The sequence below is a fragment of the Dermacentor albipictus genome, unplaced genomic scaffold, assembly GCF_038994185.2.
Source record: "Dermacentor albipictus isolate Rhodes 1998 colony unplaced genomic scaffold, USDA_Dalb.pri_finalv2 scaffold_29, whole genome shotgun sequence".
NCBI lineage: Eukaryota > Metazoa > Arthropoda > Arachnida > Ixodida > Ixodidae > Dermacentor > Dermacentor albipictus.
The window spans coordinates 3,263,859-3,324,806 of record NW_027225583.1 but is presented as its reverse complement, the minus strand read 5'-3'; the positions used below and the strand labels follow the sequence as shown (position 1 = coordinate 3,324,806).

Genomic DNA, 60,948 nt, shown 5'->3' with positions numbered 1-60,948 from the left:
TATGACAAATTTCCGTGCTCTTTTAAACAGGAGCATCGGTGACACACGCCAAGTTGCCCCTCAAAAGGTCGGGTAGGCCAAATACAAGAAAATCAAACCAATCGTTCGATATCATGAGCTACTTTATTGGGAGGGTGATACGATATCAGCCCATAATTACGTACGTCGTTTACGTAATTACGTACGCCCCCCCCCCCCCCCCTCGATCGCAATTGCTCATCGGCACGCACACACTGAATCTTTAGGGCGAGAAAAATCGACAGCACGACCATGCGAGAATTCCCCTCTGCACGTGGCAGAACAGTCGAACTCCCTTTATAACGAAGTGCTCGGTTCCTCCAAGAAATTTCGTTATACAGGTCACTTCGTTGTCAAGGTCGCCCACCGTTTGCCGCTCCCGCTAGAGCAGGCTAAGCAGGTTCAACAAAAGGAAATCTTTATTTACCACGAATTCAGGAGAGGCTTAGTGAAACAAGTCGCTGCTTTTTCTTTTTGTGTACACTTTGTCTAACAGAATGTGCGACTGCAGCCAAAACCTTACTGGACCTACTTTCAGAGCATGCGCCGCCGTGAAACGCAGGAGCTATGCCGCTAACTCGTGCCCCTCTCGCCGTCAAAAATCATTGTTTCGTTTACAGAGAGAGAGAGAAAGAGAGAAAGGCAAAGGAAAGACAGGGAGGTTAACCCGAGATTATCTCCGGTTGGCTACCCTGTAGTGGGGGAGGGGCAAGGGGATGCAATAGGAGGGAGAGAGAAGGATAAAAAAAAGAAAAGAACAACTAAACACACACACGCACGTACACACGAACTGTTTCTGTGGGCACTGTCAAGCAGCCCGCAAAGGCGTTCCTAGTCTTACGCAGTGTCACCGTACAGTCCTACGTCACACAGTGTACATTCACAATTTGTCAGAAAGTCCCGTGTCACCCGCCGTGGTTGCTCAGTGGCTATGGTGTTGGGCTGCTGAGCACGAGGTCGCGGGATCGAATCCCGGCCACGGCGGCCGCATTTCGATGGGGGCGAAATGCGAAAACACCCGTGTACTTAGATTTACGTGCACGTTAAAGAACCCCAGGTGGTCAAAATTTCCGGAGTCCCCCACTACGGCGTGCCTCATAATCAGAAAGTGGTTTTGGCACGTAAAACCCCATATATTATTATTAAAGTCCCGTGTCTTTCAAGTATCGCAACAGCGCCTTCATAGCAGATCGTTTACAGCATGTTCACCAAGTCCTGTGACCTGCGACGACGTTCGCGTGTTCTTCTTTTTTTTTTGCGCGCTCGCTGAATTTCGGAGACGTCGTAAGTTGTCGGTTACGATTACGTCATCGAGCGGCTGTCGACTGCGACGTCAGCCGTCGCACTCGCCGATTCGCTGAAACAAGAGATCCGCCCGCGAGTGGAGCGATTCCTGAAGCGGGACACGATTTGCACACCGCGCTATATAGACCATTTTTGTCCACGCTGTGGCAGCAGTTCATTAATGACCCCAGAACACTTCCGGTCATGCATTCGTGACAGTCAAGTTAGCGAAGAAAACGGAAGTATTTTGCGCATCGTTTACTGTAGGCACATATTCTTGATGTGTTCAGATATAAAAAAAGTGCGTGCATGTGTCGATCTCTTGTATGGGCTTTCTTTTGTTGCACTGAACAATAAAATTCACTTGTAGAGCACTCCAACTTCAAAGCAAAACTGATGCCAGCTGAGGGGTTCTGTAAATTTATAGGCTATTGTAACATGTGTTGTTCCAGAGGGTTAAACCGGAAGTCTTCTGGGAAGCCTGTTTGTAAGCATCCTCAATGGGGGATTGTCCTAGAAGCGGGTAGTATGCGTTCAAAATAAATAAAGAAAACGAAATAAACACGAATGAAATGTAAGAATTGTCACATTGCGCAGCATAGGTGCGCACGCCAGTTTTCTTTACGCCAAGTAGTCAGAAATGAAATGGGCAGTTTTATAAAATTTCGTTAACTACGTCACGGCAGCTTCGTTTCACGTAGATCACGTGGCCTCCACGCTAGCTCCTCCGCCAGGGCACCCAATATAATTAATACGCATTTAATAAAGTTTGCTTCTCTCTCACTCTGACCTAGACTCCGAAATGTTGCGTTGGATCTGCGCAGTGTTATTGTTTCATTTTGCCGATCTCATTCCTGTTACGTCTGAGTAAGTCTGCGTCGAGTGGCGTGTAGTATTACACTTAGCTTCTTCAATAGAACACAACACCTTGCAGGCATGCTGTGGGTGTGCTATTTTTGTGCTTCATCACTGACGTCGTCGTGGTGGACCAGATATACTGAAAAAATTAAATTATGGGGTATTACGTGCCAAAACCACTTTATGATTATGAGGCACGCCGTAGTGGAGGACTTCGGAAATGTCGACCACCTGGGGTTCTTTAACGTGCACCTGAATCTAAGTACACGGGTGTTTTCGCATTTCGCCCCCATTGAAACAGATATACTGAAGGAAGTATCTGTTTCTTTTAACCATTTACAAGCAGCTCCGCTAGCTGATCTGAAAACCAGGTTGCTAACGGTGTTAGATGCGTATAGCAAATGATGTAAATGAACCTCAACTTAGCAAACGGACTTCAGGCAAACCTTATATTTCGCTTTCTGTATAAACGAGGAAATATTGGCTATCGTGTCTCGTTATTGGGACAGATGGTTCCTGCTCGATACGGTGTAATAGGAAGCGAAACAATATCGAGCGAGACGAGGACACTCCTTGCTGTCCCAGTCTTCAATCACGTTGCTTCGCCTATTTTTACGCAATAACAAATACTGGGCATTCATTTCGTAGTTTGAAAAAGCGCGTTTTCACGTTATATTCTCGTTATATTTGATTCGAAAATTGCGCTATTGGTACAACCCATACTCGATGCGAGTCTACTGTGCGCGCCCCTGAGGAGGTCCTGTAAAGTTACCCACTTAAATACGGGATATTACGGTATATGGTCGAGACGGCAGGCGCGCCTTTGTATGGCACGAAGCACAAGGGAGCGAGCCGGCAATGCAGCCTGAGAGGCGCCCCATTATATCAACACTGAGGCGTGCGGCGCCAGTGAATGCATGTTTATGACCTCCACGTAAGATCGATTCATTCTCCATTGTTTTCATGCCTAATGCGTATGAGAAGTGGCAGTTCGTGAAGCCCCATCACAGCCGAGCCCTGTTGCTTGCCTTGCGCGTCGCTCCACCAAGCCACCGCGAGCCGCTCGACGAGGACGACTATTCGCTCCGGGAACTTGAAGAGTGAGTAATAGATAGGTTTCAGCACGGTTCTTCATACCATCATTCAGGGACCGCGGTTTCAGTTTGCCTTATACGTAAATATGTACCGGACTTTAAAACTTCCAGTGCCCACAACAGTGCCGCATCACATACAGCCTAGCCAGCGCGGTAGCAGATCTTGTAGGAGAAGTTGCGTGTTCACGGGTGCACTAGACTATATCGAGGCAAACGATTCCTCTTTCCTCGTATGCACAGGACGTCCCAGTGACCGTGCACGAACGTTTGACGAAGAAAGGAAAGATCGCTCTACGTGAATAAGCAAAATGCACGTTGTTCGGAGTGCAGTTGAGAAACCGGGACGTTAGTTCCTAACGTCCAATTAGTCAATTAATGAAAAGTAGCCATACGTTTCATTATTATGGGCTAATTTCTGAGCTCTCAATTAGGGAGTTGCAGAGAATCGTAAGAAACGTCAAAACGACTTTTTTTTTAGCCAAGGTAGACATCGTGTGTCAATTCTTTTTTTTTCGGGTAAAGCGAGAAAGTCATCAAAACGCGACAAAAATTCCGCGTGACTTAAACACGCCCTCGCGCATGGTACGGCAGCGCCATCTGAGAAATAAGAAGCGTAGCGCTTGAAGTGTAACTCGTCTGCATCCCTTGAAGCTGCACGATCAATGGCACCCACCAATCTATAGACGCTGGTAAATGTCCCGTAGGGACGCACGGAATCTATGAGAACACCGTTTGTAACGTGTAAGCCGGCACCACTGTAAGCAAGCGCTTTCTCTCGGGACTCTTCCAGGCTAACGTCACAGCTACCCTCCGTTGATACCTCCTCCGCGCCTCAGCTGTGTGAGAGACCCCCCCAGCTACGCCTGCTCGGCGAGAGAGTGACGCCGAATCCCGGTAAGGTGAGTTAATAAACTATAAGGCTCACATGATACGCCTGAGCGACCGCAATGTGATCGCTCAAATGTATAAGCGTTGTGGTAATAATCGCTGCGAATTGGCCAAATTCGATTGATTCACGGTTGCGAACAAAGCTCAGCTCTCAGGCAAGAGACGAAGAAAGAAGCCTATGAAACTGGTGGCTGTCTCGCAACTTAATTTTTTTTTTCATTTGGATCTAACCATTACATATCCGCATACAGAAGTAAAGAAAAATCACCGCCCAAGCACTCCGTACAGATGGTTAACCAGTGTAGATGAAACGTACAGCCCCGGTGTTTATCACTGGGTTAATACCGACGGTTCATTAAACGACGGCTTGGTAGGGTGCCCGATCCTTGGTACCCAGTTGCTGCTTGCGTTCGGCTGCACGAGCCTCTTCTTGTGCCCAGACTGCAGCATCGTCATGGTGCAGACGAGCTCGTTCCCGGTTCTGCTCCCGGCGCTGTTGATCGACAGCTGCCTGCTCCTCAGGAGTACCTGTGATGCTATTAGATCTTTCCGTTGAGTGCGGCAGTTGGCCGACGTGCGGCGCATGAGGTGGGGGTCGCCAACCTGTCAGACGGGTCCGGTAACGTGGTGGACGCGCTTCGGCGCACCATAATTGGAGTGCGACGGCGACTGGATGAAGCTGATTGGATGAAGTTAGCAAGAAAAGGAACACACTGAAAAAGACAAAAACAAGCATGTGGGCATCATTACAATTACGCCTTTACAACTCTATAATACAAGTTTATCGATTTGACGCCGATTCTAGGAACAGTCTTTTCACGTAGAAAAGTTGCCACGAAGTAAGGCATCATCAAAGCATTCGGCTCCGAAAGGTTTGATAAACTGCTTTGTTGAAAGCGACGCCGCATCTATATATTAACACTTTGTATGTCTTTTGAGTGTTATTATTATGTCGCAGCATTCTGTGTGGGTTATAGATCGATTTGTTCGCTATTTCTTTGTTTCTACAGTGACTGTCGTTGTTTAATCCTGTGTGCGCAATGTGCTTACTTCTTCGCCGGATCACTTGCATCTTTTTTTTTTTTTATATCACCTCATGTTAGCCTCCTTTGCACATGAAACGATATACTGTTACTGTAGTATCCAACGGCACAACAGCTGCCAACATTTCCAATGTCATCACAATAAATCGCGCACTGGAGCCTTTACAAACATGCCTGCATTACAACGACGCTCATACAATCACCTCTTCAATTGTGCAGCCTCCAGTTGCGGCCCGCGTTACAAATCCCATTAAAATAATTGCGAAGACAAATGTCGGGCACGTAAGAGGCCGGAACGCTTCACTGTAATTGGCTGCTTATCAGTGACGCGTAGAAAAAGATCGGGTCAATGACGTCATGTTTTCGTTCTTTTCTTTCATTTTTTTTCTCGGCAATCGCTGGCAGCCGCCAGAGCTGTCGACGCCGTCGAGTTCCAGGTTGTAGAGAGCACCCCCCCAACGACCTCCAAGAAAGATGGCCCAGATGCCGGGTTTGGGTAGAAGGATCACCACCGCGCAACGGGTCCTCATAGCCGAAGCGCGCAAAGAGTTTGGCATGCACATTATATTCAACGTAAGTGCGTCCTATCGTCATGCTGAGATATCGTTCTATCAGTCAACCAGCCCAATGGGGTCAGTAGTGAATCGAATATTTAATCTTCTGGGTCATGTAAGAGTGTCTAACAACAGGATCGAGGGTCTTCATATCGACACCACCGAGACGAAGCTCTGCACAAGGGTTGCAAATTTAAATGAAACAACAATATTAGCAAAATACTTACAAACACACACACACACATATACGCGCGCACGCACACACACACACACACGCACACACACAAACACACACAGGGGAATCTAAAACGCACGCTGAGAACATTTAACGAAAGTGTTAACGGCACCAAACAGGACAAGAAGGCAGCCATTGTGCTAAGATGTTTGCCGAAACTGCTGACCCCTGAGCAAAAGTTGCGACGAAAAAAACAATTTTGCATTGACTGAAAAACGTCACACTACAACGATGAATGTGAGTGCCTTCATCGGTGGCAAAACTTGACGCAACTTAGATCGAGCGAAGGTGATGGAGCAAGGAGTGGAAAAAGAAAGATGAGCGAGGGGACGCACTGTGGTAGTTTGTCAGCGGTAGTTTGCCTGACGGGGCGAAAACTTTTTTCGCCGCTCGCGAAGCAAGATGACACGGAAGGAGTGGGCGCGTCTTCACCGCGGCCGGACAGCCACAGACATAGCACCGTCGGGTCACGTGTTTAATTAAGTTTGTTGCACTGTTCTTACATAGCGCTACAAAGCACATGTAAAAAAAACTGTTGAATAAAGCTAGCGTGGAACAGTGCAATAAATGTACTTATACGCGTGACCCAGCGGTGCAATAAATCTGGTTGTGCCTGCAAACACGCTATCAACGAATTATCAATACTACACGCAGGCCGAACTCATATGTAGGGCTTAAGCAACGGCGATAGACTGAAGACAATGGTCCTGGCTGCCTCCTTTGCAAGGACCTGTTATCTATTGATGAAATGAAGCAAACAATAATAATAATAATATTTGGCGTTTTACGTGCCAAAACCACTTTCTGATTATGAAGCATGCCGTAGTGGAGGACTCCGGAAATTTTGACCACCTGGGGTTCTTTAACGTGCGCCTAAACCTAAGCACACGGGTGTTTTCGCATTTCGCCCCCATCGAAATGCGGCCGCCGTGGCCGGGATTCGATCCCGCGACCTCGTGCTCAGCAGCCCAACACCATAGCCACTGAGCAACCACGGCGGGTAATGAAGCAAATGGAGCCGAATGAACACATAGGGGACATTTCTTGAAGTTTTGTCAGCGTTCTCGCTGTTGGACTGCGTTAACGGCGACAAGGTTCTATAGCGTTGGAAGGAGACGCATCGGAAACGTAGGGTGTGGCCATAGCCTCTCATTGTTGGTTGCGGTTTATTCGTGCGTTTGTCCTGCGTGCAGAATTGATCATTCGTTGTCAGCACGTTCGACGGCGCTAAATGTGACCGCGCGCAATCACCGCTAATGACACCAAGCACCTAGTCGCGTGTTACTTTTTTTTTTTTTCAAATCTCGCGCGCTCTTTGTGCAGCTCGGGAAAGAATTACAACCACGCGCAGATATACGTTCGCGGAATGAAATTGTTTGGACATTTCTGGATACTTTCCGCAAGTTCTCTATTGAGTAAACTTTGTTTAATGGAACACTTTATAAGTTGCTTAGATAATGACCGTTAATTATTGAGTTATATAGGCTGAAAGTAAAATATATTTGAGTCGCTGTAGAGGACAGCGAGCAACTTATACTAAAGTTTGTTGCATTCTCGTGGCACTCGAGAGGATGTTTTAAGCCTCGGCGTGAGTTAGTTGAAGCACGTGCCCAGCCAGCGCGTGCATTGGCTGTTTTTTTTTTTTCAATCGATAATAGAATTTTTTCGCAACCCCCCGTGGCATAAGGCAAAAAAGTTTACTTCTCATGCTAGAATACTAGGCGTAAAATGTGCACGAGAAATCAAAAGGCTATTTGACGAGCTAACGAAGCTTTTTGTTCTACTTGGGTTGCCACGCGGCAAAACGTCATAATGGAGTTAAATATAAGCATGCTGGCCCGTTTTATGGAGAACACTGCGACAGTGACTTATAAAATGTGTTGTCGATAATCCGTCTTTCATCAACGAAGTTGCACCAGTCAACGTTTGAACCAATTACTCCACCGCACATAATACAGTTTACGCATTGTAGCTGGCGACTTCGAAATATACGTCTTCTTAAAACAAATTCAGAGGATGACACGAGTTTTGAGATACGCCTTCCCCAAAAATTGCGACGAAATACTTTGGCATTGCAGTAATTCTCGAGCTTCAATGCACAAAAAAGGCGTTTTGTTGAGAAAAAAAAGTAAATGCAGCAACAGCGAATTTTCACCGCAAGTTTGACAGTGCTTATCTCAAAACTGGTGATTAAAACAAATCGTTTCAAGTGAATGTGCATTTCAAGTTTCCGTGATGTCTGTCTCTAATAGTAACCACGCTAAATTAATAAATTTTTGCTATGTGCTACAGGACATTAGATAAAAGCTTGTGGAGTGCGTAAACATTTTCTAATCCGAGCCAGTCAGACCCTGTAAATGTCCCCCAGTCGTACGTGGCGATTTCAATCTTCGCAAGCCTGGAAGTTGCTCGCTTGTCTACTTTGTGGCTGAAGCGTATGGCCTCAAAGCAACATGTGCCTCATCAACGATGGCATAGACTTCGTACAACACTCGGTGGACATTCAGTCAACATTCGTTCAACGTAATAGGAAACATTGGTTGCGCTTTCTAGACAATCACATGTAAGAAGACAGGACAGGCGCAAGTTTGCGCCTGTCCTGTCTTCTTGCATGTGATTGTCTAGAAAGCGCAACCAATGTTTCCTATTACAATGAACCAACTTGCCCAACAACGCATCCTGCTAAATTCGTTCAACGTTTGGTCAACATTTGGTCAACAACTGGTGGTGGTACGGATCACGCATTCGTAAGGGGGCATGTACAGGTGGTCAACTTGCACAGATGCATTTCCTACTTCAGTGTCCTTGTGTCTATTGTGCCTTGCACGTCCTACTCGCACCCGGAACCGACGACGGAGCTCGTGCAAGAACAAAAGCATGAACGTCGCCTGCACCAAGTGCAAGACATCATTGCGTCCCCGTGCGTCGTTATGCGCACTAGCGAGCTTTGTGTTCGAGTTTCAACCATGTTAACCACGCGTGTAGCATAAGCGCACACTAACTAAGGCGTAGCCATTGGTTTAGACTTTCTTCATAAACTCCAAGAAGCTACGTGTCGTTTATACGTACAAACGTTGCAAGGAATTTGTGCTTTTTTGCTGTTCTTATATTGCAGGAACCAATCAATGCGCTAGACAAGGATTTCAGAGTCGAGTTCAAGAATAAATGCGCGAAGGATTCAAAGGTCACTGTTGTCCTTGAAATTTTACCCTCGTAAGCACCCTCCACTTTTCTGCATGTTCTATGTATCGGACTCTTCCCCCCTCGGCCACTAGGGACATTCAACTGAACAAATTAAAATCGAATAAAGTACAGATGAGATTTCAATTCGATTCCGACTCCTTATAATTCCTGGATAATTCGTGAAAAGCAAAATGAATCCAAATTTGACTTGGAACATCGAATTCAATATAGAGAATTCGGTTTCAAAAGTGAGCGAAGAACGCTCCACAATATTGTGAGCACAGCCATGATTGCCAAATCACGTATGTCGCTTAAGACGATGTTAGATACACTCAGACAGTCAAGGGAAGAAAAATCTTTGGCCAAATGACTGCAATGGAAAATATCGCAACATAAAAGAAAGAACTTGATAGACACGGTGCTTCTGAAGTCGGTGCATCTTTTCATTGCCTCGCTAATTGCAGGAGAGATGCGCTGCAAAGTCTCATATGAAGCGGCCTTGCAGGGTTCATATTGTATTCACGCTACAGGAACATTTAACTTATAACCAAGTACCAGGCACGGGCAAATACATACTTTAAAGTTCTCCAGCTAGGTTCAAGATACAGGAGTGAAAAGTATCTGAAATGGAGAAAGAAGACAGTAAATGATTATTTACAACCACATGAAGTCCGCAGACAATGAAACCAAGGAAAGCATAGGGGTTTCATTGTTGGCTTTGTACGATTGTGAGCAACGAAAATCGGGTCCCTCGGTTCCCTTTTTTGCTCTTTCATTAGAGGATTGCTTGTATCCGATACAACGAATTTATTTATTTATTTATTTATTTATTTATTTATTTATTTGTTTGTTTGTTTCTTTGTTTATTTGTTTGTTTGTTTACAGAAGACAGCAGTCCTTGAGAGGCCCAGCAAGAGGGGCAATTAAACAAAGATAAAAAAAAATCAGCGGACACCTAAGCACTTCTTCCGAGTTGTGAATGCGAAAGCATTGATATCCAATTGAACGCCACTGAGTGCTCCTTCGAGTTTTGCGCTGCGAGTAATGTATGCACAGTCGCACGTGCTACCCGAGCCAGCAAGCAGCGGTGCCAACGCCGCGTGCCACCGACGCCGTCCTGCGCGACAAGAGAGCGAGCAATCGCGTCACGTGACCGCCCCGCCGACGACAGCCCGTGTCGTCACGTGGCGTCGCGTCACCGGGCCTGCTACGTCGAGGCGGGATGGTGACGTGGCGTCGCGGCAATGCAGCGCCTGGCGCGCTATCGCTTCGGCACGTGCTCCAATTCGCCCGCTGTGCTCCGTCGAGGCCCGTTCGTGAGGTGGCGTCGCATCCAATGGGAATTTAGGTGCCTTTTCGCTGCTACAGACACCGCCGGCTTTTTAGCTCAATGGGCCATTTGATACTTTCGCATAACAAAAATCTGAGTTATGAACACAGACAATGCGATGGTATGGGGAGTAAATCATTCAATAGTAAAAACGTTATTGATGTAGAAAGCAAACATAGATGTATGATCAACATAGACAAACACTGGCCAATAGAAACGCTGTTAACAGCGATAGTACGTGCCAACACCATAATGAAACGACCAACAAGGAAACATACAGCTGTATTATATATAAATAAGATCAGTTATTTAAATGCTCAGTGTTAGGGCGGGTGATAGTTTGCTCCTCTTACTTACTATTCTGCGAAAAAAAAATTATTTAATGCTGTTGGTTGTGGGGTTGTATCAGGTTAGTTATGGGGTTGTAAACAGCGCAGGTGATCGTGTCTCGTTCGCCTTGTAGCAATGTAGTACCTAGTTGTCTTTATGATCAAAAAGGACAGCAATATTCAGTTACTTTTAAATAGGAAGCTTTAGCTCGGTGCCAATTCCGATGCAGCCTTACTAAAATGCAAGTAAAACGCAGGAATGCTTTTACGAGACAACGCCTGAACCGATTTTAATTTAATGCGTTGAATTTGCGGGAGAAAGCTAAATTCTGCTAGACTCTAATGAACAAGATCTTGACTTACGACGGGAATACCTTGGGAAAATTGTGGCAAAGTGGTAAGTCTCAAAAGAAAAAGAACAAATAGAAGCACGAAGTGCACACACATGTACCTTCACCCCAAAACAGAGACTGCAGTTCCGTAAACCGAATCTGTTAGAGCATCTCGAGGGGATAAATTTGATATGTGAATTTACAGCTTACGCGAAATTGTTACAATGTTCGCCCAAGTTTTGCAAACGACCTCCTTCAAGATTATTGGTGCGTTTGAGAGTGGTGTATAATACATGAATTTCGCCCGCCTATAGATGCATTATTACGCATAATTTGCATAACTATCATATGAAGTTCTTTTTTCGCTTTTGAGTTACAGAGTTGAAAACTTGATAGTTCCCCTTTCGGTCGTTTTTTATGCGAAGCATATTACTAGAGCTCAACCCAGCTCCTCAGGCGCGGCGGTGTCGCCTTCAATGACCTTTGACCCTATGCCATACCACGTGACACCGTGACGTCACGACAGAGGAGAAACGGGGCTCCAACTAGCGCCGTCGCTCGCGGCGTCGCGGTGGTATATAAGCAGCAGAGGCAGCTGCGCTTGCCTCTGCTAGACACTCACGAGGTGAGATGCCTCCTGGAGACAGAGCTGCTCGCTGGAATGAGAAGCGAAGGTTGCGGCGTGCTACAGAGACTTTCTAGGTGGCTTTGCTACGGCGCAGCGACTAGGCGCCCCGCATCGGACGCGGTGAGCGTCGAGCAATGCGGCGTTCGGCGCGACAACGAAATGTGCGCCTGAGCAAGCGCCGCACGTCTGAGCCGACGCCGACGACACCGGCTTTTCTGCGACACGAGCTCCTTAACGCTGTCGCGTTAAAATAAAGGCTAGTATGCTTTGCATCCTGGGCTTAACCTTAGCTAAGCCACAGCCATTTGTTTTAGTTTTCCAATTTCCAACACTATGTAGTTAAAAAATCAATCTCATAAATAAAAATATTTAGATCCTACCGTCCCTATATTCTAAAGTTTTCTAAGAAATGCCCCACGGGATAGCAAATAAAGGCGCCCCAATAGATTTCGCAGGCTAGGGAAAGTTACTCAAAAGAGGGCAACTACGTAATGTTTCGCTCTTTGCAGCAAATTCATGGAGCTTTGCTACGAGACGGTCGAGGACAGCAACAAATACTTCTACGTGCGCCAGGATCCGCAAGACCGCAAGCTGTACGTGGGTAGCAAGCACCTGCAGCACAGCAACCATCACCGTTACGACCTGACTCTGAAGAAGCCCGTCACCATGAGCAGCAAAATTTACGTCATCCAGCTGGAGTGGAATTCCAGTAACAAAATCGAGGTACGCACGATTGTTCACTCTGTTTGACGCAGTAGTTCTGCGGAAACCCGCAAGGTGGAGAGAAGTAATTAATAGCGGCAAAATCAGACATCCACCCGTTCGTTGCAACTGCTACAAAGGAAACCCATACGGGTTCCTCGAAAGAAAAGCCTCATAGTTGAAGAAAAATTCGTCCTGTTCCGGGACTCGAACCCTGGACCATTGGTAGATGGTAGAGATGGTCAGATGGTAGAGCGGCTGCCCCGGAAAGGCGGTGGTCCCGGGTTCGAGTCCCGGACCAGGACGAATTTTTCTTCAACTATGAGGCTTTTCTTTCGAGGAACCCGTATGGGTTTTCTTAGTAGAAATTGCTACGAACGGGTGGATGTCTGATTTTCCCTTTATTCATTGTTCACTCTGATTGCCGAGATTGAGGAAAAGGAAAAGAGAAAAAAAATCCAGTTAAAAGACTTCTCTTCTGCTTCTGCATCAACTTGGTTGCGCAGAATCTTCCCCTTTTTGTTATTGACACGGTGTAGTAGGAGAGATAGACGCCTTTAGGTGGCACCGGCTACTCCACGGGGGTCTCGACGGAATTTGTAACAAAATGTGGCACACAAAAAAAAAATCGCAAAGGACAGTCTGTCGGCAATGTGACAGAAGGACGTGGGTCTAGGGACCCACCAAAGATGAACGTGCATTCCGTATGTAAGCACACGTGATTCTTACGTTTCCGAGAACGCGCAAAGTTCGCACTTCCACAGACGAGCGAGTGCACATACCGTAAGTTTACCCATACATAACATACTACGCGAACATTTCACAACATACCAAGCGTAGACACACATCATAGACGTATCTGTCCGCGGACGGTACAATGCAATGCAAACCTTGAATTTCTTGAAAGTTTCTCTATCTTGCGTTCTCACTGACTATTCCAAATTTATTATCACTTGGAGCCTGCAGTTTGGCTGCAGCCAAGGGGCGATTCGCAATGCACTCCGTAACTTTAGAGAGGCATCAAGCCGAACACGTTGTGCTGGGGGTTTTACCTGTCCGACATTTTAACGCGACAGCGTTAAGGAGCTCGTGTCGCAGAAAATCCGGTGTCGTCGGCGTCCGCGGCGTTGGCCGTGAGCGATAAATCCCAGCAGGCACTTCATGAATAAAAAACAACTTGCAAGATGGGCTGGGTGGGAATCGAACCAGGGTCTCCGGAGTGTGAGACGGAGACTCTACCACTCAGCCACGAGTTTTTTTTTTCTTTATTCACTCAGCCACGAGTTCGATGCTTCAAAGCGGTACAAAAGCGCCTCTAGTGAACGCGATGTTGCCTTAGAAACGAGCTGTTTCTAAGGCTCAGGCGTGCGCCGCTTGCTCAGGCGCACATTTCGTTGCCGCGCCGAACGCTGCCTTGCTCGACGCTCACCGCGTCCGATGCGGGGCGCGTAGTCGCTGCGCCGTAGCCCATTGTCTTACACCCCTTGGCGGGTCGACGGGAACGCTGTCGCGTTCCACTCTTGAAGGCGAAGCTTAAGCGTCCTCCAATTTTTTACCTGCGACATTGTGTGCCCTGGCAGGGTCTTGCAAAACGCGAGCCATCTTTAATTCCTCCGTGGTCGCGTCTTCCGGGCGTTCCGCCATTGCAGGTGTACCTGGACGGGACGCCCACTGTCGCTTCGAGTCCCGCTGCGTCCATACTCAAGGACTGTGCGCGCCTGGTCCCCGGTGAGGAGTTTGTAGGCGACAAATCCAAGAAGATGCACGGCTTTATAGTTTACGAAGCACACCACACTTCTCCTAAACAGATGACCCTGACAGAACTGGTATGTATTCGACTACGTGTGCAATATCTCTTGCTCATTGAATGAATGCATGCATGCATGAATGAATGAATGAATGAATGAATGGTGTTTCTTATTATTGATAGACAAGATACAGTACAAGGGAATATTATACAGGAGGATGTACCGAGATCAAAGACTGTAATCAAAGACTGTAATATATATACAGCTGCATCGAAGCATTGCAGCAGGTGGGCAATAGAGACTATACATAATTTACGATGAGGAATAAGGGAATAAAGAAGCGATGACAAGTGCAAGTTATCGCGACAAATGCAGAGGTGTAGATTATGCATTCGGGCAGATACTGCGACATGGCATCTCAGAGGTACGAGTGACACCCTTTTTGGTGCAATGTGTCCTACGTGTTTATTGTACTAGTGAGTAACGAATTTTTGTAGACATTCAGCGGTACAAACTTTTGCTTCGCGAATTTTCTAGGCATGAAGGAGCCTCTATGAAAGAAACTGTGGAGGAGATAACTGAGTTTGAACACAGATACAGGCTTTGCCAAATTATATTGGATATGGGAATTCGAGCTTCCTGTCTAGCCGGTGGCGCTTGGGTAATCGGTCCCCCTCTGAAGTTAGTATTTCAGGGTCCTTGAGGGATATGTGCAATTATGTACCTATATACAAGCAGCAGTCGTGATCCGGAATTTCGATCCGGATCGGACGCGATCGCGTTGGGAATTGGCCGTCTGACGTCGTCAATAAATTTGTGACCGAGTTGTGGCACTGCCTTGTTCTTTATCGTCATTACAATGTGACGCGAGCAAAGTAAGTACCCGATTAGTGAATTATGGATTCAAGCATGGCTTCAAGCCGGGTCGTTATAGATGGATTGTTTTGCATCTAAGGGATGCTCACAGCGCCGCTAATTTAGATTTTCTTCGTGCTTCTACCTGCGGCTTGCTACTTTGCGCGCATGGTTTAACTAGCGTGTGAAATAAGGGTGCCTTTCGCGAGTAATCACCATCGTTTGATTATTTAGAGTGACCCGATTTCCTACAGCACCCAGTCGTGCCCGCGACTCAGGGGCACTGCAAAGCACCGACCCAGAGATATCGCAACAGCGAAGCAACACCAACGGAGACGGCAGGGTCAGAAACACGTAGTATTCAGCTTTCCTACAAACTGCCCGAAATGCGAAATGGCGGTGCGGCCTGATTCAGCGCCAATGGCACAACTGTGAAGTTGGCATTCCTGCAAAGGAGGATGCTTTCAGCGTCATTCATTACGTTTGGCGAATAGCGGCGCGAGCGGCGAGTTCAGTCAGACACGCAACTCTGGCTCCCTAAGCCTATTCGCTACTCCAACTAAATTCCAGCCCTCTAGCGGCCGTGCCGAGAACCAGCTGCTCTAGGTTCAGCCGCATGTTCTCACGTTACGGCGTGCACTGCAACGTTGCCTCGTAGTTAACAAAACGTCGTGATGCCGCTGTGAACGAGTCCAAAAGAAAGAGACGGATGTTGAAAGAATTTTGCTGTTTACCATCACGGTCATATCGCGGCGGACAGACGGCAACTCGTCATTTCATAGTTTCCCGAAAGTAGCAGACGACGCGCAACGGAGTGCGACATGAATGCGAAAAATGCGCATTGGGAAAAAAAGATGACTGACACTATATGGTCGCTTGTTCGAAACAGTTCACTCGATACGACTTCCGTGTTCCCGGAGAGTAGACCATTGCTTCCTTAAACGTGTTGCTGGCGTCTCGAATCACGGAATGTACTTTGTTTAGGCAGGCGCTTTCATAAATTATTGATGTGTACGGTTAAGCTTCATTCTGTTGGTTAGTTCATTCCTCTGCCCCAGCATTTGCGTTACTAATGCCTTAAGCAGCCGGAATATTCTCGCTAATGTACTTTTGTCCGCAAGCAATGGTGGCAGGAATTACAACTGTAGATCGGAAGGTCCGAACGTTGATCTAGACACATGTTATGCCCCAAGGCGACATATCGCTTTGGTCGCAAGCTTTAGTGTAGCGGTGTGAGCAGAAGATGCTGCTTTCTCATTCAGCGCGGTGAGCTGTCAATTTGCTCGCAAGAGATTTAGAAGGAACTGCAAATAGCACTCGTTTCAGATTTGGAACGTTCGGTATGGCCAAAGCGCCGCTAGTTTGATTTCCGAGACTGTGCTCACAGCTAAATTCCATTACAACTGGTTCGATTCGTTTCTGGGTCATGCGCCTATGCTAATGCAAGTGGTATTGCTCAAAAGAAAACACTCGCTAAATTTCGGAAACCCATTGGGAGAAACGCAACTTGGGCCGATTGGTTGGTACTTACTTCTCTATAACGCTCGGTCCGAGATATCTTCTTCCATTGCCTCCAAGATTGAGTACTAAAATCTGTCGCGTGCGCCGCCCCATCTCGGAAGCCATGCTTCTTTCCTACAAACGTGTGCCTCAGCGCCAGTGAGACCGCCATCATTTTTTTTTACCTTGCCGCCAACTGTGGTTTCCGCAGCTGCAATTGTCTGCATTTGCAAGGAACGTGGAACGAAAAGCGGTGGTGACACTTCTCTCTAAGCAAACTGTCCCGAATTTAAATGCACGAGCATTTCTACGTCCAGTCACTGCGGAAAACCGCCGCTGACGCGTTACGCTTTTGCTGCACAAAGGAAAACGTCATATTAATAAAACAAAACGAAACAAAAAATAAAATAATAAAATAAACTAAGATAACAAAAGATATAAATCTCAAGCAAGAAGAAGCCAGTGACAGTGATTTTCGAAACATGCGATTTCTTCAGCCAAAGTCAGGTACCTTGAGTCCCTGCGCTACCCATCCGCTTCGGCGAAGCGGCGTACCAAACGACACGTCTATCGTGTTTTCGCAACTGCGCGTATAGTCAAGGACCGCGCGTGATCATGGGCGCGAAGAAAAAAAATAACGCGGCGGTACTAACGCGCGCATGTGTAAGTTATTCTAAGTGTGCTAGCACCGTATACCTTTCAATGTTGCCTCCAGATGTCTTGGACGTTGGAAAAGGGTATTCTAAGTGTGTTAGCACCGTACCCTTTCAATGTTGCCTCCAGATGTCTTGGACGTTGGAAAAGGGTATTCTGAGTGTGCTAGCACTGTACCCCTTTGAATGTTGCCCCCAGATGTCTTGGACATTGGAAAAGGGTATTCTAAGTGTGCTAGCACCGTACCCTTTCTATGTTGCCTCCAGATGTCTTGGACGTTGGAAAGAGGTGTTCTAAGTGTGCTAGCACCGTACCCTTTCAATGTTGCCTCCAGATGTCTTGGACGTTGGAAAAGGGCATTCTAAGTGTGCTAGCACCGTACCCTTTCAATGTTGCCTCCAGATGTCTTGGACGTTGGAAAAGGGTATTCTAAGTGTGCTAGCACCGTACCCTTTCTATGTTGCCTCCAGATGTCTTGGACGTTGGAAAAAGGTGTTCTAAGTGTGCTAGCACCGTACCCTTTCAATGTTGCCTCCAGATGTCTTGGACGTTGGAAAAGGGCATTCTAAGTGTGCTAGCACCGTACCCTTTCAATGTTGCCCCCAGATGTCTTGGACATTGGAAAAGGGTATTCTAAGTGTGCTAGCACCGTACCCTTTCTATGTTGCCTCCAGATGTCTTGGACGTTGGAAAAAGGTGTTCTAAGTGTGCTAGCACCGTACCCTTTCAATGTTGCCTCCAGATGTCTTGGACGTTGGAAAAGGGCATTCTAAGTGTGCTAGCACCGTACCCTTTCAATGTTGCCTCCAGATGTCTTGGACGTTGGAAAAGGGTATTCTAAGTATACTAGCACCGTACCCTTTGAATGTTGCCTCCAGATGTCTTGGACGTTGGAAAATGGTATTCTAAGTATTCTAGCACCGTACCCTTTCAATGTTGCCTCCAGATGTCTTGGACGTTGGAAAAGGGTATTCTAAGTGTGCTAGCACCGTACCTTTTCAATGTTGCCTCCAGATGTCTTGGACGTCGGAAAAGGGTATTCTAAGTATACTAGCACCGTACCCTTTCAATGTTGCCTCCAGATGTCTTTGACGTTGTAAAAGGACTGCCTACATGCCGCGGATAGGCCTCGGTCCGTGGTGATATTTAGTGTACCGAGCTTTTGCGTTGTCGCTGCTCTCATCGACGTGTTCGCCTCTTTTATGCGTTGCATATTGCAATCACTCAGTTCAGCCCTTGGGCGCGGCCGCGCAGCCACCACTGACCTTTAGCGCAACCACGTGACGTGACGTCACGACAGCCGGAGGAAAAGCTGGGCCCCAACTCGCGCAATATGCAACGCATTCTTGGCTTAACCAAGCTAAGCGTGGCCAATTTTTTTTCTTCGCAGAATCACAGCTACACGCTTCCCTCGCAGTACGTCGTGGGCGCCGGCGGTGTCCTGCGGTTCACCGGAAAGTGCATTATGCGTGAGAGTCGCACGGGCGAGTAAGGACTGCTTCAATCGATTAATCAGTCGATCGGTTTATACACTCAGTGCGTGTTGTTTCCGAATTACACGAAAAAAAAACTGCTGGACGCCAGTGACTCTATAGTTCCCTCTTAAATAACAAACTGGCACGGGCAATTTAATTTTTTTTATTTTACGGTACGTACGCGGTGATTACTTTTAGGTCTTACAGAATTTTTAACGATTACCTGCCTGTTGCAGAAAACGTAATTATAGTCCGTGAGTTGGATTATTCTGAGGCGCGGATATCAGTTGCGCAAGAAATCGAAATACGTATTCGGTTAATGAAAGAAATATTATAATTAGCTTCTTATTTATTACTTTTCGGCACGTATCGCATATTAGGAATTGTAGCCGCCGAACTCGCAAGGCGTATTCACTTGAGATGAATTTTCAGAACGACACTTTATCAACAAGCTATATCCAGAAAGAGAGGTGCCAAACAATTGCGAGAAGTGTAATGGCATCGTTACTCTACACCATTTGCTTTGGCAGTGTCCTGTGTCTTTCACAGACTGTGACAAGGAAGGACACTGGGGTTGAAGAGCCCAGCACAGTAGAGCTCTTTTAGATCAACTACAAGCCGTCCAGAAGGCCCACCATATGGCGGCAACGTTAAACCTTACTGTTCCAACTTGGGAGCCGCCTGCGTCAACCTAAGGGTTGATCTTCAGTACCTGAACAAAGTTCATCATGCCATACGAATTTTGAAATAGGCGCCGTCGAAAGCCCTGTAAAGATGCACTGTCGTTCTAGTTTCCTGAATAAAAGAAAGAAATAGGCGCCACTTTCCTGAATGAAAGAAAGAAATGCGCGCCACTTTTCCGAATGGAAGAATGAAATACTCTCCACTTTCCTTAATGAAAGAATGAAATACTCTCCACTTTCCTTAATGAAAGAATGAAATACTCTCCACTTTCCTTAATGAAAGAAGAATGAAATACCCACCACTTTCCTGAATGAAGGACTGGAATGCTCGCCGCTTTCCCGAATGAAAGAAATACGCACCACTTTCCCGAATGAAATACGTAAGAATGAAATTGGCAGACCAGCAGCGCTCGATTAACCACTTAAACGAAAGCTTCACTTAATTTATATATATATATATATAGCCCACGGAAGGCTAACGGAAGGCCGGTTTGATATAGCGTCGCCATTTTGCCCCTCCGTTAGCTTCCGCGTAAATAAATTGTATATAGCGTTGGGCTTCAGCTACACGTAATATATATATATATATATATATATATATATATATATATATATATATATATATATATATATATATATATATATATATTTAGCAAGATATGCGTCGGGTCTGTACAAATTTTTTTGTTTGCTTCTTTGTTGTGTTTCCTGTTTCGCGTGCGATCCGAATTCCTCTTTTTTTTGTTTCTCGGCGACCCCGTCGCCGGCAGGATCAAAGTGTTCTACGGCGGCCAGGTTGCGGCCACGCTGGGCGGCTTGCAGATGAACAAGGACATGACGGTCGTCATTCTATTCCACGCCGACAAGATGGCCATCTCGCTGCTCGGCGCCCCGGTGCCGAAGTCGGCCGTCGTGGTGCCCTTGACGAGGTCCGCGGCCGACCCGACCACCAAGGAGATCACGGTCAGCCGAAACCTGCAGACGCACACCGTGGAAATCGTGAGTGTCGCATGGTATTGTATTGTATGGTATGGTATGGTATGGTATGGTATGGTATGGTATGGTATGGTATGGTATGGTATGGTATGGTATTCCTTACGCGATGGCGCACACCCACTGTGGGGGATTGGCCAAGATCTGGATGAAATTAGGCTACCTTTATTGAAAACTGAAAATGGTGAAGCTAACTGGAGGAAACGAACAAAAATAAAGTGTTTAACAATTCAAGACAATCTCTTTGTAGCAATTATAAAATCCTCCACGGTTGAGCAAGTATCCCTGTGGCACTATCCAAGAGAGCATATGGAGGCGCCTTCCTCCTCCTTCTTCGACGCTTCGTCTTGTTCTTTCTTTTTGTACTTTTCTCTAATAAAATGTTATTCGGTAATTTTAGATTAGGGTACTTATAAGCGCTCGGAGGCGCGAACTCCACTGTAGGCCCTGTGCGTTTTTGTTTTGCTTTTTTGTTTCGTTTTGTAAGCCCGGCTATTTGCGACCCCCCAACGCTTGGTAACCCTAACCCCAAGACCGAACTACATGTACACGCCCTTGCCGGCGCGCGATGGCTCGCGCCTTGCGAGGAAGGGAAGTTTCAACCCACAAGCCACGCGCGTCAGCGCGCGCCCACTTGGCTCCGTATTTTCGCCTTTGTAGACATCGTTTCGTATTTTCGCGAGACAGCCAGAGCACCGATATTTGTTGTTGTTGTTGTCGTGGTCGTCGTCGTCGTCGTCGTCGTCGTTGTTGTTGTTCTGGGTGGCTGTGGCACATGCCCACGGTGGGGGATTGGCCATCCTTAAGGAAGTTATCAGGAGGGAAGATAACCGATGGTCATTAAGAGTTACGGACTGGATTCCAAGGGAAGGGAAGCGTAGCAGGGGGCGGCAGAAAGTTCGGTGGGCGGATGAGATTAAGAAGTTTGCAGGGACGGCATGGCCACAATTAGTACATGACCGGGGCTGTTGGAGAAGTATGGGAGAGGCGTTTGCCCTGCAGTGGGCGTAACCAGGCTGATGATTATGATGATGATGATGATGATGATGATGATGATGATGATGAAAGAAGTTATCTGTGCTCGCTCCACGCTTCGACGCGCACAATCTGTCCCCGCTACGTCTGCGCATGCGTAGGCACGCAGTCGCGAGCTTTAGCGTGCCGGTAAGCGTACGCGTGTAGTTTCGCGTTAGAACTCTCTATTGACGCTTTTACTCGTTTAAAGGAGCCCCTCACCAGGCCCCACAGCAAGTTTTCCTTAATACGCTGGAAGTTGTTACGCGCCCTCTAAAGAACGTTCTACTGCGAGAATTTTTTTTTTCGTTTTCAAATCAGTTCAATAATAGCAGAAACAGATAGAGAACGCCAAGCTTTTATTTTTTTTTAGAAAAGAAAGAAAAGGATTAGCGCCACTGAGCAACTCTGACTTTAGGATTTCAAATTGTCTGCGCGCGTTAGGGTCGTTAAACGACGTCGGAAAAAAATTGTCAAAACTTTCTAGTCCTTGGATCATACTCGGAATGCCAATGCCAGGGATTTGTTTCTAACGCTCCACTAACTTTTCTGTTCTTCGTCTTTCGCCGCTGGCAACGGTACAACTCGAGCGCTGCCGTTATCGCTGAGATTAGAGTTAATCGGCGCGGCGCTGATATGAGCGGAGGAATGGGAGGTAAATGGTGACGTCACAAAATCCACACCCGGTGTTTCTACAGCGATAAACGATGAAGTAGAACCTGAGTGAACGCGGTCAGAATCCAGAAGTGACTGAGAGCTGTTGGGATTTGTGTCCTCGATTACTGTATCTCATAGTGTACGTGAATTCGACGCGAGCGGGTCAAGCCAGAAGTCGACCCCTGACCCCCCAACCGCGTTTGCATGTATAGATAGATAGATAGATAGATAGATAGATAGATAGATAGATAGATAGATAGATAGATAGAGATAGATAGATAGATAGATAGATAGATAGATAGATAGATAGATAGATAGATAGATAGATAGATAGATAGATAGATAGATAGATAGATAGATAGATAGATAGATAGATAGATAGATAGATAGATAGATAGATAGATAGATAGATACGCACGAAGGAACGTCCAAGTAGTCGCACCACTGCAATAGATAACAGATAACATAACAAAAATGCACTGGAGGCTGCAAGAAAAAAAACAAGAAAAGGATGCTTACAATCCTGATTTAGCAAATAACACATTTGTCAAATTATATTTCAAATTTCTTGGTACCTCGGATTCCAGGGGTTGGACAGTCAAAATTTTTGTCCCCTGGAATCGAATTGGTAGTTCTCCGTATACCTTGTAGCAAAGAGGGAAGTCAAAAAAATGTTTTTTTCATGCACATCTAGTCTTACGAGACGGTGTAGTGGAAGGAGTAGTAGAGAGAGGAAATATACCGTATTCACTCGCATAATTCTCGCGCTGCGTTGATTCTCTCACCCGCCATACTGGGCATCAAAACTATATTTTTTTTTCGTCTAGTAATTGTTGAACTTTCGAGAGTCGCTGCAACGACAGTTGCCTTCATTGTGCCGACGCCAGTGTACACACCGACTCGGAATAAGTCACGCTGGAGCCACTTATCAATTTAGTGACTCTATAGGTTTATACAGTGTCTGCAAACAGATATCTCTTACAGTTCCCGCTTATGTAGACGATGTGCTCTTGTTACAAATGTAAGTGCTGTTTAAAGGTAATGTTTTGTTTGAATTTACCATTAATGTCGCGAGAACCCCCTGACTTACCGCAACAATATGTTTTTTTTTGTTTTTTTTTTTTTACTGTTTAGCACGTATAGAGCGTTCTATGGGAACATTTATGCCGCGCAATCATAGCCCCACCACCACATCGCTTCAATTTATCGCCCCAAATAATAGTAATAATAATAATAATAATGATGATGATGATGATGATGATGATGATGATGATGATGATGATGATTGTGGTGGTGGTGGTGGTGGTGAAGCATTGAGCGAGTAATTGCAGGAGGGCCTATTATTTTGTTGGCAGATGGATCAATCTTATAGTTAAGGAATCCTTACACTGAGAGCGCATCTTATTTTTTCGGCACATCTTATCGTCTCGCTTTGTCTCATGCGAGCTCCTTCTCGTTCGCAGTTCACCGGCCTTTCGTCACGCGTGTGAGACAAGTGCAGGGGCCGGAACGCACACTGGACCGTTCAGACGCTGGAGACGTGTGGCTCACCTGTATATGCACGTTCACTTTCAACCTTCGCGCCTCCCAGGAAGAGAACGAACGGTGTTCAATAAACGATTGCTCCTCCTCAATAGGTGTTCGCTTGCTCGATCCCTTTCCTTCTTTCATTTACATCCCTCTATTGAACGACTACTGACGTGATTTAGCGAGGCATTGGTTTGGACTAGCACGTAATCCTCAGATTTCGAGCGACGAAGTTTAGGACGCCGCTTGGGAACACGACACGGCAGGTGCAAGCGCTAACTTCCAAATAAAGTTAAATGCCAGGCAGATTAGATAAATATGCAGAGTCAATACGGGCAAAGAACAAAACAACAAGGAGCAGGAACGGAAAGTAACGAGTCGATAACGTGGCAGTGCCAGCACGCGTTCGTTGTCAACAAGCAATCCACTGTCACCAACTGCCATCAAGGAAACCAATTTAATTTTTTTTACATGAAGAAACCGACAGAGAACTCAACGCGCACTCATAATCGTCAAGTCGCCAGTGCTGCTGCCTCGACAGTCTCGCACGTACAGCGATCTCGGTTCTCGAACAGAACCACAGCATCGTCAAAATATGGGGCACACTCGCAATCGCGGTAACGAGGTGAGAGTTGACCTTCTCCCCCTTTCCACACATTTCTGTGGCGCTCTCTTTTAGACGTTCACTTAGGCAAGCATGTTCCCGACACACACTTTGCCGCAGGACAGCGGAATTTTTTTGTGTACTACGCCTTCGACGCACACGACAAACCTGTTCTTGTGCTTCACGTCGCGCACTCTCTTGCACCTCACTATCGGTGACGTCGTTTTGCAGAGTTTGATCAACTTATACCGACACCACCTAGAAAGCACAAGGCCTTTTCACTCGGATCCTTGACGTCATGCTAGTGGATCGGCTGCTATAGAATCTAATGGCGATGCTCCCGAGTACGCAACAGTGATTTTGACGTCACCGCTTTCGGCACGCCAGCCTTGACAGTGAAAATTTTGGGCCACTAGCATGACGTAGTGAACAGGCCTTGCGCTATCTAGGTGGTGTTGCTTATACACTCTAAGAAAAAAGAGAGTAAAAAGTGAGTCACAGCAACTTGACTCTCTTTTTTCTTACGAAGACCCATTTTCGCGCGGGTAGAGTCACAAAACAAGAGTCAACATTTGTGTATGGGTCGTTTGACTCTTAATAGGACGCGAAGAGTCGTCGTGCAAGATTGCGACTCCTCTGATATTCGAGATGAGTCTGGCGAGAGAAAGATTAAAATGCAGGAGAAGAAATACCAGATAACGTCTTCTGTTTTAGGCAGGCCCTCGGGTTCCTGTCCTGGTTGTAATCAGTTCAGTTCAGTTTTATTCCTTAAAGGCCCCCATTTCAGGGGGTGTTACATAAGAGGTGGGATTACATTTGTAGTGAGGAAAACAAACAGCGATGGTGATTTAACATTGAAGGTGATCTGTTACGCGTTCTTGAAAAGCAGGTGTTGAAGCGATGGCGACGATGTCATGGGGTAGGCCGTTCCAGTCCGTGGCTGCTCGAAGAAATAACGAAGCTGAAAACGTAGTAGTACGTAATAGTGGGCGGGCAACTTGAAGGGGATGACTGGTGCGGTGAGATATGCGTGACGTGGCGGCGATATACGGTGCTTGATTGAGAGGAGAATAAAAGAATTTGTGATAAAGGGTGAGGCTAGCAATGCGACGACGAAAAGAGAGGGGTGACAGTCCGGATGTAGCTTTCGAGGATGAAACACTGACGTCATATGAGTATGAGGAATGAATGAATCGGGAAGCACGATTCTGCACAGCTTCTAATGCGGTGATTAGATATGCTTGAAGTGGGCTCCAGATGGGGGATGCATATTCTAATTTGGGTCTTATAAGTGATTTATACGCGAGCAATTTAACATGTGGTGGGGCAAGACGAAGGTGACGTTTTAGAAAACCGAGTGTTTTGTTTGATGCTGAAATGATGTTACCGACATGTTACCGACATGCGGTGTATCATTCTTTCGTCAAGCTTGTCATGTTCTGCAATTACATCGAACTCTAAATATCGATTTTCCTTGAAAATGTTTGTTAATATCTCACACGCTTAAGCGATAGCTGGCTTCCTATGCTAAGGAAGACCCGGATTTGTCACAATGGATTCTGACCATAAGTAAATCTAAAAAATATAGCATTGGCTACTAAAGAGAGCACAGCAACGAGATAACAAGTTCAGTAGGCGCACTCAACAGTGTCGATTGTAAATGTAATGGCGCTACGTAAAGTTAAATTTTGAGGATTTAGATTCCAAAATCAAGATCTTGTTATGAGGCGCACGGTAATGGAAAACTGCAGATTTATTTTCAGCAGCTCGGGTTATTTAACGTGCACGGAATGCACAATATACGCGCGTTTTCGCATTCTGCCCCCATTGGAATGCGAAAACGCATTCCAATGGGGGCATTCCAACCCGTGACCTCGAGCTCAGCAGCGCAACACCAAAGCCACTGGGCTACCGCAGTGCGTTGCGTTCCGCGACCAGAAACAAACATTAGCCTACGCAGCACTGCTTTTGAACCCCCCAGAAATTTAAAAACAAAAATATAGCAGTTTCTCCCCAATGCTGCATGAACCACTGCACGAACAACTGCACGAACCAAGGTTCGTAGCTTCATCGCCTGAATAAACTGCAGTAAACAATCGCTTACTCCGTAAATTAGCAAGCACGGGGTCACGCGCGCACGTGCAAACATGAACAGATTTCACTCAATGACCGCGAACACTCGCTGCCACAGTGTCGGCGAGATGAAGGGCGCGAACAGAGCGGACAGAACGCTTCTGCTGCCTCGTCCTTCAAAGCGTCTCCGAAACTTGAAATGGCGATGTAGAAGCGCCTTTCCCCTCTACCCCCCCCCTCCCCGCTTTGCACCCATCGGAAATTATCTCCAAGACAGAGCGAAAGTGGCGCCAGACCGGGCTAGAGCAACGGCCAGAGGAGAAGCGTGCTAAACCAGCGCCTCCTTTCCCCGGCTTGCGCGCGTTTTATCACGTGACCACCTATAGATACTTGGGGCACCCATCCAGGCACTTTACATCTCGGCTCGCCCTCGTACACTTCCTTTATCGCGCACAGCTAACGGCGCACGATAGGATCTTATCGCACTTTATACGTAAGCTCACGGCAACACCGACAGACATATTTCGGCGGTTGTGTCCATATAATTGCTATCGCAAAATTCGCAATACATAGAAAATTTTACTAAGGACCAACCACGCTGCTTCGCCATGTCGTGATAGAAAGGTGAACGATAGTTCTAGAAAATGTGTTGCTTAATCTCCGACAAATGACTATACGCTCGCATTTGGTGACAGCGGCACACAGTCGCAAGAACTTGTGGAGGAAATACCGGAGTTCAGGCAGCTTCAGGTGCACTAGATCATTCAGTAACATGGGCGGCTTTGTAGTTCTACCTTACATCAGAGCAAACTGCACTCGACAGAAATGAAGGGCAGCCGCACCATTATAGCTAAGCAAATTAAGGACAATTACGCCGCGTCTTCACACTTCGAGCACGCTCCGACAGCCCAGCGATAGATATTTAAAACACAACCACATTCGGACGAGAAAATTTTGCTTCTGCCAAGTGAACGTAGCGGGTGTTTCAAGACGCGTGTTAAATTCATGGCTGTTTCATTCGTAAACATTACTTAAGTGACGTAAAATTATCAGTGAGCAAAACAGTTTTTATTTCAACGCAAGGAAACAAAACCGAAACTAGCGCAACTGTTTTGCCCAGTTGTGCAGATACAAAATGATCCAAAGCCGAAGTCGTCAATAGCATGACGCCATTTTGAACTTGTGCTTCATCACGCGCGAGTACGTTGTCGTTCAGTGGTTCTGAAATCGCTGCGTTAAGGGCGACTGCAACCAAGCGTTGTGGCAAGTTACAGCTGGTTACGGTGGGAGCTTCTGTCCGTGCTGTGTGATTGCGACGAGGGGACCGCCGCCAGCAGCAGCGTATCGCCGATTTCGTCTTTGCCGACATAGAGCTCGCCGGACCGTTACAAGCGCCCTAAGTGCTGCGGCTTGCACTGCATCTTTCATTGTGATATGGGAGATCGCAACGGACAGAGACGACCAGATGCATACGAACGACTACCAGCGGGGAGTGACCTGTGCCATATTTCTCTTAAAGTCTCAGGTAAGCATATCAGCTTTTGTTCAGAGTTTACAAACGGCGCGTACTCGGCCCTTCCGGTACGGCTACATTTTGCGCCATGTTTCTCTTGGCAGTTTACAGACGTTTCTTAGGCATGCGTGCGCGTATGTATGCGGAAATACTACTGGCAGACGGAAGCCTCAGGAGAAACACCGTTCTTAACGACTCTAGTGACGGGTGGCCTGTCGCATCGAAAAATCCGTAGAATATCAAGTAGTACTGCGTAACTTGAAGTGTAGATACAATACTAGCACCAGTGTGACTTTCTCATGGCGAAGACAGGTAATCGAAAGGGCAGCTTGTGCATTCTGAAGATTTACTAGCGCTTTAGGTATATTGCCGCGAATAATAAAAGCGCTACAACGCTGTATGGCAGTGTCAGGCGATGTGGCAGCACAGATATTTTAAGAGCGGTTAAGCGGCTGCATGCACAAGCGAACAGACACGGCGCTGTCAAAGCGCTGAAAGAGAACAAATTTTTTGTGCATTTGGCTGTAAGTAGAAAACACATTAGCTCGCAATCTAAGCCTATATTTAATGTATTATTTTTACGTAATCTTTATTTTCATGGTTGTAAAAATTTAAAAGCATGAATATGCTGCAACATTTATATAGTAAATCCTACTACGCTTACAAAACCTGGCTGTGTTATGTGGTAAAATTGTACTATTGCTACTGGATTTTTTATATTGAGTCCGGTGGTTTATGAAAAAAAAAGCTCCTTTTATGTGTAGTTTTATGTTAGTGCGTATATTTGCCCAGCAGAAATGAGTTGATTGCAAAGTTGTACCTTCCAGTGAGCTGCATATGAACCCAAGTTTATCCTGTCTTGGCCATTGTAATGTGCATACAACAATTTTAAGTATATACAGCTGTAGTTGGCTTAGTCGCTGCAACATATTTTGTAAAAGTAGAAGGCCATTTATTATTTTGCTGCTTCCATGCAGAAATACCTTTTTTCTTGTAGCAAGAAACGCTGACAGTATTGAATGAAATGAAGTGTGTTGTATTTGTCTACTAACTTAATAAAGGAAATTTCGTCTGCCGTGTATCGGAGATTAGTTTACCTTCTTGTACTAAACAATGCATTATGTCCTCGGCTACTGCTGTTGTCCTGTGTATTTTTATAATTTTGAAATGTATTTTATTTCAGGTATTCAAGAAATGGCAACAGCCAGAAGTCACCATCTTACCAGTACGTTATGGGTGAGACAAATCGTAGCAGGCACTTCTGCATATCTCATTAGCATATGATGCTATTTGTTGTAATTTTTGTGTCCACCTTCATTGTCTTTATGCATTTTACTATTATTGTGCAAAGGGTAACAGTTTTACATTGAGACAGAGTAATCACCCAAAGGGGAGACATGGCTGGAGGAGACAACACACACAAGCGTCCTTTGCCCGTATCTTTATGTTGCGCAGTTACTCTGTCGTTATCTACCAACAAGCCCAAGTTCCTCATCAGCTACATTTACTAATGATCCGTTATTACAGTTTCATTGACATAACATTGAAAGTACAGAGGTACACAGGAAGACAAGAGACTTGAACTGATGAAGAGCCGTAGAACAAGGGCCGCTGGAGCCAATATTTCGACAAAGAGAAGGAGATTTTTCTTCTCAAAACGTTGGCTCCAATGAATTTTCTTGTTCTATCACTATTTACGGTTGAAAGAAAGCATTATTCCTCTTGCTGAAGTATTATGCATTATGGCATAAAAATTAGCAGGGTGAAATATGAGGAATGTCAAAATTCTTGTATATTCCAGTGCTAAAGCGAAAGCCAGGAAAACAAGATGTAGAGAACCACATTGTTATTTTTCACTGCCCAGTTTAGCCAGCTTTATTCAGAGCTTGCACTTTGTTGCATTAACGACCACTGGAATTCGTTAATTGAATTAGCTTGGTGATTTACTTATATTAAGAGATTTTGAACTTGTATTAATGCAGCTTAACATAATGCATGTAAAAATAATTTACAATGACATATTTAGGTGGCAGGCTTGCAGTTGTCTAGCAGATCACTTGATGGTATGAGCTCAGGTTTCAACCGAGCTTCCATGCACAAACCGGTTACACATTTTTTGTTTCATTGTTTGGATTTTCATAAACATAAGTACCATTTCTTTTTTGTCGGGCTTCTAGTTGTGTCGTAGGACCTAACTGTTTACCTTTATTTGTATTGGTAGCCATGTTACACAGACAGCTCAGTTTTATTGTAAATCATGTCATGGTAGGACTAAGAACATTTGTGCAAATTTGTTGCAGGTACACTCTGGCGGCTGCTACCCCTGTGTCCTCCCATCACCCTGTCCTGACTACGTCCACTAGGTAGTTGGGAGCCTTTGGCGGCTTCTGCCACTGCATCCTGCCGCCACCATGTCCCGACTATGTCCACTAGGGAGTTGGCAGCCTTAGTGATGATGCCAGCAGGCTGACAGCCGACAGGAAGATTCAGGTAAATACCTGTAATTAAGCGATGTCTTTTTGAGTGAAATGGCTTGTAGTCACTCAGCAATGAAAGACGTAACTTCGAAGCAGTTTAGACATCCTGCTATCTGTGCAGGGATGCTCAAGTCCATGTATTTTGTCTTAGCCACCAAGAGGCTATGTGTATTAGACGAAATGCGATGCAAATTTTCAAACTGCAAGAGACCACTTGCACAATTTTTTTTTTGCTTAACACAAAAAATACTTTGATAAAGCTTTACCAATTTAAAAAGAATACGATGTACTCTCATACATGGTATTTGGCATAAATTTACTAGGGCTGCCTCAATGGTAAGTAGGCCGATAAACGTACATCAAAACTGTCTTTTCCAAGTTCATCCTCCTCTCTGCACTGCTGCATAATGTATCTTTCTGATACCATTCTTGCACACAGCACAAGTCCTCAACACATGGATTGCATAAATTTGCAGCTTTTGCTGTAGGTCACTTTTGTGAAAATAAAGTTAATAAGCCATTTTGTCCATTTTTAATCAGCCATAATAAACTGAGCAGTGGCAAATAAGCAGTCAAGTTCTTGGTGTAAGGCCTCTCTTCGTTGTTAAAAATTTGGCCCTCTTAATGAAAGAACCAAATTTTTGGCTGCCATTTTATGATGCATACTTTGGTGCATTACACGAAATTTGACATAATTTTTATGGCAGTAAAATTTTTTTTTTGCTTTAAGTATTGCGTAAAATTGAGATTTGTTCTATATTGAAAGGCCCTCAGTTTTCAAGAAGAAATTCCAAGTGGTTGTGTGCCAGGTTGGAACAGCTGGCATGGAATAGCCTACTTACACAAATAGGGAGGGTTATGTACACTTGACTTTATGTTAAGATACTATTATTGATCCACAAAAGACAAATTGAAGGATTCCATCCTATAAGCAGCTCTTCACATTCATTTCCACTTTTGCACATTTATATACCTTGAGTCTGGTGACTTGTGTCTGTTTTCATCATCTGCTATGTGCAGATGGTAAACTTCAGATTTGCCCTATGGTACAGAATATTTTGGTGCTAAATATATGAATCTGTGTTTTTCAGGTTGCCTCAAAATTTTACCCAAGCCATGCCGCACACTCGGGTCAGGCCTCTTGCGAACGACATATAACCAGGCTCAACGCATCAGGGTCGAGGGAGTCCAGAGATCAAGGCAACCTGCTGTGCAACCAGCGTGCAACCTTTGGTGACCCCTCTACATGTGCTACCTATTTCACAGCTGTGCCTCACCTACCATCTATCCAAACAGCATCACCGGCTGTGATCACTTATCGAACCATGGATGAATGTTGGGGTGGAGTGATTTGAACAGACATTCTATTTGTCTCTTCAAATTCTTTGTAAATATTTCTGTTATAATTCATATGTGTCTTTAGTATGTAGTTTTTAATAGTTCCTTTCTCTTAGAATTCTCACCATCAGCCCCTGCTATTCTAATGTATACCTGCCTTTAAGCCCCGTTTCTCGTAGTTCTTTCGTACTTGTGGATGTAATTGATAGGTTATTAATTCTTGTTGTACGGAAGGCTAAAATACGAACTTACGGCATTTTTTCTTCCCTTGATAATCTACAGCACTGCAATGTGTTCAAGGAATGTAACATAACACGGGCTCTGGTGCAGGATAAATTTAAGAGCAATATAGAGTACTTATTTCAAGCACCCATTATTTTTTAAGAACTCAAGGATATAGGAGCACAAGAAAGAAATCATTGAACTAGAGAAACATTGGTTCCCCTCATAAGTCTGGTAATAATGTGACTTCTTTCACTGCAAAGATACTGGTACTCACATACAAGGTTTGAGACAGGAAAGCTATGATACCCTTGGCATTTCTCGGTGCTTATTTGCCACACTGACGAATGTCAAAGGCAGCATAGGTTTCATGCACACATTGGTTGTATTACACCTTTTGAGTATTGCATTTTTCAAACACACGGGTTTGCAGCAGTGCTTTAAATAGCAGATGTATTTCCTAATTTTCAGAATTTGTTAGTGCAAGAGTAACGCTACAGATCATGTAAAAATAATTTTACAGACTATATGTCCATGGATGCATGTTTCTTCTGATGACGTAGCAGTGCCATGTGGTCGGGAGATGAGTGTCTATTTCAGATTTAAATATTGGCTTCCAGGCCTGGGTTAGTCTCCTACACTGAGTATTCTAGGTCAAAGCCCAGTTACTAGAGGAAAGTGAATAAAACTAGGAATTATAAACATCAAAAGATCTTGTTCGGGACACTAATGTAACAATCAGCAAGGTTCTTTGTGCGTTCATTTCCAGATTTGCGAGATTATATTTTGACTGGTTTCATTAATGCGAGAACAAATGTTTGTTTATTCTCATGCTAGAGTTGGCTGCCCCCATTCGCATACAACCCCTTTACAGGCTAAACATTAAGTGTATTAATAGGCTGTTTTTCGGTTTTGCGCCCTCAGTGTTAAGGGATGCAAACGGTGACATACAACAGAATGCAGAAAAATGTCTAAGGAATGCAAGCAGGGCATGGGACTTTTTAGACAGATGCATGCGTGTGGTATTTATAAAACTCCCTATGGTATGCCTCAAGGCATTTTGTAACCCTTTGGTAGAAACACTGACACCCACTTATTAAGGGGAAATGCTCCTCGAAACAACTTTTTTAATTTGTACTAGAAATTTGAATGTACTGCTATTCATAGGGAGTTTTATGTAGATTTGAATTGTCATTGGTTTTTGTGTAGCTGGTGTTTAGTTATGTCCTACATAGTGGCACTATATTTTTATGGGCACTTGTGTGTAAAAGTTTCGCAAATGGTTTCATACTGTATCTTATTTAGCTAGGTGTATACCGCAAAGTGGCGATACCTATCCAAACAGCTTGTGCAATTACTGGAATTATGCAAAAAATATTAGGCCACTTTAAATAATTTTTAGATTGCAATTTCAAGTAGATACTGGTATTCTGCTTATCTTGAAGAGTATGTATGCCAAATTTAATTTGTATAGGACAATTATAAAGCACAAGGTTATTCTCATGCTATTGTGAGAAAAAATTATTGAAGTATTCTCAATAATTTTAGTAGCAGGCCTGCCTGCCTGCGTACTAATCTTGCATACTTCTAGTAACTTTACGTGCTGTTTGAATAGATATCGGCACCTTGCAGCTGAGTTAGCTGCAGCACACTGCTTTTTTGTGAAAATTTAATACACAAGAAAGTGCCCGCAAATATCACTATGTATTTTGCCGTTGTATAGGACATAACTCAAGAAGCAGCTAAGCAAAAACTAATGGGATATATGAAATCTGCATGAAGAACTCTACAATTGGCTCTCTTTTGAAATCTCTAGTACAAATAATAAAAATATTTCGAGTAATATTCAATCAGCAAAATGTTCCCCTTGCTACAGTGACCTACAACATAGCGACGCAAAGCTTAAGGCAAGTCCTCTTGTCGAAGCGAATATGGGCTGTCTTCCCAAGGGCTTCTGTTAAAGACGGTGAATTTTCCTGCATTTACCAGAAGTGCAATACTAAAATGTTTGTGAATGTGCAATTGGTATTAGCATACTAACAGAAAAAAAGACAGTTCTGTGAAATGTAGACTTGAGACGTGACTTTGTTGGACATTTAAATTTTGACTCCATATATTTGTATTTTTTACTGAGTGTTTCACCGGTGACTGCCACTAATTATTGAACACAACTGCTTCATGACAGTGCGACAATTTTCACTAACATAAATTTTAGCTGTGGCAGGCATTAGAATTATAGTACTCAATAACGTCTACTTTGTAAGAACTCAGACTAGCACCAGTTCTGAGATACATATACCCAAAAAGTAATGATCAAATAGATTTCTTTTCCACACAGAATTGTCCTACAAGGCTTACAGAAGGCTTTTTGGCAAAGTAATATCCGAAAGAGCAAAGCATGTTCCACCAAGTATGGTGACAAATATTTCAGAGCTGCCAGTCTGAGGACTCCTACAAACTAACAATACCTTCAGCACTGACTAGCTTCAATAATGGGATGTCAGTGTTTTGCTAAAATTAATGAAACTTCAATTATTGTGATCTTGTTTAAGAAGACATGTAATTAACATGCAGTTCTAATCTCTGTCACTTTTGTAAATATTTCCCAATTATTTTTTCAGGCTACAATTTTTGGTAATAATGGTATTCATTGCAGAAAGAGCTAGTACATGGCATTTAATAAAGAAGGTACTGGTCATTGTAGATTTTCTGTCTTCAGCATTTGTTCTGTTCCACAGCTGTTTCTTGAAATCTGAAATGATGTACCCATCACTTTGTTAGCGATAAACAGGGAAATCTCACTATGTTTTGTTTAAAATGGAGCTGATCAACCCAATACTTAGACTATTTGCTAATTATAAATTGCAATGATAATAGTACAGGACCATAAAACAGACTGATGCTGAATAACAGCTGTGCCCAGCTACATCCACGCGGCTTTGCCACACAATGTGCATGTGTTCAGAAGAGCCAAATGCCCCAGAGAGAAAGCAACAGTAACTAATTGTTCGTCATCTTGTACAAGCAGATGATGCGCTAGATGTAAATTACGCTCAGTAAATACATAAGTCAGTCATGTGAGATGTCTCACTTTAGGTTGCAAGTTGGAACTTATTGCAATCTTGGTTATTTTTATTTTGTTTTTTTTTTGTGAGCATGAGTGACTTAGTTGCCTTGACACATATTGTCAAAACTGTTTCTTCATTACTGGGAATCACAAAATTTCAATTACACATAAAATTTCCAGTTACTGATATGGTAGACTTTGAAGTTAATTCTCTTATCTACCAAGTAGTTTTATCATTCATTGAAACATATCCATGCAATGCACAATGGGAACCCAAATTATAAATATCTGTTCTTGCTTTCTACCCTGCTCTACAACATTATGAAGATACAAAGCAAAACTATAAGTTTACAGTTGTCCCCCATAACCTGAGTTTTGCTTAGAATTTGAAAAACAAAATTGACATCCTGCTATAGTGTGAGAGTTGCTTTGGGCACCAAGTGAACTGCATAGCACCTGTGCTAGAGTACACAACAAAGCAGAAAATCGCACCAGATTGGAATGGCAGTGGTAAGTTAAGAACAGATGTTTTATTTCATGCACCATTAATGTTGCTTATCATCTGCTCCTGTTTTGTGGGAACGCATACATTGGGAAGACAATTTTTTGCACCAATCCTACCTTAGCGGGACACTTGAGAAAGGTAGAAATCAAGAACAGGTATTCACACTTTGTTGCCCACAGTGTATTATCTGAATGTGTTTCACTCTACAAAAGACTACTGTGGTAGATAATCATAAAGACCAAGACAAAAGAATTAAAAGAAGTATGTATCAGTCATCCTTGCATGATCTCCCGTGTTTATAGAAACACTTCTTTCTGCATATGTGCGAAGCCGTAGGGAAGCATTACATAACTCAGTCATGCTTTCAAAGTTAAAAATCGGAATAAGCACGATCACAAGAACATTGTATGGGTGATTTGTAAATGTGGCACCTAATGGAACTTATTTACGTATGTGCTGAGGGTACATTACAGCCAGTGCATAATCTGTCTGCTCTTACAGGGTAGCTTGTGATGAGTAAAAGAAGCCTTCCTCACATCTTCCTCTTTGTTTCTTTTGGACCTTGGTGCACCATGTGTATTGTTACAGCTGCATGCATACAGCTGGGTATAGCTTATGTGTTCTGCTACCTCCCTTGTCCTCATATTCATGTGCTATCTTTGCCGTAACAAAATACAGCTACCTGTGCTACATATTTTGTCAGCGTGTTTGCATTACGGCAAGTTTTGTATTAGTGCTTATTGCAATCTGTGAAATTGTCTGTCGGCTATTATACTTCGTCTTGAAAAGTATGTTTGTCAACATAAATAAACAATTAGTATAAATTTTGCTCTATTTATTTTTGTAATATTATCTGTTGCGAAGCTTTTATACACTGTTGCATGTTGTATGACAATAAAATTGATGCACAACTTTTTAATGTGGTATTTTTCAGACCAATTTTCAACTGACGCTAACACGCACAAGTTGTGGGGGAGAAGTGCCAACAAGAGTACCATAAGGTAAGACAGCTGTTCTTACTGTTAGATTGGATTATCAATTGCCAACCAGTTGTTTTCAGCAAGCATAGTATATCGCATAGATTATGTAATCTAAGTTGGAATATTGTTTTTATTGCACTTGATTATCTGGGTCTCCTTTGTACGTAAGTGCGGCCTTCTTTATTTGTTATGTGTAGCTTACTTGCTTAAAATGTTAAATCGTAAGTTCTAAATAAAAACACGTCTCGAAGAACAGTGAAATAGGTTTAACTTATAAATGTTTTGACATTAGAGACCTGTGCAGTGCTGAATTGAACTTATACATGAGTTACGTAATACTTTGGGGTCTCATTATGGTTCTGAGTTGCAATACAGTGTCATGCATATGCACCTGCAGGCTACATATTGGATGTTTATTTAAGACTGTTTTGCTTGGTTGGCTATTGATTCCAGTTTAATAGTAATGAGAACTGTCTTGCTTTCATGGTGATTCTGTGCTGACTAATACATTTGAATTTTCCAGAAGACAACAAAGGGTGATGAAATGTTAACATTTCGTTGCTAACCTGCCATGTCCTTTTTGGCAAGTTTGCTATGGGTTCTTTCTTATATGTTGTCTTTTCACAGTAGCCATCTTGAGAACTAGCCGTAGTCGTGTGTACTTACAGCAAAAGTTGGTGACACATTTTGAAAAGCGGCTCGACACTGCCATCCGAGAGTCAAACGACTTACATGGATTAGTTATTTTACTCCATTTACAAGAGTCCTGCACCACGCACTAAGGGTAACTTGACACACACTGCTGGAGTCATCAGACTCGTCAACAATAGTTACCCGAATCCTTCAGCAGTGGTCATGTCACCCTTTATCTTGAGTCGTTCGACTCATTTAGAATTGTTAACGGACTCCCTCAGCACTAGTCTTGTAACCCTTTTGAGAGGGTATATGCGACTATTACAACAGAGTGTGCATGACTATTGTGTGCGGAGTCACGCAAACACCTCGTATTGAGCACAGATAGTCTCGGGACTCTCTGCCGAAAGAGAGTTCGGGTGTCTCCCACAAAGTGTGTCGTATACGTGGCGAGTCCAGACTCTCCGAAAAGAGTAAGAGGTACTCTTTTTTTTCTTAGTGTGTACGAGGCAGACGAAGCGACCTTCATGCCAGCCTTATTTGCAATCTTTTTTAAGGTGACGTGAAGTTCTGTGTGTAAGTACGGAATGACGGCCACCAATGACGGTCACCCTGTTTCGACCGTGGCTAATTGTGGACACGTGCTTCATTCATCACGCGAAGAGAATAGCCTCAACCACTACGCCGATCAAATGCCGAGGACGGCCTGCCGCAGTCAAGGAGCTGCGCTTGTACTTGAGAGTTGTCTGCTCTCTTTTGATTTGGCTGCACTTCTTGCGCTTGTCCAGGTAGTCCGGTACTTTTGCGTCCTCAATTTTACAGCGCAGAGCGCACCGCCTGCACCGAGCTCTTCGATTTGAGACTTCGTGCAAGGAAATTTCTGCACGTGTTCGCGGTTCTCCTGCGCTCGCTACCTTGGAAGTGCAGGCATCGCGCAAGCACTCCGTAGCAGACGACGTGTTGCAGCGCTAGATGAATAACGGCGCGCAGACGTAAATACCTCCCGCTTCGGTTACAGCAGTTCCTGTCGCTGGCATAGGAGGAGGAGGAGTAGGAGGAGGAGGAGGGGGAGGACGTAAACTTTATTGCTCTAGAAAGAATAATTCAGCGGTCGGGGCAGATGTCTTCATCTTCTATTGGTCGATGACAATCTCCGGCCTGCATGGTTGGCGCCCCTATTCCAGGGCACCACTGAGCGTGGCTGCTCGTCGGGCATGATCCACCAGCCTCCGTTGGAGGCTAGAGTCGCCGCTGGAGAGCACGCTCTCCCACTGCTCCGCACTCAGATTTTTCATTTTGTGGAATGCCCTGTTCGTATTGCACTCCCATGTAATGTGATAAAGCGTGGGCATTGCGCCACACCACGGGCATGTGTCCCTGTACTGACCTGGGAAAATTTTGTGTAGTTTATGTAAATTTGGGAAAGTTCCTGTCTGCAGCTTTCGCCAGTAAACTGCCTGTTGTTGAATGAGTGTATTGTGGGGTGGGGGATATCTGATCCTCGTCCCTCTATGGTAATTTAGTATGTCAGAGTACGTTGGGATCACTGTCATGAAGTCCTCAGGATCTCTGTTTAGGTCCGCTCGGTTTGTATGCTCGCGAGCGATCCTATCAATCCTTTGGTTGCCCTCAATCTCCGTGTGCCCCGGTACGCAAGAGATGGTGTGTCTAATGCATAGAAACTGTAAGGTATACGAGCTCGATGCCTGAATGATGGTGAGGGCAGGTTAGTGAATTCGGGTGACGCGCATTAAATTGCCTTCGATCGCATGTGTTTCTCTTTGAAGGCGTTCCCTGACGAAAAAAGAGACATTATCCACTACCACATTTTCGTTCTCACGTCTGAGTACTACCACGGTAGCGATTACTGCGATGACAGCAAAGAAAATGCCCCCCCTCCCTTTTTTTTTTCTTCTTATGTGCACATTTATGGAAAAGATTCACGGTAGGCCTGCACTAAGGTGACGCGAGATACTGCAAGATTGCAGAAGCCAGACTTAGTGCACAGCATACAGGGTCCATCTAAATAGGTCGCGAAGCTTGGAACGAAAAGTGTGCCAAAACCTATCGCCTGAGATATCATTTAGCGGTGCGTGATTGAAACGCGACTAGGTGAAGGGGGTACAAACACTGAAACTAAAAAACCTACACTCTATAAAAAAGGTTTACACCACTCGAGGTGTATATCTGCCACACAACGATAATCGTCATATGCCTTGCTTGCGTTTCCTTTCTTGAAAGCACCGCGTCCGCTACTTTCCTGTCGGCAATGCTATGTCATGATGAGAACGCTCATGCCGTTCGTTGCTGAGAAGTACCGGGCTCGCAGCGTTAAAGAAAGGAAACGCGGACAAGACAGATGACGGTTATTGTTGTGTGGCAAAAGGGTGTAATTTTGCTTAAGAGTGTATGGGGAAAAAAATGACCGAACATTTTTTATCAAAATACTGTCATACGAGTAAATATTTCGTTTCAAATATTGTTTTTTTCTGTACTAAAACAACGAACGTCATCTTTTCTTTTTTTCTATTCCACAATTTATTAGTTCGTTCTTGGTGACCCCTACCAACCAGCGATTCTGGCGCAAGACTTGGCAATACTGTGCAAACCAGCTGTTATGTCGTGCAGAATGACGTTGCTCACCTGAACGCGGTGGTCTCGTCCGAATTTCTTTTTATTGTTATTATTTCCTTGCGCGCTTGTTCAAAGTGTGGCGCGCGCTTCACTTCAAATTTTGAGTGACCTAGCGCACGACATTCATTGCTGAAAGGTGCGAGTCCAGATTTTTTGTTATCGCGGCAAGTTCACGCGGCGGCATCCGACGCTCTTGTCTCTCGTCGTGACCATAAATACGGAACGCTCCGCGAATAATAATAATAATAATAATAATAATAATAATAATAATAATAATAATAATAATAATAATAATAATAATAATACTTTATTGAAACGAAAAAGAAACGCCACGCTATGTTCGTTGACTCTTCGATGGGCAGCAAAATTAGTGAGTCGAATCTTTTCTAAATAATAATGTGGGGCAATGTCGTCTTGTCTGATAACTGTTGGATATGAATACATGGTGTCGCACGGAATTGCGAATGGTTCTGTGAAATGGTTTCGCGTACGTTGCTATACTTTCCAACTTTGTGCTGGCCATACTATTTTCATCCATTGAAACATGTTTCGTTTGGTCGGTTATTTTGGTTGCGTTCTTCTAGACGAATAAAATTCAAGTTGCTTTTGAAACCTCTGTGGCACTGTCGTTTATTTCAATCCTATTCACTCACCTTCCTAAGGAACCTACTGGAGCAATTGCCTTGGATAACAGCCTAATTATGTTCACATTAAGCCATATGCCACTCCTATAGTTTAACGACACGCTGGCGCTTCAGCTGAGGCGAGTTTCAAGCTAGCCTTAGCCTCAACGCAAAAATAACTGCTGGCGTAGGGGTCGAAATGCCGAACGCTAAAGAAATTCAAAGATTCGTGCCCATGCACCAGCATAAGATCGTGACGTCACTGGTATTTCCGGTTTCGACGTTACTTTTTTATTTTTTTTATTTGTTGCTTGCTCTTAGTTGTCGCCCCGATACGTGAGGGCGATGGTTGCAACGAGCCACCATTTCCTTGACCTGCGGGCTTCTATGGAAGCTTCGCTACCAGTTCACATATACCTTGCAGCACACTTCAAAGCAAAACCTTTTTCGAGCCGCGAACTGCAGCAACTCAAGAAGGAGCCCGTATAGAACGATGCGGCGACAACAGGAGATGGCCCGACAACGTCCTGCAGTACGCTGTGGCGCGTCAAAAGAGCGCACGCTACGACAAAATGCGACAAACGCGCGATATGCGCCGAGCAGACGACAAGGTGCGAACTTTTCTGTTCGTTTTCTAAGCAGACGTGCAGCGCTATAGTATGCACTGCACTTCCAACTTCTTGAACTGGCGCGCTGCACTCGCGTAGGGTATACCGCGAAGGAAATGGTGCAGAAATTGGAGGCAAATCGAAGAGATGTCTCGATTACATGCAAGATGCGCGCGTGACTCTTTTCGATGCGTTTTGTGTGGGCACGTCCGTACGGTTTTTTTTATTTTTTTAACCAATTTCGTGCGAGCGCATGCGAACGGTTTGCTGAAGGTCGTCTGCTGAGGTTTCTTGTCTGCTGACCGCGTGTGCTGGAAGCCACGAAGCAGAAGAAAAGCCCGTTATTGTTCGCATCCGCTCATACGAAATTGGTGAAACGAGGAATCACGTACACCTGTCTGTATACCGCTTCGAAGAAAAAAAAGAAAAGAAGAAAGAAAATGCAGTGCGTATACCTTGCGAACGATACGAATCCGGAACTGGCGGTATGAAAGCCGTCTTGTTAAATCAATTATGGCCCTTCGTGGCTTTCCGGTATTTCTTGTTTTCTTTCTAGGATTCGGGGTTTTAGCATTTCTCGCCTAACGCAAAAGAAGAGAGTAAAATATACGAAGTACTCCTTTAAGAGGAAGTGTGATATTGTTAGGTTCGCCGTTTTTGAGTGCTTTGCTCTTGTTCTCGTTCTTGAACCTTTTTACTTTCGATGCTCCCTTTACTAAATGTCCTTGGCAGAATTCACTAAATGCCCTTCGCACATGGCCTTTGCTAACGGCCATGTGCGAAGAATATTGAACTCTTTATGAATTGGTTATAAGGGACATGCTATTAAAACAACCTCGGCTTAGTTTTCTTAATAAGCGCCTTTAAGTAGCACCTTAAAAGACGTTGTGGGCACCGGATGGTTATTTTATGTGGCACCTAATCTCGGATCATGGCCTCCGAGAATTTCAGCTAGTCACGCGCGTCACCCAATCTCAGAGGTTAGGCCCAAGCGCCCCGCAGGTACTCAGCTTACTGAGCTGTGCATAATTTCCGGCAAGCCGTAATGGCGCAGGTTTTTGTTTGTTTGATTGTTTTTTTGCTTGTTTGTTTATGTATAAAAAAACGTCTATTTTTTAACTGTTCCATTTAGCTCTCTCTTTTCGACCTGTCTCACCCACAGCCTGGTTAGCCCTCACCCGATGGTCCACACTGATGACAAATCTTTAGAGGACCTTTGTGTCTCCCGCCGACTCCCTCCTACCTTCATCAGACCACAACCTTCACTCGTCTCCCATAGAATCCGGTGTCTCCCTTATCTGCATTTATCAGATCACTAAAAAGAGCAGGAAAACACCAGCTCTTATCTCTGACCTTACCTACCAGAAGTTAGGCCCAGATACGCCCTTATGGAGTGAGCGCGGCTTGGGGCGCCACGATCGTCTGTCTACGGTAAACATCTAGAAAACGTAAATTGCTGGCCCTTTATAGATCGTATTGCAACTCATCTATCTGTGGTGTTTAACGAAACATGATGATCCACAACTCATAGGAAAGGGCAAGGCCCTGTCTCCTTCACGTTCAACGTTTGCGCTACATCACCTTTGCGTTGCTTAGTCCTAGCCTCCTCCACATTACATTATAGGAGGCATACATTGGAATTATACATTACATTAATGTTAATGTGGAGGTATGCATTACAGCGGGGACCGATAGTTGTCGCGTGCACTCTTATGGCCGTTAAGAGAAGCGCACAGTACTGCGCACTTTTATTTACAATTACAAATGGCATATAAAGTCCGCGAAGACGATGGCGCGTTCCAGTCTGATCCCATGGTCGCGGGTGCTCCGTCGTCACCTTTCGTAGTAGAGCTTGTAGGTCGCGTAGGCGCAGTGGAAGGCGTGCATCCCACCCGTCATCAGGCCCACCATCTGGTGTTTGAAAAGGTGGGCACGTGACAGCACGATTGATTCAGCAGTCTATTTATTGACTTGAATATCCCGAAACTAACACTGGGCCATATCAAAATGCAGAACCACAGACATGACAATAACAAACCAGTTGATTGATTGATTGATTGATTGATTGATTGATTGATTGATTGATTGATTCATTCATTCGTTCAGTCATTCATTCATTCATCCGAAGTAACATTCTTGCTATAGGGAGACACCGCAGGACTCTGGGATGACAACAAAACTATTGACTCATTCAGTGTTTGATCGCTTTAATTTAACATCCGAAAGTGACACTGATGCTATGTGGAGACCCACATAACGGGGAGCTAAGGATTAATTTGTACCACCTTGGCTTCTCACCGATGAGCGCAAATCTAAATACGCAAGCACAACTTCGTTGCACACCGTTTTGGAGTACTCTGGGAATTAAGCCTGCATTGTCTTGAGGGCATAATAAATGAAAGAAAATGGAACAAAAGCACAAAAGTTCCGTAGCCCCTGCAGTGACCACTGGGGACCCTTTCTTCTCAAAGGAGTGCCGTATCATCCAACGTGACAAAATATTCAAACGATGGTTCGGTTAGTCGGTAAGCGGGCGTAAATGAACCATGCATCATAAAAAAGCAGAGTTTAAGCAGGCACGTAACATAGAGACCCCTGCCGGCTGTTTTATTTATGTAGTAGTGTGGTATTGTTTATTAGTGCATTATTCAAAGGGACGCTTAAGAGAACAACATCATTTTGAGCTGTGTCAATAAATTGCCCTTTTACAATACTAACCAAGCCATGAGAAGCGTGTTTCTCAACCTTAATTTTTTTGCTAGGTGTCATTCTTGCGGGTGCGAGAACCACGTGACCACTATACTTGTGTGTATGATGTGTGTTAGTATACTTCGAAACAAGCGCAGCCTGCAATATAGATATAGGCGAAATGGCTTCTACAGTGATGCGAATATAATCTCTTGAGGTCTAATCTATAGGTCTAAACGGTATACTTTTTGGGGGACTCTCTGCAAACGCCTCTATGAGCGGAATAACGACTCGTATATTGCATCCTTAGAAAAGAGCGCCTCCGACTGGCTGGTGGAAATTTTGGCAGTGTATCCGCAAGCGCTCTTGTAAACGGGGAGTGCGTTTTCGCCTGCTCGACTCTGGCGGAGCAGAAGTCCAAGCAGTCGCGGTATGTTTTGCTACCAATTTCTCATCCTTCTACAAAGCTTCACATCTCAACGCTGGTGTTCATGAGCAGCACATGACGGTTCCCACATCGAGCGCTGTGTTTTACGAGAAGCTCATCAGCGAATGCCTGAAGCGCTTGTAGACTTCCCTGTACCGCGGCCCTGATGGCATCCCCTCCGCAATCCTAAAAGTTTACGGCAGTATATCTGCCCTAGTATTGACATCTATATTTAATAACCCTTCGAGCCCTTCCACTTTCCCTAACACGTGGAAACCTGCTCACGTTCTTCATGTATTTAAGTCTGGCTGTAAAAACCGATGACTCTAGTTATCGCCCGATTTCTCTTCCGTGTGACACATCTAAGATTATTTAGCTCGCTCTTCACAGCATGTGGTCTTTTACGGTGAAGGACACGTCGATTCCGAATCAGCTTGGCTTTCTCACCAGCCGCTCCACTATCACAAATTTCGCGAGTTTCATGACACAGATCTCTGCGCCGGTACTTCAAAAGGGGGCAAGTTGACGCCCTTCACTGTGACCTTAGCAAAGTTTTTGGTGTAGTCAACGCCACTCGCTGCTTCTGATCCGAGCTTAACGCGCTTTTGTGTTGACTCGGCAATCTCTTGCGCAGTTATCTTCTTGGTAGATCACGTTATGTTAACGTGTGTGGCCAAACGTCTTCTTTTTACGTGGCAGCTAGTGTCGTCCCTCAAGGGTCACTGTTAGGACATCTCCTTGTATTTAATCTTTAGTAATGACCTTCTTGCCGCTATGAGGAATTCTTCTCTCATTCTACATGCCGATGACATGAAGAATTTTAAGGAATTTCTTGCTGTTGATGACTGTCGCAACCTGCAGCCTGACCTTTTCCCTATCTTTTAGTAGCTCGGACACAATGACCTCACCTTGAATGCTGCTAAGACCTAAATTGTGACTTTCACTTGCAAAACAGCATGCATTATTTTTTTTCTTATTCTGTAGATTCTGTACCACTGTGTAAGGTCTGTGAGATCAATGATCGTGGCGTACTTTTTGACACAGTTACACTTTTCTGCTCACGCTAGACGCGTCGCAATGAAAGGTATGCGCTCTGTGTGCTATATTTGCAGACTAACTAGGGAATTCAGTTCTCTTACACCGTTCCGTGAGCCCGGAATTTTGTGCACAACAATCGGACTTCTTCAACTCAAATAAGCGTTGGTCGGCTAGAATGGCATTTCCAGGTCCAACAGTGACCTTATATATCGGGTCCAGAAACAGTTTCTAAGAATATATCATCACCGCTTTGCTAACAAAGACATTGGACGTCGATATAGCACTATTGGATTATTGGCATTGCCCTTACTTCGCTATCAACCTAATCGCGTTTAGCTTCTGTTTCTTTTCAAACTACGTCAAGGTATCTTCACCTGGCCCGAACTGCTCAGTTGTATGATGTTTCGTATTCGGTGCAACCTCACCAGAGAACACAGATCTTTCCATGCTCCTGCCTGTAATTCCCGACACTCAACTGTCCACAGAATACTGAGGCTTTTTAACGCGTTGTCTTTTCACAGTTTTACATATTCTTCAACTTTCGTTCTCCTCTTTATTCTTAGTTACCTTGCGTTGTTCTTTTTTTTTGTGCGTGTGTGTGTGTGTGTACACTGTTCTTTTAAGAGGAAGCTTTAGCTCGGGTGCTCCTTTATAATTACATGTAAAAGGAGAATTCGTTTTTCTCGACATCCATTGCTTAACGTTTGACGACGTTTGTTGGATCTAAAACAAAAATTTTAAATCTAGCAACTGTTGGTTCCGAATTTTCGATTGAGGTCCTCAATTTTTTAATAAAAGATTGTCCAAAATCAAAAATTTTCAGAAAACGAAACTATCAAGTTTACAACTCTAACTGAGCAACCAAAAATGATAATACAATTCTGGGAATCGCATTTAATAGTACATCTAAAGCGGACAAAATTCATGTGTTACATGTGAATCTCAAAGAAATTTAGTAATACGTAAATACAGCTTTTGCAGAACCCTTGTAAATAACGTAAAAAATCCACCTAAAATATGAAATGACATATCAAATTTGTCTGCTTTCCATGGTCTAATGGATGCCGTCTACAGAAGTGCGACATCTGCTCTTGGTGTAGAGCTATCGATTTGTAAACTTCATGCTTCTCTATTTTTTTCAAATTTCCGAATTTTTGATAATTTTTGTAACGAAATTCAAGACCCAAATCAAAATTCCACTTCCAACCGTCACTAGAATTAGACTTTCTCACTGAAATTAAACAAATTTCATTAAAATCAGTCCAGGGGCTATCTGAGAAAAACGTTCTTGCGTTTTACATGTATTTGAAGAGGCGCGTCGGAGTTGGGCCCGAGATAAATCTTCCTCTTAACAATTGTTTTATGTACACTCTTTTTATGCACACTCCTCTCTTAAAAATTTTCTTCTTATTCAGTTTTTTCACTTCTCATTTCATGCAGTCTTTTTTGTTTGTTTTTTGTGTATTCGTGCGCCAGTACTCAGACCTTAGGGCTATTCTTGGGCTTGGTAATTGATTGATTGATTGATTGATTGATTGATTGATTGATTGATTGATTGATTGATTGATAATTCCGGTAGCGAAAGGAAGAAGCAGCTCGATGGGCGATACACGAGTCGAGTGCTAGTATGAACAATATGGGCGCATCGAATGTAGGCTGGTGATGTGATAAAGGAAAATTGGGTACCACAAAACGTGAGAGTGCCACTGAAGACGGCAATATAAGTAAATGTAGTAGTGATGACAGTTCGCGTGAAAGAACATCCGGGTACCCCGTCCAGCGAGAGCTTACGGCTATTACGTCACAAAGCAACATGACGTGCAATATGCCGAGTTAGACGACGATCAAATGAAGGCGGCGGCTGCGACAACTCGCTGAAGGCGCTTGGGCTACCGTGTCAACTGAAAGTGTGACCCAAGCAATGCGAAATAATGTGGTGACGGGACAGCAAGCAGGCCTGCAGAGTATCGCCAGTTCTTTCCATCTGTATTATATGGGCGGTTCTTGAGCTTCGAGCGATACTGCTCTCTCCCTCGCTCGTGCTTTGCGTTATACAATTCCCTTACTTCGGATCACACCGCACTTCTTCACTTTGGACACTGTCTGCCTAACAAAACAATCCCGTACGCTGTCAATGTCGTGGCTACTCCGTGATCCTCTTAAGGAAGCTTTAATGTATCCCTAAAATTTACTGGCCATGTCCACATCGTCTGAATCGCACTAGCAAGGAAACGTGAAATCGTTGGCCTGCCTATGAAACACACACACACACACATACACACACACACACACACACACACACACACACACACACACACACACACACGCGCGCGCGCGCGCGCACGCACGCACACACACGCACACACGCACACACACGCACACACACGCACACACACACGCACACACACACACACACACACGCATACACACACACACAAACACACGCGCACACACACACGCACAAACACGCACACTAGATAAAAAGCCAGAAAAATGCAATAAACACATAACTGCGTGCATCTTGCGCTACTGTTGACGTTGGGCGGCGAAGACGAACTTACCGTAACCAGTTCTACTTCGTGCGACTCCCGGACCAGCGTGATGCAAGTGAATATGTACAGGACGCCAGCCGTTCCATGGAATATCACGTACTGCGAGTGAGCGGCGACAGACGTCACAAAAGATCCTCTCACAATTGTTCACCACGTTTCATGGGTATGCCTTATACCTGCGAGATTTGCGCACTGCCAATCGAAAAGGACCGATCAGCTGATTGGCTGAGTTTCCCCGACAGAGTTAAGCGAGTACTCACACGACATTTTCGACTTGCCGTTTTTTTGTTGTTGTTGATGAAATGAAGGTACTATAGAGCTCGCTATCCAAGAACAAGCATTGGCAAACGCCAGTGCGCCGTAAATATTTCGCCTATAATAGTGTTCTACGAACCACTTTCTACGAACGAGTTGCGAAATGAGGATGGCCGCCACTTACAAACGGTCTACATTCTGTACTATAGGTTTAGCGTTATATATCCAATAAAAAGTCACAGTTCCGCCCGAAAGGCGAAGCATCGATTGCGATAGCAAATTAGTTCACAGCTATACGAAGTAAAGATAGTTGTTTTATCAGCCGCATAAACTTGGGAACATTCGCTTACCAACTGAATCAACAAGCATGCTGCCAGCGCGCACAAGCAAACATGACCACGTCACACTCGATGAGCGCGGATCACTCTATGTTAAAACGTTGGCGTGAGCAAGCGCGGCAGCAGCGGCGAGCGAAGTGGCCTTCGTGCGGTCTATCGCTTCAACGTATGGGCGGCGACGACACAACGCGCACAAAGGTACGAGCCGTCTGCAGAATCCTTTCAAGACACGGCGCGCGCAAATGCGCGCGGCCGTGCAAAGCACGCACTTGTTCGCGGAGTCGAAGCCGCCCCCTCTCCCTCCCGCGCTGCCTCCCCGCTTTCCTCCATATATTGCGCGCGAGAGTGAACCGCCATCGTCAGTTACCCTTGCGCCCTGTCGCGAAGTGCGCAGTTGCCGCCGGAGCACCCCTCCCTCTCTCCCTCTCTCCCATCTCGCCACGGCCCATCGCGCGACAGAAGACGGTGCGTTTGCTCTCCACTTTCTTCCTTATCCCTCAAGAGAAAAGTTTATAACAGCTGTGTCTTACGAGTACTCACGTACGGGGCAGAAACCTGGAGGCTTACGAAAAGGGTTCTGTTTAAATTGAGGACGACGCAACGAGCTATGGAAAGAAGAATGATGGGTGTAACGTTAAGGGATAAGAAAAGGGCAGATTGAGTGAGGGAACAAACGCGAGTTAATGATATCTTAGCTGAAATCAAGAAAAAGAAATGGGCATGGGCACGACACGTAATGAGGTGGGAAGATAACCGATGGTCATTAAGAGTTACGGAATGGATTCCAAGGGAAGGGAAGCGTAGCAGAGCGCGGCAGAAAGTTCGGTGGGCGGATGAGATTAAGAAGTTTGCAGGGACAACATAGCCACAAGTAGTACGTGACCGGGGTTGTTGGAGAAGTATGGGAGAGGCCTTTTCCCTGCAGTGGGCGTAAGCAGGCTGATGATGATGATGATGAGGATTCTTCCTTCGCGCGCGCCAGAATGAGCTGCGGTCATGAGCTTCCCTCGCGTCTTTCCACTCGCACATGCAGCAAACGACGCGCGGCGACGGTGTTATCGGCCTTGGACTTTATACGGGACGTCACGGCGACGGCAAGAATGCACCGGGGGTGTCCATATAACTGCTATCACAATTAAAAGGCCTGTTGTTATCTGGCGAGTTTCATGCTCTGCCATGCGCGGTACACGTTTCGTGCATCAGCATACCTGCGAATAGCAGCATACACTCTTAGGCAAAGTTACACCCATTGGCTTGCCCCTTCTGCCACACAACAATAATCGTTATCTGCCTTGATGCGTTTCCTTTCTTTAACGCTGCGAGCCCGGTATTTTCCAGTAACGAACGGCACGCGCGTTATCAGCATAGAACACTTTACACCCTTTAGAGTGCCCCTTCTGATAACGCTCGTGCCGTTTGTTACTGGAAAGTTCCGGGCTCGCAGCGTTAAAGAAAGGAAACGCATCAAGGCAGATAACGATTATTGTTGTGTGGCAGAAGGGGCAAGCCAAAGGGTGTAACTTTGCCTAAGAGTCTAGAAGGTAACCGAGCGAAGCGGACCTATGCCACGTGACCACTTTCTTCCACGTGACGGTGCGCCTTCTGCGTCATGACGTCATAAGCTGCCCGCGTATCTAGAGCGTGCTAGAAAATGCTGGGAGAATGGTCGAAGCGGCGCGCGAATACGTGGAGGAGAGGGAAGTTTTTTCGCCGAACAACCGCCAGACCACGGGTTCTCTCGGTCCGTGGAAGCGGCAAGCGTCTGCTACAACTTTGATTTTTTTGTTGTTGTTGTTGCTGTTAGCCATTTGAGGAGCTAACGCAGCTGCGGTTAAATCGTACGACACTGCAAAATAATGCTACAGCGACTCGCCGCTCAAGGTATGCGTTTGTGTGTTGTAAACGACGGGAATTTATATATTTCCTTCTACGACTGCAGCTTTGCCACCGCAATGGTCCGCACTTACGTTGCCTGTTGCATACATTTCATTCCGCGCGTATAGTTATTCGGGAGTGGGGTATTATGGGTATTATTATGGTCTGACCACCGTAACACATGACGTAAAAAGCATACCGCTACATGCCAGGGTTTCGGCCATGGCGCCGGTGGCTCTGAAGAAGGCGGTGACATGGCCACAACGTCACCATTATGATTTCAATCCAGGCTATACTTTGCTGAAAAGTTGCAATATTTCGGTAATTGATTTTCTGTTTCCAAGTACAAACCGCTGTCCATATATCAAGTATATCCGCTGTCTGTATAGGATGTCCCAGCTAACGTTAGCCCAAGTGTCTAACCAAAAAAAATAATGAAAAAGAAAAAAAGCACGGTGCAAGTTACGATTTCATGTACTGCCGTGTTCGATCTTGGACTTCTAACAACGGAATACCGTATGTCTTATAATTGAATGTTGCACCGTGTTTGTTTGTTTCTTTCTTTCTTTGTTACAATTGCACGTTGACCAGTCTCTGCTTGTTTGTTTGTTTGTATGTTTGTTTGTTTGTTTGTTTGCTTGCTTGTTTGTTTGTTTGCTTGTTCGTTTGTTTGTTTGTTTGCTTATTTGTTTGTTTGTTTGTTTGTTTGTTTGTTTGCTTGCTTGTTCGTTTGTTTGTTTGTTTGCTTATTTGTTTGTTTGTTTGTTTGTTTGTTTGTTTGTTTGTTTGTTTGTTTGTTTGTTTGTTTGTTCGTTCGTTTGTTTGTTTGTTTGTTTGTTTGTTCGGTCGGTCGGTCGGTACAATTGCATGTTGCACGGTGTTCGTTTGTTACTATTCTTTTCGGTGGACAGCTTGGGCTGACGCTGTAGCCGGGACAAACGACATCGCGACGCGGAGCCAGGCGCAGCACTGCATACTCACGTAGAACAGCACGGGCAGGGTGAAGGCCGAGGTGGCGCTGAGTATGCTCGCCACCAGCATCAGGAAGCCGTTGAACCAGAAGGTGAACGACGTTCCCTTCAGGCAGCGCTGCGTAGACGAGTCCGCATGGTCCACCATCAGGGACACCGCGAGGCCCCCGCACTGCGGAGGTCACGTGCGCGCGCTGACCAATCAAATACGCGAGCGAAGGTCACGTGCGCGCGCCGACCAATCAAATACGCGAGCGCGACACAGCGACGACGGCGGCGGCGGCGGCGGTACCGCTTCGAGCTGTAGAACTTTTACGGCAGATTCACTGTTCAGTTCAGTTCAGTTTTATTTCCTTAAAGACCCCTTTGCTAGGGGTATTACATAAGGGGTGGGTACATTTGAATATACAAATATAAACACAGGTATACAGAAAAAATTGTACATGGAAGCTACATTTTCGCAAGTGCAAAACAACAGAAATAATAACACGTGAGAAAGCAAGTTAATGATTAGCCAACAAGGACACATTTTCCAGAAACGATGTCGGGCAAGTGATTGCAGCTACGTGGTGGGGAAGGGCGTCACTGACGCGTCAATCCGCTTCATTCGGAATCTACGCTGGGAGAAAAGCTTTCTCGAATCGTGTTCGAGCGAACGCCATCCATAAACTGGCACGAGGTGTGTGCGATTAGGATTTCATTTCCAACTCGCGCGATCCTTTACCACCCTGTGCCACAGGTTTGTGGTGCGCAGTAAAACGCTTTTGTAGCAATGGGGCAGGTATTGAAAACAAGAACTCGTCTATATATATATATATATATATATATATATATATATATGTATATATGTATATATATATATATAGTAGGCAAAGAGGAATTCTTCAGGCTACCTTTCCACCGTAAAGAACTTGAGTGGTGCTATGCAAGGTAAACAGAACAAGTACTTTATTTCAACAGTTTCGACCGGTGGACCGATCTTCGTCAGGGTTAACAAAAAAATGGCAGTTCGGCCCTGGTAGTGAAGACACCAGACCGGGTGCCCGGTCGTTCTCAGATACATCAAAATGTGTTCCGGAAAATCCATTCTTAATTCCTTTGAAACATGGAAGACGCGACAACTAAGAGACTTGATAAGCACCTCTTTTTACCACCGAGGCCTCCATTTCAAAATCGCACTACAGAGCGATTACACGATCAATTGTGTAAATTAGACTATTCAACTTTTTTTTTTATTGCAATGGTGAAACGGTGTATGCTAATGGAAGACTTAGAACCCATAATCTGTTCCTAACGTCTCCGAAATACAGAGATCAGATGGTGCTAACTTTTGCTGGGTAATGAATTACAGCCGATTTCATCCACAACACGCCACAACTAAGCTGCTGAAGCGCGCCGCTGTGTCACCTGTGGTCAACGTCGACGAGTGATGTATTGTTTCTTTTATGACTATTAGTCGGACTTTCGACGGAAACCTAAACCTGACCTGGCTGACGTCACCACTAGCCCCCCCCCCCCCACCCCACTTTATTCTGTTACTTCTGAGAAGTGGAGCGGTGAACTAGAGGCGCCGAACGTATTTACTACAAAATAATGCCTGGCGACCACTTCCAATTTCCCTGTTCCCTTATACACAAAAAAGTAAGAAATAAACTCCATAAACGTCCGCCGAACAAGATTGTCCGTAATGTAAGGCCATTACTCCATGCCAATACGTAATTTAATGGGCAATACTCCTTTGTGTCCGTAATAAATTACATTACGGAGTCATCATCATCATCAGCCTGGTTACGCCCACTGCAGGGCAAAAGCCTCTCCCATACTTCTCCAGCAACCCAGGTCATGTACTAATTGTGGCCATGTCGTCCCTGCAAACTTCTTAATCTCATCCGCACACCTAACTTTCTGCCGCCCCCTGCTACGCTTTCCTTCCCTTGGAATCCAGTCCGTAGCCCTTAATGACCATCGGTTACCTTCCCTCCTCATGACATGTCCTGCCCATGCCCATTTCTTTTTCTTGATTTCAACAAAGATGTAATTACCTCGCGTTTGTTCCCTCACCCCATCTGCTCTTTTCTTATCCCTTAACGTTACGCCCATCATTCTTCTTTCCATAGCTCGTTGCGTCGTCCTCAATTTAAGTAGAACCATTAATTTAAGTAGAACCCTTCATTACGGAGTAAGGGTTCTACTTGTAATTGCGGAGTAATTGTCCGTTAAAAGGAAATCGATAAACAGTAATCCAGGCCGTCGCTTACCACCTCGAGGAAGTTGAAGAGTCCGTTGACGGTGCCGACGTAGTCGCTGAAGCTCACCTCGAAGATCGGACGTCGCACGAGCACCTCCATCGTCTCGGCGGTGTGAACCATCCTTGCAGCGAAAGTGAAGAACCGTGAAGTGACACCTTGACGACGCTGACGAGCGACAAAATGACTCCTGCGCGTATCAAAAGGCGCGAGCGCGCCGCCGTCTTACAGCGTGCACATCGTGCACTATACACTGTAATATAACTTACACCCTTGAAGGGGAAAAAAGGTGTAAATGTGCGCATAACTCACCCTCTTAGGGTGTGATTTATATAACTGACACCCTAAGGGTGCGAGTTATAGACACATTTACGCCCTTTTAACTTAAAGGGTGTAAATTATTTGACAGTGTACGTCTACAGCGAACGTGTACGAATCAGGGATGGCGTGATAAAGCCGATTCGCTCCTCTGCCCGCCGAGGTGTAACTCGAAATCGAGGACTTCCGTCCAAATTTTGGCATTGCTGGCTTTCCTGCTGGCTCTTCCATTTGTGCTAACGCGTTTTAATTACGAAGACATTCAGCTTTTGTTGTTGTTTTTTTGGTGAGCCTGTGGCCCGCGTACTTTTGACCGCGGGTGCGAACTTCAAGGTAGCAAAACACAATTCTTTAACACATAGTGAAGGATAACGCTTGTAGGAGTGGTGTGGCTACAGGTATCGCCTCTGAATTTCGGTGTCAACGAGAAATGGAAACAATGCCATATGGTCTCACGCGACGGATCCCGAGTCCTCCTGCATAGCAGCGCAACGTATTTGAAGCCGCCACAGTGGGCGAACGCGAACACGAGTGATTTGTTTCGAAGAGCTCGTTACTTCCATCTTCGCGTTTCAGTTGTGTGTCAGTACTACACCTCCACAGCGCTGTATCCAAAAATTGTTAATACGGTCCCTTGAAAGTCTTAACTCTTCCTGTGCGTTTTCCACTCGCCTGTGCCCGCGCGGTTCCCTTCAAAGACGTGTTTAACGCCACCATGCACGGACCAGTAATACGAAGGCGCGATAAAAAGGGTGACACGCTACAAGTGTACTCCTGACAGCAAAGAAACGTTACCTTCCCTTGCGCCGGGGCCCAACCTTTGCTTCGACCTCGCTCGCAGGCAGGCTGATGATGATAACCTCCAAATGGTGGCGCAGACCCACACAAAAGTGTATTGATGATGATGACGAAGGCATTTGAACGCATGTTGCACCTACTCGCTAAGGCGGATTGGCGAAGAATCCGGTTGATTTCCTGAGTATGATATATAAATGGTATTTCTTTCAAATGCAACAATTTTTGGTTAAATTTTTTGTGACACATGGCGCAGTTCTAACCTTCGATCGATGAGGCGGCCATTGCTTCGACGAGAAACCAAAATACTAACTACGCTAATTAATTTTTTAATTATCTTATGGCAGATATTTTCATCTATACGGATTGTAGCTAGCGAGTTCGTAAGGCATATCCATTTGAATGAATTATCCAGACGGCACCAGTTTCGGGATATTAATTTGCAAAGTGCCCGACGAAATGCACTGATGTTCCAGTTACTTTTGCGTTTGAATGCATAAACCAGCATTATTCTTTTAAACATTACTGGAACGCCAATGCATAGCGAGTTAAGTGAATATCAATGAAGGTATCTAGGAAGCAAGAAGTGACTATACTCGCGGACAACTCTATGGGGCCATGAATGGAAAGCTACGGGGGCGGAGCTTCTGCACATGCGTTACCGCGCCAAGTAGCCCGGCAGAGTCTGAGAGTTCTTTTCGGTTGCTCGGAACAGATGCTAAATTGACGGAGCTTCCACGTGCAGCAGTTTCAAGTTTCCCCAGACGCGGAAGAGAAAAGCCGCAAAATATTTAAGCTTTTACATTCAGGGGTGTGTTTTATCTTACTTAAACTGTTGCTAATAAGGCGTTTATGCTTTCTCTTCCCCAGCCTAAACCATCGAGACTGTTAAACATTAGTTTTCGGCAGATTAATTTTAGACCCACCCTACTGCTTTGCCTCTACAGGTCAGTGAGCATACATTGCAATCGGTCCCCTGAGTTACTAAGCAAGGCAATGTCATCAGCGAATCGCAAGTTATTAAGGTATTCTCCGTTAACTCTTACCCCAATTCTTCCCAATCCAGATCTCTGAATACCTCCTGTAAGCACGCTGTGAATAGCATTGGAGAGATCGTATCTCCCTACCTGACGCCTTTCTTTATTAGGATTTTGTTGCTTTCTTTATGGAGGACTACGGTGGCTGAGGAGCCGCTATAGATATCTTTCAGTATTTTTACATACGGCTCGTCTACACCCTGATTCCGCATTGCCTCCATGACTGCTGAGGTTTCGACTGAATCAAACGCTTTCTCGTAATCAATGAAAACTATATATTAGGGTTGGTTATATTCCGCCGGCGAGTATAGCAGCGGTTAATTTTTTTGCAGTTGTTGTTGACTGGCTCGTCTTCGTCTTTCGCCTATGTGTTATGCTTAAATGCGGCGCGTACTTGCGTTGTGAACTGTCATGTCGTTCATCTTTAAGTTGACGAGCCGGCATAGGCGCTGCGCTGTGTGACTACTATGGCGTGAACAAAATGCCGTATTCATGTTTTTTTTAAAGCGCCCCTCAATAAAGGGGCTCATAAAACGAAGGACGTGGCGAAGGAGAGAGACACAAAACACATGCGCCGAGTACAAATGAGCGTTTACTGCAAAAAAGGCGAAGGGCCGAATGCATACATACGTAAGCAACATACAAAAGAAAGGCATTGGGCATTAGTCTGAGGGTTACGGATAGCTATGCGCAACAAAACAGATTACATTGTTAACGTTTTCCAATTTTTGTCGTTCTATACCATAGTACTGCTACCCATTTTATTGAGACCTTTCAGGCGTTGGCAGCGCCGCGGCCGCCGCCCTTCTCGCCTACAATTCTTTCAGTAAAGCAAAGCGTTTTATGCCCTCATGACTGCATTGTGCTTAGTGTTACACTGACGTAGCTAATGGATGAACGCAAGCAACAAAATGTGGACGTACGTAGCGCCTTTCTTCTTCTTTTTTGTTTTTGTTTTGGGGGTTTGGCGCATTTGCCTTGTCGGCTTCTTGCCGAGTAAGGCGGGGTCGGCTCTAGAGATCATCATCATCATCATCATCATCATCATCATCGTCATCATCATCGTCATCATCGTCATCATCATCAGACTCCCGCATCAGCCCAGCAACTTGACTGAACCGGGGAAGCACTTTACAATGGCTAGTAGGTACAGCGAGGCGGGGCGTTTCTCGAGGAGCTCGACATTTCTGCGCAGACGCAAGTAAGAGCTGGTGCGCGAGAGAAAATCCGGAGATCTTTGCTCCTTGAATATCTGACTCTGCCTAGGCACTGTGGTGGAGAAGTTTATTGGCGCGTGTTATATGCATTTGTCACTAGGCGTGCCGGCATTTCGGAGTGGGGTCGAGTTTTTTTTTTTTTACTCTCGGTCGCTGGCTGTCATAGGAGAAACAGGTGAACCAGGGCGCACTGACGCCCCATTTGGTGATCGCTGTGGCTAAAGATACGTCGCACAGACTTTCTAGCGCGTGCGGCGCTGGTGCTGAGCCATTTATGCCGGATTATAACTTTGTCGCGCCTTACGGCACTCTACCTTTAAAAATGAGAAAAGAAACATCCCCGATTTTCCCGGGAGAGCAATAGGGGGCCGTTGTAGAGGCCGGGCCTGCTCTCCTGGACTTTTGAGGAGCATATTCGAGTGGACTCCTTTGAGTGAAATAAACGCACAGCGCCTTAGCAACCACGGTTGAAGGCGATCACCTCATGTCTCACCATGAGGATTATTGGCTCTGCATCTCATCCTCGTTACGTTACGTTAGCTTAGGCTACATTAGGTTAGCGTAAAACGCATTAGGGGTGCGCGACGTATTGTCATAGAACTTGCAGGGGCGTCGAGCATCACCAGCGCCCTTTCAGCCACTCTCGTTCAACCGCGGTTGCCAAGGCCTTCTAGATTTTCGATATATGCGGAGAGGCCTCTTCCACGGTCCCTACTGTTCCCACGGAAACATCTGAGATGTTATCAACGGTTTCACCGCACCGGCAGCCAGCGTCGGAGCGTAAGCGAACTCGACTTCACTCCGCAATGTCGGCACGCTTAGGGGCAAACGCATAGAACACTCGCTACGAAATCTCCTCCGTAGCGCCTAGGCAGAGTCATATGCATTCAAGGAGCAAAAGTCCCCGCGTTTTCTCTCTCGCACCCGCTCTTATACTCGCGCATGCGCGCAAATGTCCGGCACCTCCGCATATGTCACGTCCCGCTGTACTTACTAGCAATTGTAAAGTCGCATCCGGGAGATGGCGTAGTTGCAGTGGAGCTACGCTGCAGGACGCGCTGCACACGATGACCAGTTTTACAGAATTTAACTGCCTGCTTCGCGAAAGCATCGCATCGCATAGTTCCAAAATATGTTTTGAATCTAAACATCTTTTTTTCGTCTTCACGTTTTTTTTTTCAGCGATAGCTTTTATGATATCACTCCCCTGGTCATTGTATGTCTGCCTTTGTCTGTCACTGGAATCCCCCCAAAAATGTATATATTTCCGAGAAAACTTCTCGGGGATTCCGACTTGTGGACAACAAATTTCGCACTCCGAGGTTCTATCTTTCAGCCGCTCTGCCGGTTTTACAACGGCGAAGAAAAGTTGGGCAGCATGCTACACCCTCGTAACACGTGACGGCGAAAGCCTGCTGCACACTTGGTAGTGCACCGTGTCGCATCATCGCGTTGCTGCTTTCGCAGAACCTCCCTACCTTCCTCTTATCTCTTTCCCTCCTCCTCCGGCCCAGGACGCGGCCCGAGCTCAAGGCATTCTGGAATGAGGACGCCTCTCCCAAGCTTCATTCACCGAATAAAAATGTTTATTCTCTCTCTCTCTCTCTCTCGCAGTTCGGCTTCTGCGGGGCTCGTTTCCGACGCTTGGCTGCGGCTTCGCGGGCTCGTAGAGCGGGGTCGCACTCGCGCCAACGACGTTTCTCTTCGACTTTATATACGTTGCATCCTCTCAGCAGGGGATCGAAATGTATGCTGTTTTGTGAGTTGTATGGGTTGTTTCAATGAATGTATGCGCTGTTCACTTAACTTTGCTGAGCGCCTGTAGCCTCAGCCTCACGTGGGTATGAGATGTTGCATTATTTTGCTTGCTTAGGGGGGTACGAGTCGTTGAAAAGGTCACGTGGATTGTGAAGCCTCTTAATGAGGTACAGCCCAAATATATATATTTGAGAAAATCCCTACAAATCCAGCAGTAAGTAGCTAAAGAGTTGCTTTGGTAGAGACCAGCGGCTAAGTCCGAATAGGTAACACGAGGAAGAAAAGCCGCGTCTTTCTACTTGGTCCCCGGAAGAAGCAACTTGTGGTTGTTGGTGGTGGAAGACGGCTGTGGTGGTAGCTTTGTTGTTTTGTTGTTGCCGTCGTCGTCCTGAGTAATTCCAGCCCTCACCCGCAGTAGGTTACTGGCCATCAAACTGCACAAACGAATACGACTCTTACACTTTCTCAGAAGGAAAATTGCTCGCTCGCACCTGCCCATGTTCACTTCAACAAATGGCACGCGAAGCAGGGTGTATAGGGCTTACTGCGTATTGTGTTTCGCCAGCCATCACGCCACCGCTTCAGTAACGGGCAAATCTTTATATCTTTTATGCGAAGCATATTACTAGGGCTCAACCCAGCTCCTCAGGCGCGGCGGTGTCGCCTTCAATACCACGTGACACCGTGACGTCACGACAGAGGAGAAACGGGGCTCCAACTCGCGCCGTCGCTCGCGGCGTCGCGGCGGTATTAAGCAGCTGCGCTTGCCTCTGCTAGACACTCACGAGGTGAGATGCCTCCTGGAGACAGAGCTGCCCGTTGGAATGAGAAGCGAAGGTTGCGGCGTGCTACAGAGACTGTTTCTAGGTGGCTTTGCTACGGCGCAGCGACTACTGTCAGGATTGGGGGCTCAATCCCATCGTCCGTGGTCCTTTGCCAAGATTGGAGTGCGGCATGAATTCGAAGGTAGCTGGCCCATGCCGTCGTCCAACTTATTTACGCTGAGATCGTTGATGAAGTGAAGAACTGTTTCTCATCGAGAACGAGGAAAAGGGTTTATTTACAGAAATTAAATCAGTCTAACATGACTGCTTGAGAAAAAGAGTATCAGTCCAACATGACTGCATGAGAGAAGTGAATCAGTCTAACATGACTGCTCAAGAGAAGTGTCCTCAGCATTCGCACAACCACAGTTTTTATACACTCGATCCGCCGGTCATACGACGCGGCGACTGTTCGTTTACTCATCACCAACTCGCCGCTGCTCTGCAGATCAGTTTACGTACACAAAGGCAACCGCGCTCTGATGCCCGACGACGGCGTTGGCGGGGTGCCGTTCCGGGAACTATCGGTGCCGATCGAGGGTCGCTCGTTGTTCCGTGCCACGCCGAAGCGTGAGAAGCACAAAAATACGTCGTTCCCGCGGCAGCTTGTCCATGCGTGTCAAATCAGCTCCGCGTTGGGGAACTCCGGAATCATTGTTCACGCACCGAACTAGTTCCGTCACAATGTCGAAGGGGCGGGTGGAAGGCGGCGGATTCCAGCGCAAAGGCCGCTTCTTCGAACGCCTCCCAGCTGCAGCGACGGAGAGGGAGAGGTGCGCGTCGTGTCGCCCTGTCGTAACTGTGTGGCAATCTTGTTTCGCAGCTCGCCATTCTTAACACTACGCGCCCCGCATCGGACGCGGTGAGCGGCGAGCAACGCAGCGTTCGGCGCGACAACGAAATGTGCGCCTGAGCAAGCGCCGCACGCCTGAGCCGACGCCGACGACACCGGCTTTTCTGCGACACGAGCTCCTTAACGCTGTCGCGTTAAAATAAAGGCTAGTATGCTTCGCATCCTGGGCTTAACCTTAGCTAAGCCACAGCCATTTTTTTAATCCTTATCTGAGTAAAGTGCTTGGGATCTCCAACGAACCCTGCACCTTGCCACATTTTTCTACATCTATAGTAACGACGGCAAGAAACATTACCTTGGTGAGCCTTCGGGAAAACGTGCAAGGTTGACGGGTAGTCCTTTTCGTTACCTATACACCAAGTTTCTTTGATACTGAAATAAATTGATTGATTGATTGATTAATTGATTGATTGATTGATTGATTGATTGATTGATTGATTGATTGATTGATTGGATGCGCGCAAGTGCATGCAATGCCCGAGCGGGAGCCGCACTGACTCGGAGAATGTGCTTGCAAGTGGCCTAAACTTGTGGGACCAAGGAGGCGGACGCACACCCAATGTACAAGTGAAAATTTTACTTCTATTCTTTTGCTCGCATTTCGAATACTTCAAGTGTATGCGTGGATGCGTTACATGTGAAAAAAAATATATAAAACTGCTTAAAATAATTGCGTGCGTTATGTTGTTCGAGAATTATTGTTCTCAGTGTTTGTTTAGGTATGTAAGAGTGCACGTACGCTGTGTACGTGAATATTTCCGTATATTTGTAAACTTCAGCGAAACTAACTAGTACTCTCTTTATTTACATTGCTGTAGTTTGTAGAAAATTGCATAATTTGTATATATATATATATATATATATATATATATATATATATATATATATATATATA

The 60,948-nt window shown here is 45.3% G+C and overlaps 2 protein-coding genes and 1 long non-coding RNA gene across 5 annotated transcripts; 2 read left to right on the top strand and 1 right to left on the bottom strand.

Moving 5' to 3' along the window:
- The first annotated feature begins 3,125 nt into the window (after positions 1 to 3,125).
- Positions 3,126 to 23,683, top strand: LOC139052688 (uncharacterized). Of its 2 annotated transcripts, none has more exons than XM_070529730.1 (9): positions 3,126 to 3,260; positions 4,045 to 4,148; positions 5,591 to 5,758; positions 9,090 to 9,187; positions 12,286 to 12,499; positions 14,128 to 14,304; positions 18,626 to 18,723; positions 20,164 to 20,392; positions 23,521 to 23,683. In XM_070529730.1, the coding sequence occupies exons 3-9, from the start codon at positions 5,660 to 5,662 to the stop codon at positions 23,545 to 23,547; spliced, it is 942 nt and encodes a 313-aa protein (XP_070385831.1). In that variant the 5' UTR covers positions 3,126 to 3,260; positions 4,045 to 4,148; positions 5,591 to 5,659; the 3' UTR covers positions 23,548 to 23,683. The 2 variants fall into 2 exon arrangements, with proteins under 2 accessions (XP_070385831.1, XP_070385830.1); XM_070529729.1 differs by having other exon boundaries at positions 4,045 to 4,153.
- Positions 23,684 to 27,530: 3,847 nt separating this feature from the next.
- On the top strand, positions 27,531 to 31,986 carry LOC135911205 (uncharacterized). Its single transcript, XR_011510014.1, has 4 exons — positions 27,531 to 27,786; positions 28,958 to 29,010; positions 30,075 to 30,264; positions 31,343 to 31,986. It is a non-coding gene; the product is annotated as an uncharacterized lncRNA (long non-coding RNA).
- Positions 31,987 to 42,582: 10,596 nt separating this feature from the next.
- On the bottom strand, positions 42,583 to 53,437 carry LOC139052704 (uncharacterized). Of its 2 annotated transcripts, none has more exons than XM_070529756.1 (4): positions 53,264 to 53,437; positions 51,016 to 51,177; positions 47,576 to 47,665; positions 42,583 to 42,772 (listed from the first exon to the last, which is right to left on the bottom strand). In XM_070529756.1, exons 1-4 carry the CDS (start codon positions 53,372 to 53,374, stop codon positions 42,695 to 42,697), a joined length of 441 nt encoding a protein of 146 aa, XP_070385857.1. In that variant the 5' UTR covers positions 53,375 to 53,437; the 3' UTR covers positions 42,583 to 42,694. The 2 variants fall into 2 exon arrangements, with proteins under 2 accessions (XP_070385857.1, XP_070385858.1); XM_070529757.1 differs by having other exon boundaries at positions 51,016 to 51,123.
- Positions 53,438 to 60,948: the final 7,511 nt, after the last annotated feature.

What these genes read in the sequence shown, in the direction of transcription:
- LOC139052688 (XM_070529730.1), top strand. Translation starts at nt 5,660, where the DNA reads ATGGCCCAGATGCCGGGTTTGGGTAGAAGGATCACCACCGCGCAACGG. An exon ending in GTCCTTGAAATTTTACCCTC is followed by an intron (nt 9,188 to 12,285) that starts GTAAGCACCCTC and finishes CGCTCTTTGCAG; the next exon opens with CAAATTCATGGAGCTTTGCT. An exon ending in ATTCCAGTAACAAAATCGAG is followed by an intron (nt 12,500 to 14,127) that starts GTACGCACGATT and finishes CCGCCATTGCAG; the next exon opens with GTGTACCTGGACGGGACGCC.
- LOC139052704 (XM_070529756.1), bottom strand. Translation starts at nt 53,374, where the DNA reads ATGGTTCACACCGCCGAGACGATGGAGGTGCTCGTGCGACGTCCGATC. An exon ending in TCTTCAACTTCCTCGAGGTG is followed by an intron (nt 51,178 to 53,263) that starts GTAAGCGACGGC and finishes TGACCTCCGCAG; the next exon opens with TGCGGGGGCCTCGCGGTGTC. An exon ending in ACGAAGTAGAACTGGTTACG is followed by an intron (nt 42,773 to 47,575) that starts GTAAGTTCGTCT and finishes TTCAAACACCAG; the next exon opens with ATGGTGGGCCTGATGACGGG.